Here is a 72,089-nt window from a genome sequence, read left to right on the forward strand (position 1 = left end):
GCCGCAACGTGATCTTGGCCGGCCATCCTCATTTCTCCTATGCAGCACTGGCATTCACCTCCAGGCTGAGACTGACGCAATGCACAGTAAATTCAGCCCAATGTGTGAGAATAGTGTTAAGGTATGGTTCATTCACAGTGAACATAATATAGTTTCATAGCTTCATAGTGTTCATGAGTCCATAAACATTTGTAGAATTTTATAACTCAGTTAGACATCATTTGCCTGAGTATACCTACGGTAGATGCATGAAAGAGCTATTTGTTGTAATATACCTTTAAGGGGGTGCAGCATGACATCACTAGATAGGAAGTGTGTCCTGTCATCCAGTTTTAGTTTCATTTCTGTTTTTAAAACAGAGCACAGCAGAGACCATTTTTCTGCTGCTGTCTTAAAACTTGTACCTCCATATAAACATTCCCATGTTCCTAATCTCAATCAATGGAGCCACAAGATGTTCACACAATCCTTTATTAGTGATTGGTGCTTTCAAATCATTATAAAAACACAACATGGTGTGCAGCAATGGTTCCTTCTAAATGGCATGGCAAACAGTCTTAGAGCATGCTACATGGTATGAGATGACCCTAACTATTTTGGCCAGACTGCAGCAAAGTCGAACCATTGGAGAGTGTTGAGACCATAGCGTTTTCTCAGTTTCAATTACTTCAAATAACTTAACAATATTGGGATGATTCAAAATCTTCATATTCCTTACTTCTCAAAACAACTTTTGTAGACTTGTAGGATTCAGCTCTGTTTTGTCAATTATTTTAACAACAACTTCTCTTCCAGTCAGAACATGTGGTGCTAATTTTACTTTTGCAAAGTTTCACTTACCTATTGTCTTTAGCAGCCTATAATTTCCAATTTGGGGTTGCTCTTCAGTTGTAGATGCCACTGAATTTCTGCATCATGGCAGGAAAGCTTTGAAGGCACAGTGTTCAAATAAAGAGCCAGTAAGCAGATGGACCCCTCATGATGAGATTGCATTTCATAACCTGTCAGTTCCATGAGTGGAACAGTCGAGAGGACCAGCACTGGGTTAGCTCAGTCAGGAAAGGCGAATGATCAGGGTGTGGGCCGGATCGATAATGAGCAAGGGAGAGTCAAACAAAAAAACTCATTAAAAATCGGGCTAGAAAAGGTTGCAATTATAACGACCAGAGCTTCAGAAAAGCATGAGAAAGTGGCTACAGCGACATTCATCCCAGGTACTCTAGGAGAAGGAAGGTCAAAGGGATATTGTCAGAACATCCACAAAATTCCCCGGTTTGAATTGGGATGCAGCTGACCGCCTATGCGAATTCAAAATGTTTAAACAGCGTAGAGAGTTATGGTTTCTTGATTCAGGCCTGTCTGATTCAGGCAAGCAATCTATAAAAGTTTGCCTAGCAATTGGGAATGAAGGTCCACACAGACTGAACCAGTCAGAATTAACAGAACAAGAGCTAAAGGATCCCCAAAAGATATGGATTACTTTGGAAGACTGGTTCAAAATCAAGTTAAACTTCAATATTCATCAACTAGAGTTCACGTCATTTCAGCAACAGCCTGCAGAACCCATAGATCACTTAGTCAGCAGATGAGAGAAAAGGGTCAGGACTGTGATATTTCAAACGGAGACCGAATTTGTGAGTTGGTGATCCCACCCACTCCCTTGGAAGCATTACAGACAAGCCCAAAACGTATAGCATTGAAGAACTACTCAAGGATAGACGGAAATACAAGGTGATCCTCACAGGTCGATGAAACTTACAGGTCCTCAGTACAACCTCAGTTGTTGAAGCACTCACTAGAACACCCAAACCTAGCATAACATATGGAAGGCGTGGCTTTCTGCATGCACCAAGGAACTTCCCAGCTTTACAGCAATTCTGCAAAGATGTGGCAGAATGGACTATTGGCAGTAGCAGTGCACTAGGCAAATGCTGATGCAGCTACAAACGGCCATGCACTAATCCAAACGGACCATACACAATGGCTACCTTCAAGCAATAAGCATGACCATCCATTATCCCGTCAGAAACATGTACATGAGGAGACTAACAAACCAAAACATGACAATGATGTGCACGATGAGGCAAAGAGCAGAAAACACATGTTTCACACTGCCAATCTCATGGAATACGTAGATGCCATCTCACTATCTGAATATTAGCTAAGATTAAAATTATCTGTCCTAAGAAAGTTGTCAACTGCTGATTATTGGCTAAGATTGACACAGGGCAAATGCCAACATACTCCTTCTGTAAATTCTAACTGAAAGATATCTTCAGACATGGCAGGCCATGGCAAAACCTACTACCTCACAACTTTCAGCGTACAACGGTTCACTTAGTCCATGTACAGGATCCACCATCTTGGAGTGCAAGTACGATCAATTCTCCTGGGTGTCAAAGATGTTCTACATCGTAGAAACAAAAGGCCCAGCGAGTGAAGGTCTACCAGCATGCCATGGACTTGCACTAGTGACAATCCATGGAATCAGGCAGATCTCAAAAGGACAATCAATCTCAAAAACTACTGCTATAACCTCAATTTCTGACCTAACATCAAAACATCCAGAATGCTTTTCCACAAAATTGGCAGTTTCAAAAGAGTTACAACATTACGCTTGTAGGAGAATGCAAGTCTGTCAACTGATCTGGTGCATTTTGCGCAATGCAAATGCCAGCAGCTGCAAGAAGAAACAGTAAAATATTGTACAGGACTGAAACCGTGGAAAACCATCACTAAATGATGTGCTGATTGGATTTAGTATGGTTATGAATACGTGAGGCCATTTTGGCATTACCAGGATGAGCTACACATCTCCCAGAGAGTCAATTTTAAAGGCATGCCGGTCATCATATCAGAATATTTGCAAATTGATATTCTTCAACAATGTCATCACTCACAAGTGGGCACAAATCAGACAAGCCAACCTGCAAGACACAGTTTATTGGCAGGGTATGAACCATTGAGGTCATTTCCAAGAAGTGCATGAAATGTCAAGAGAAAATGCCAAGTCAGCACAAAGAATCGCTGATTCCGCATTAAGTTCCTACACATCCTTGGTCCAAAATAGCATCCGATTTCTTTCATGTTCATGGTACTGATTTCATTGTCATCATCGATTACTTTACCAAATAACCCATCATTTGACCAGTACACAATATGTTAAGCACAACTGTCATGCACAGGATACAGGAGGGAACTCTTCATGACAGTGCTATGGGAAAACTCTTCTGTTGTCTGATCCATGCAATCTTTTTACATCCTGAGACAACAGGCTGCCCTTTGTTTAATGTCTCACCTGAAAGAGTGCACCTCTGGCAGTGCAGTTCTCCCTCAGTACTACACTGAAATGTCAGATTACACATTGTTTACCAGTTTCCAGTGTAGGATGGAACCCACAACATTCAAACTCAGAGGTGTGAATGCAGGGTTCATTCTAGCCGTCACGTGCTGCAAGGTCTGATGACACCCAAGTCGGAATAAAGGAAGACATTTCCCACAGGAAGCCTGGGAACACCACCTGACACAATGCTTGATGTAGACAGGGGATGCTGGAGACTGATTCCCCCCCCACCAACCCCACCCTCAACCCCAACCAACCACCAGCAAGCAATTTCAAGCCATTAACCGGACTTTCAGTTCTGCCCCAAATTCCAGCTACAGCTGGTTGACCCACCCATTGGATCCAGACTGGAATAGCGCGGAGTCCTGCTGGCAAAAGCAACTGTTGTCAGCTACAGAGACAACTGAGTTCGACTGTATCTTAGACACAGCATTGTCCATTGAGGATCGAAACCACCATAATCCTCAATTGTTCTACCTTGCTGACATGGGGAATTTGCAATATCAATTAGCATGCTGACTACAGATTAACCAAAGGGACAACATATGCAGTAGTCCTCTATCGTATTTTGTATCTCATAGAATAGTCACAGGATAGCAATATCGCTGCACATTTTCATCACACTGCTGCATTTAAAGTCACTTGTTATGGATTCCGGTTCCTTATGAGTGCATTATCCATGAGACATGCCACAGCAGACTCCTAATTCCTCCTTTAAGATGCTCCTTGACTAAACTTTTAGTCACCTGCCCTTGGCTTCCCCGGCCCTGTGTCAAATTTTATTTCAATTTGTTCCTTTGGAGCAACTGGCAACTCACAACTACTACATTAAAGGTGTTATAATACAAACTACTGTTGGTGTTACCAGGGGTGCCATCTGCTGCCCTTGTCCTTCTAGGTGATAGAGGTTGCTGATTTGGAAGGTGCTGTCGATGGAGCTTTGGTGAGATGCTGCAGTATATAAAGTATACAAAGCAATTGAAATGAAGACATGATAAAGTTACAAATCTCTTCATCTTTGTATGAAGCATGAATCTATCTTTTATCAGACATTTAACGTGAGTGCTTACAACATTTTATGGTTTCAGTAATTAATTAGTTAAATTGTTGAGCTGAAATATGCTCCTTTACGCAAATGTACATTGAGTAAAAGTTTGTAGCCTAGTTTAAGCGGTTTAAATTTTAAACTGTCAAACCATCTCCACCATGTACAAGGTTCTACTTATGAGTAATATGGAACATTCTTCATTCACTTTGATGCATGAAGCCACAACCACACTCAAAAGGCTTGACACCATCCACAACAGAGCAGTCATTTAAACAACACTCCTGTGGCTTAATAACCATCAGCGTATTGTGGCAGCAACTAACTTTGAGATACACGGCAGCAACTCACCCCACTGCCTTCAATAGCACCTTTTAGCCTCACACACTCTTCCAACAAGAAGGACCAGAGCAGGAACACCATGAGCACACCACCACCTCCATTCACCATCCTGGCCTGGCAATATATGTAATGTTCGAGCGAATGTTCCAATCCAATGTCTCTATCGCCCAAAACTAAAACTTGAAAACAATGCAGAGTGTTTTAAAATGGTCCTCCCCTGGTTAGTCAGACTAGGTTGACTGCAGGCTAATTGGATCCAATCTGACTAAGACTGGTCCACTTCCAGCATGAATTCTGTTGATGGTTTTACTCCCGATGACAACACCACGATAAGGATTTTCAGCCTGATTTTATACTTTGGCTGCATGGCAACTGCTGTCGTGCTTAGTTCTTCTGAGCCACTTGATTGGCAGTCTCTGATTGGTTTCTGGATTGTGTGGTATGTTTCAAGAATTGTCACCTCATTTCTGCAGCAAATTTAAACTAGCCTTAAAACATATTCTTAATGTGCTATCATTTTTTCATTCTTTCACGGGACGTGGGTGTCACTGGCTAGACAAGCATTTTTATTGCCCATCCCTAGTTGCCCCTAAGAAGGTGGTGGTGAGCTGGCTTCTTGAACCGCTGCAGTCCATGTGGTGTAGGTATACCCACAGTGCTGTTAGATAGGGAGTTACAGTATTTTGACGCAGTGACAGTGCAGAAACGGTGATATTGTTTAAAGTCAGGATGATGTGTAGCTTTGAAGGAAACTTACAGGTGGTTATGTTGCCATGATCTAATGCCATTGTCCTTCTAGGTGGTAGAGGTCACGAATTTGGAAGGTGCTTTCGAAAGAGGTTTGGTGAGTTCCTGCAGTGTATCTTGCAAATGGTACACACTGCTGCAACTGTGCGTCAGTGGTGGAGGGAGTGAGGTTTTGTGGATGTGATGCCAATCAAGTGGGGGCTGCTTTCTCCTGGGTGCTGTTAAGTTGCTTCAGCATTGTTCGAGCTGCACTCATCCAGGCAAGTGGAATGTATTCCATCACACTCCTGACTTCGGCCTTGTAGCTGAACAGGCTTTGGCGAGTCAGGAGGTAAGTTACTCTCCACAGAGTTCCCAGCCTCTGACCTGCTCTTGTAGCCATAATGTTTATATGGCTCGTCCAACAGAATGCTGATAGTGGGGTTTTAGTGATTGCAATGTCATTGAATGTCAAGGGGAGAAGGTTGTATCATCTCATGTTGCAGATGGTCATTTCCTGGCACTTGTGTGGCAAAATGTTACTTGCCACTAATCAGCCCAAGCCTGAATGTTGTCTGGGTTTTGCTGTATATGGGCACCAGATGCTTCAGTATCTGAGGGGTCATGAGCTGAAATAATGTGCAATCATCAATAAACATCCCCATTATTGACCTTATGATGGAGGGTAGGCCATTCATGAAGCAGCTGAAAATGGTTGGGACTAGGACACTACCCCGAGGAACTCCTGCAGTGGTGTCCTGCGACTGAGATAAATGACCTCCAACAACCACAACCATCTTCCTTTGTGCTGGGTATGACTCTAACCAGTGGAGATCTTCCATTGACTCCAGTTTTGCTAGGGCTCCTTGATGTGACACTTGGTCAAATGCTGCCTTGATGTCAAGGGCAGTCACTCTCACCTCACCTCTTGAGCTCAGCTCTTTTGTCCATGTTTTGGACCAAGGCTGTGATGAGGTCAGGAGCTGAGTGACCTTGGTGGAACTATGACTTCATCATTGCTGGGTCAAAAGGCTGGAGATTACCCTGAAAATCATCATGGGAGGACTATCCCTCAAAAAGACCCATCGCTAGCCTTTCATCACAACTAAGGATTGGCAATAGCATGACCTTACCAACACTGTTCTCATCCTGTTAAATACTTTATAAGGGTAAGCTGGAGCAAAATGACTTGTATGGTTTTGAACATTGTTGCAGAATTATAAAATGTTCCAGCCAAAAAATAAGCCATTTAGCCCATCGAAATAGTTTTCTTCACTTGAGCCATCTAGTATCCTTCCACTCACATGATCACACACTGTTCTCTTTACAATTTTCTTATTCAAGCAGCTATTGCGTTCCCTCACTAGTAGGAGACAATGACATTCAAATTATTTGAAACTTTCTTTTATTGATTAGAAGAAGCACCATTCAAACAATCCAAGACCACAGCAACAAAATTCAGTTCACATTGCAACATTTTCAAAAATGCAGTTGAAGACAAGGTGAGGTTGTTCCATGTTGCATCTAGAATTGATAGAGTCTTTAGTACAGATTTAGTCAAGAAACTGGAAGCTCAGTTACAATATCAAATAGACGCTAAATACATTACGACATCTAAAATAATTCCTTCCGAATTTGTTGTTTTGTTAATGAAGTCGAAATTCTTCAGATTATAGGGTATGAAGCATAATAGGTAATTCCACACATGTCCTTGCCCATCACTAAGCGCATGTAGCCACTCTCACCCCATGATGTTCCCCAGCTAGAAAAGCAAGACTATTTGTTAATATCTAAAACCAATCTAATTACATACAAAATGAATAGAGTAAGGATCCTTGCAAACTTGCTTCTATAATATTTGCAACTTTTTCATTTGGTTGGAATGCATTTGGTTTTAGATTATGTAATCAACAGGAAATCAGGTTCACTTTACATAGAGTTTGCATCTGGAGTTATACAATCCATCTAGAAAAACTATTAAGATAATTAGGTGAAATACCAAATGGAAGAGCCAACATATTTGTGTAATCTTACATATCAGATTAGTTTTGAGACAATGAGGGATTATTGAGTGCAGCCATAATGGAAGGGTAGTTTTCATTCAAATTGCATAGCAGAGGACATAGCTAAACCAACAATACAGTGAGCTTTCACATCCTGGGAAGTGGGCTGGGGTGTACACTCAAGGTGGAAACAGTGATTAGCAGGTGGTCAGGACAATCTTCAGTACATAGAGTCGAGGGAAGAATCAAAGATCAGTTTTGCCTTTCATCTTTTCCTGGCTGAATCAAGTTGAGGCAGCCGGAGAGAGACAGAGATTTCACTTACTACTCAACAAAAGTGTGGCTGAGAGGCTCTAGGTGAATAAATAAACACATACAGTCTGTGAGAGTACGGTAATGGTAAGGGCCAGTTAGCTGAGAGACTGCTATGAAGGCAGAGAGCTTACACGGTAATGGGGCAAGGTTAATTAGTCTCATTATATTTATTGCACAAGGTGCAATGCGAAATAAATGAATCACGTTGTAAAGATTGTATTGTGTTCATTAATATCTTTTATTGCATTGGTTCGTAATTGGCCTCGCCTTCATGATCCTGTTAGGAGGGCCAAACTCAAGCCTCTGCTCCTTAATCCTTCCTGATCATCAGATAATTGATTTCCAGGCCTTCTTGGTCAGCATCCCTCTGTATAATCTCTAATATCCAAAAGATTTCCATTATGCCAGATGTTCTTAATTTGTAGATATTACTTACCTGTTTTTAATGATCCAATAGACTTTTGGATGTTCATCCACATAGCCTATCAGGAGCACTGAATGAATGTGATGAACGAATAAGTACTGAAATTGCTCCAACACTTCCCATTCACCCACAGCCTATGATCGCAGCAGGGCGGCCTTATTTAACGTATGTTGGTTTCCAGCCAATTTTTCTTCCAGGATGCAAGCAATACCCTCGCCCACACCCCATCCCTGGTAAAATTCAATGCACAGAATCTTGTGGGTGCACACACTTCACACAAGAACACATTGGCTCCGTATCATTGTTTTTTTGAACCATGTGATTTCATAACTTGGAAGTATTAAAAGTCTTCTTGTAAATCAGCTTTGATTTTATTTTCTCGTACAGACCTTTGAAAATCTGCCAAGCATGCGAAGTGTTAGAGCAGAACATTGGCACTGGAAAATTCTGAATACCCTTAATGTGTATGTATCTTTATTAACATCCAGGGAGAGAATTTCTCGACGTCACCGCGCGTCATTCTGATGCTCTATTTAAAAACTAATTAAAGTAATTAATTGAGCTGCCCGTCCAGCCTAAAGATTGGCGGGCAGGTGAAGAGCCCAGGCAGCCTCCACATTTATCATGAAACCTCATCCACGGTGGGATGAAGATTCATGAAGGGTTTAAAAATTAAATTAAGTTTTTATTAAAGTTCATTGACATGTCCAAGCTCATGTGACACTGTCACATGAGGGGACATGTCTTAAAAGTCTTTTTTTTCTTTATTAAAATTTTAAAAAATCAAACTAATCTCCCTGAGGTAGCTCTGTGCCTCGGGGAGATTTCTGCACACTGTCACACTCATGCGCAAAAGAAGACAGGCACCAGCTCAGCCTACTCACCCCGCCCGCACAGGGAGCACTCAGCACTTTGTGGTGTGCGTCACACTGGGCAGGCCTTAATTGGCCCGCCCACGCAACATGGCAGCTCCCAGGCGATCGGCAGCGCTCTCGCCCACACCTGCTCCCATTCAACCAGACCCTCCCGCCACAATGGGGATAAAATTCTCCTGATGAAAAAATGTGTGTCTGTTACCTATCTGAATCAAACACTTAGATCCCAATTGCCTGCTGCAATTCCTAGTATCGCTACCTACTGGCTCTTGGAGGAACAGCACCCATGAATTGACCCCCTGCTATTTGCCACAGTTCCAATTTCTCAAAACACGAGGTGGTTGAAAATGTTAAAAGCTTGAAAATAATAATCCCTGGAGTCAAAATATTAAACAAGAATACAGCCCTAGCAAACTCAATCTTAGCAACTGACAAGCATTGAAAAGAAATGGTGTGAAGTAGTAGGTACTTAGTTCTTTACTTTACTAACATAGCCCATTCGACGCCAGTCCACCTCTTTGGGAAAATGAGCAACGTCCTCCATTTCTTCCAGTTCCTCCAAAATCTGGTGACTTCTTCCAGTTCCGTCAAAATCTGACAACGCATCATCTGTAAAATTTGCCATTTCGGAAATCCTTGCATCAGTGAACAAATGATCAAACTCCATTGGCGTCTGGAAGAAATAGTTGCAGAATGCTTACTATGAGACTTGTTGTGTTGTTATAATGATATTAAAGCGCCAATCACTCATAAGGGATTTGGTAAACAAGCTGTGGCTTCCTTTATTTAGACTAGACACATGGGGACATTTATACAGAGGTAGAAAGCTTGAAGACACCAGCAGCAGAACTGGCTGCTGTGTGTTCTGTTGAAAAGCAAAAGTGAAATTGATTGCAGCATGACAATGCTAGAGGGAAGTGGGTCATGCTTGAATCCCTTAAAGGCATATTACAACAAGACTATTTCTATAAAAAATGCAAAGCCAAAACCTATTTGTTTGCACAGTTGTAGCTCCACATTGTCCCATTCTGTTTATCATTTGCAGCCATGATTGATGATAACAGAGGTGGAACTTTCTAGCCTAGGTGCATCTAAAATGGAAGCTCTGTAGAGTCAATGGGGCAGTATGGCAGAAAGCTCTTGACTATCAAGATTCTGGGAGATTTGAAGGAAGTGGAAGTGATTTATTTTGATTATAAACAAGGTTTGTGATAGCGGGTCGCACAGAAAACTAGCCCACAAGTCAAAGAGGCATCAAATATGAGCCAAGCGTCTGAGGTGGGTTAGTAATTGGCTAAAGTGAAAAGTGGTTGTAAATGGAGCTGTTTTGATGTGAATGATTCTGGGTGCAGTCTTGCAGCAAGAATAACAAAGCATTGCAAACAATGCAGAAAAGGGAAAACAAGCTGACGGGTAGGTTCAGACATTGAAGCGAGAAGAATTTGTTAAAGAGCACAGGATTCTTTATTCTGGAGGAGAGAAGCCTCAGGGTGATATTATTCAATATTTAAAATACTAAAGAAAAAGATAAATTCAATCCAAAAATACATAGGAGATTGTCACAGATCGCAGAACCAAGAGACTGGGCTCAAACTAGGAGAAAAGATGGAGAGACAGTTTAGATTTAACTATTTTACACGGTGTTGGGTGGTGGGGGTTGTGGGGGCGGTGGTGGGGTGGGGTGTGACGGAAATATATGCAGTAGATTGCCCACCAAGTCAGTGGAGGCAAATAATGCAGAAAAGTTTAAGAGAGATTTAGGTAGATGATTGTGGGTGTGGGTGATTGAGAGAAATTAGGTTTGCAAATCAGCCAGATGGTCTACAAAGACTTTACTGATTTTTTCCAGATTTCCAAGTTCCTTCTTTGATATTTGTTCTCAGGACGTGACCATTTGCGGCAAGGCCACATTCATTACCTAGGTCAGCCCCCTTATTGAACCATTGCAGGGTGTAGTGATATTGAGCGATTCATTGTTCATGGCAATGTTTTGTTCACATGAAGTTAGTTATATAGTTGAAGATGACAACTGAACCAATGGACATAGAAATAATTCCAGCTGATATATTCTTTTCCAGCAAGGCAGGTTGGCTTAACTGGGATAAAGTTACTCTCCATCATGCCCAGTATCAAACTAGCAAATCTGACATTATTTGCATGACTCACCAAGTCTCCAAAGCCATTCATGGCCATTTGATACATAGAATTTCCTTGGCGATACTGAGCATTGTGAGCTTCAATCTTCTCCAGGTTGTCCAGCCAAATTTCCCTCCTGGCCTGATCTTCCTCCAACACAAAGAGATTGGGTCATTATAGTTCAATACCAATAGAATCCAATGCCCAATGTTATTGCTTGCCTTCAAGTAGAAAGAAGATACTGAAGTTGGAGACAGCAGGTTCCTTCCATGGGTGAAGGCAGTTGAATGCTCAAGTAGTTGGCGGCACCACTTGATGTTAGCTACAGTGGTAGAACAAGGTAGAGTGACAGAAGTGCATGCATTGTCAAGATCATCAACATTTAATTTGGAGGCGAGAAGACCCAAAGATACAATCTCTAGGTCAGAGCTAGCATTAGAACTGTGAGGAGCAAAGAAAGGAATGGAGAAATCAAAGAAGTTTCAGGAGATCGTTTGGAAATAATTAGGTAAAACACATGGGGTAAAAGACAATCGTCATGGCTCATTTCAATAAGGTATGAATAACCTTGGGATTTAAACTTTGAGCAAAGAAGCCAGGGGAAAATGACAACTTCTCAAATCTGAAGCAAGGCTTTACATGACAGCAAATTTCTTTCTCACAAAATACATGACATATGGAATAGACACTTGGCTAAATCAATTCATGATGCCAGGCAAGATTTGAATGAACAGGCACCATAAATGTACCCCTAGTGGTGTGGGAACCTGCCATTCACATAATAATTAATGGAGCTCCCTCCGATCCTGACAATTTCAGCAGTATAAGTGAGGGAGCTCCCAGAATCCTCATTCGTGCCCCTCCCCAGGCTCACGTTTGCCGATATACAGACCCATTTTCCTCAAGCTGGAGGGTCCAGTCCAAATTTAGGTTCTTGAGAACTGTGAAAGCATCCTAATTTGTCATGTCATGATTGGCTGCTTCCAACAACAACAACTTGTATTCATATACAGAAGAGTTAAAGCAAAATTTGACAGTGAGTAACATTAGGTGATATTAAGGCCGATGGTCAAAAGCTGGGTCAAAAAGGTAGGTTTAATGAGCATCTTAAAGGTGAAAAGAGAGGTAGAGAGACAGAGAGGTTTAGGCAGGGAACTTGAGAGCTTGGGACCTAGGCACGGCCATCATCAAGGGTGGATCAATTAAAATTGGGGATGTGCAACAATCCAGAATTTGATGCATCAGATATCTCGGAGGGTTGTGGGGCTGGAGGAGATTACAGAGATCGGGAGGGACCAGGCTATAGAGGGATTTGAAATCAAAGGTGAGAATTTTAAAATTGAGACATTGCTTAACCAGGAACCAAAGTAGATCAGCGATCACAGGGGTTATGGGTGAACGGAACTTGGTGCAAGTTAGGATACAGGCAGTAGCGATTTGGATAACCTTCGGTTTACAAAGGATATAACGTGGCCGGACAGGAGTGTATTTGAATAGTGAAGTCTTGAGGTAACAAAGGTACGAATGAGGGTTTCAGCAGCAGATGAAGTGAGAGAGTGGCAGAGTCAGTCGATGTAAAGGAGGTGGAAATAGGCTGTCTTAGTAATGGCAGAGATATATGGTCAGAAGATTAGTTAGGGGTTAAATATTTCAACAAGGATACAAACAGTCTGGTTCAGCCTCAGACAGCTGCTAGTGGGGTGAGTGGGGATGAGTTGGTAGCTAGAGAACAGAGCTTTTAGCTGTGAGACTGAAGATGATGGCTTTGGTCTTCGCAATATTTAATTGAGGGGAATTGAGAAAAAATCCATTATTTGTGTTTTACAAATTTCACACAAAGAAATGGTCAATAACTGCCATGGTATTGATTGGTGTTTAATATCTAAATCACCATGGAAGGACATTGTGTTTTTCGATTATGGCTATTACTGAACAACATTAACAGGTGCGGGGTGTGGGGTGACTTCCACATTTCAAATGACCTTCTCAAAACAATGTAGTAGTCCCTCAGTGCTCTATTAGAAAATTAGCTTAGGTTTCTTACCAGATTAGGGTAGCTCTTCCTGTACTCCTGCTTCCAGCTTTCCCATTCCTCGTCAATGATTGGGTTTGTCGAGGCCATGGAGATAACAGTCAGGATGTACGTTACAATGAGGAAAAATACCATGGTGAAATGTTGAACACGTCAAACCTGTAACAAGGTTGGTTTTCTTTGTGAGAAGCTATGGGCAATAAAATCAGAAGAACGGGGAGAGGTAATGCAAGAGCATAATCTCACAATCCTACCCTTGTTATTTCGATGCCCTGTAAATAAACCAATATTCTTTGTATGATCTCAGCATTTTTTGGCGGAATAATAACAGAGTGGGACAAAGGTGTAGGATTTAGTCTTCAATTGTTTCAAACGACAACTGTAGAAAGAATATGTATCACCAATTCATTCAGATGAGGGGAGAATCAGTTTGTGAAATATACAATGTCTCTGCTCATTATGCACATGAAAATGGTCAATTCCCACATGCCCAACAATTTTTACTTACCTTGAAAACATAGTTGCAGAGATTGTAAAGTTCACTGACTGGTGTGGGACCTGAAGATAAATTTGGGGAAAGACCGAGCTGCCTTTAGCCTCAGATTTGACTTAACTCAATGTTCCCAGTCAGTAATACATTGATGTCAGGAATCTGTGATTCCCACTGAATTTGTCCGGATAATGTCTCGCCATTTAGAAAATACTGTTGATTGTGTGACATTCCACTACCTGCTTTTCTATGGAAGTGCTAATCTATTTACAGTATATTAATTCCTCTGCTCAAACAGATTTCAATCTAATTTCTTTTCCTACATAACATTTAATTACAATAGTGTGGTCCAGACAATTCTACCAATGAAACTGATGTTCTTTGCTGTGTTACACTGTTAAATCATGCAGTGTATTTTTCAGTGTATTACTTATACATTAGCATCAGGCCATTCAATTACAGAACATAGAATAGAGAGTATATTTTACTCACCTCACAAGGACACCTCTGTTTTTTAAAGGACACAAACCATTTGGGACCAGATTGTGTTGTACTGGAGTTTGAATTAGGGTTGATATACCCTTAGAATATGCAAAATAAACTAATTGCCTCCTAAATTCCACCAATTAGTTCACGGGGCCTGAAGCATTATCTTGGTTCGTTTTTTATCTAAAATATTCTGCCACCTGTAAGTTCCAACCATCAGTCACACAAATTATATATAAATACCCTGCATGGTCCTAATAACATAGTCTTAAAAGATAAAGAGTTGATGTAAATCTTATGTTCATGATGCAAGTTGCTAATTTCTTGGTGGAAAATCCAATTTGCTGTTGAAGATTCTTGGCAATGTGTTTTGTCATGGAGCCTTCAAGCCTCAGGATTGTGTCTATAGCAATTATCCAATTTTCACTGTCTTCAGCAGGTGAGAATTTTCAGCAAACAGGTATGTACAGATTCTACAATCACCTGTAGCCCATAATGTGATGACAGGCACTAGCAGTATCTCCACACCAGGGCTGCAACATCAGCTCTTTGTGTGTGTACCAGCAGCAGAGTTGACAAAATCAGTTTGTTTTTTCATTTACAACATGTTTCTCATTTCACTGAATAAAATCTTCACCAGTCCCATTTGTATTGTCATGAGAATCATTATAGGAAGGATGTGATTGCACTAGAGACAGTGCAGAGGAGGTTTACCAGGATGTTGCCTGGGCTGGAGAGTTTTAATTATGGGGAGAGATTGGATAGACTGGGTTATTTTGCTTGGAGCAGATGAGATTGAGGGGGACATGACTGAGGTGTATAAAATTATTAGGGGCATACATAGAGTAGACAGGAAGGAACTTTTCCCCTTGATGGAGGGATCGATAACCAGGGGGGCATAGATTTAAGGTAAGCAGCAGGAGGTTTAGAGGGGATGTGAGGAAGAGTTTTTTCACCGAGAGGGTGGCGGGAATCTGGAACTCATTGCCTGAAAGGGTTGTAGAGGCAGAGACCCCCATAATATTTAAGAAGTATTTGGATGTGCACTTGCGATGCCATGGCATAGTCTATGAGCCTAGTCCTGGAAATTGGGATTAGAATAGTAAGGTACTTGTTTGACTGGTGCAGACACAAGGGGCCGAAGGGCCATTTTCTGTGCTGTATACTTCTATGACTCTATGACTCTATGACAATGAATTAAGGAGAGCCAGCGGGCTCTTGAAGCAAGAGGGCCAATCAGAGAACTTGGACCTTGGAAGCAGGTGCAGAATGCCATTCAAGATAAGAGAGGGAGAGGGTGCTTCAAAATGGAACTGCCCTCTTACTTTTTAACAATTGAAAAAAAAAATGGCCTTAGTGGCCAAGTCAGCAATGTTGGAAGGGGAGGGGCCCTTTTACACAGCAGCCTGCAGCTGCAGCTACACCTCAACAAAGTGGGAAGGCCTTCCAACCTGCCTAGGTGCTATTTTTATCGTCCACCCTCTCACTTCTTTTCCAGGGTCTAGCAGGGAAAAAAATTCAGTCCAGAGGCACTCCAATCATATCATCACCAGAAAAATGGGGCTGTAGATGTCTTATCTCCAACTGTACTCTTGTCTCGCAGGAGAACTTCATAAACCTGCTTATTGGTTCCAAATTTCCTCATTGTCTTCACTACTTTGAATGAAAGAACTTGCATTTCTATTGTGCAATTCCCCATCGCAGGATGTCTAAAATTGCTTTATATCCAATGAAGTACTTTATACATAACTTCTGTTACAGACAGGAGTGGGGAGATAATTTAAACAGCACTGACTTCTCCTCCCACCACCCACCCATAAACAGAAAGATGTTTTTGATTTGTTTCCCTCTTTACAAGCAGCGGCATATTTTCCAACCCCTCAGTTTTCGTGCGATCCAATTTTCTATTAATAACTCCACAGCAAACTCAAGACAGGATGAACTCAAAGGGGTTACTTTAGTTGCACACACAAAATGCAAATGGAGGATTCTCACATTGCCTCCACATTCAGACAGTAATGAGAGGGATAGCAAAAAGAAAGATTTACAGTGCAGAGACCACAAAGAAAAGGAATATTGTTTCACATGTGTTCCAGAGTCCAGAATCAAAACCTAATTAATCAGTCTTGTCGGCAATAGTACATAATTTCCTACAGAAGCAGTATCGATGGAGCCAGGTGTTCAACCTGGGCAGAGGTCCTTTCTGAGAGGCTGCCAGTTGGACAGTAAACAGCAGAATGAGCTATTCAGCCCAGCAAGGCAATATTATTTGTACAACAAGCCAGAGGCCTAGGTCATGTGTCTTTACCTTTCCACAATGTCTTCAACAAAGGAGGTTTATCCAGTGTTTGGAATTTGGCTTGGTGTCCAGACTGATAATTTCTTAGCCATTATAGTTTAGAAGCAGTGTTTGACAGGCCATTGTATTAGTAAACGTTCCATCACTGCTGGCCAGCCTGGGTTATCAAATACAAAGGGCCTTCGATGTAGCTCCTTTTGAAGTTGGGCTGTGCAGTCCCCGGGTGATGGTTAGTAGCTCCTCAGAGATAATGAGGTGTGAGATTTCCCAAACTGCAAAGTGGCTTCTTTTGTTCTGGGGTCACAAACAGACACAGTTTCAGCCATTTTAAGGACCTTTGTTCATCTTTTAACATTTTGGAAATTGCCATGAGGATATCTATATATATTTTATAAAAATTTACAGTGTGAGTTCTTAGTCCTTCACACTTAGTTAAATTCTTAAAAATATCCCTAGGTCCTGTGGTGACTCTGATATCCAATAGCAGGGGAGACAGGGTAGTGGCAATGTCACTGGATTACATATCCAGTGGTGCAGGCTAATGCTCCAGGAGCAACATTTCAAATCCCACTGTGGCCGGTGGAATTTTCATTTAACAAGTTAAAATGGCAACTATGAAAAAATTGTCAAAATCCATCCGCTTCACTGATGTCCCTTCGGGAAGGGGATTTGCTGTCCTCACCTGGCCTGGCTTATATGTCACTCCAGATCCACAATAATGTGGTTGACACTTAAGTGTCCTCTATAATTCCCTAACAAGCCATTCAGTTCAAGGATACTGACAGATGGGCAACAACTGCTGGCCTCACCAGCGATGCCCACATCTCATCAAAAAGAATTTAAACTGTGGTCGCCGCAATAGAGTCCAGTTGGCCTTGAGCTCAGGTCGGAGCTGGTGCTGCTGATCTGGGCTGTCTGCAAGGCAGAGAGGGTGCCGGACTTGGACAGGAATGTGAAGCACTGGCTGGATGACTTCCTCGTTGGGTTTCTGAGGGTGTGAAAGGATACTCAGGACTCCCCTCCCTCCAGCATTGAGGCGAGGGTGGCAGGCTTCTGACATGAAGGCAACCATAGCCAGCTTCAACATCAGCGGCAGCAGAGAAGCACAGCGCAGGTTCCAGAACTTCTCAGTCCTCGGGGACGGGAGTATGCGGTGTGCTTCCTGCAGGAAAGCATTACCGTTCTGGGAGACAAAGCTAAGTGGCTTCTGAAGTGGTGAGGGGGAGGTCTACATGAGTCATCTAGCCTCCAATTCTGGCGGGGTGGCTATCTTGCTTGCCCCACATTTTCAGCTGGAGATCTTGGGAGTCAAGGAGCCAGTGCCAGGCCGATTGCTGCACCTTACTGTGCGCCTGGGGGGGGACATGGCGCTTCACTTTGTGAATGTGTACGCTCCCCTGGGCTCGCAGCAGCAAGCGACATTCTTTGAAGAAGTGCCCACTCATCTCAACTCCATTGACATGAGTGAGTGCATCGTCCTTGGGGGTGATTGAAACACTCAGGAACTGTCTCAGTGCCCAGCATTAGGTGTGAGTAAGTTGAGGGACCTGGTCCGTTCCTTCGACTTGGTTGACGTCCAGCGACATCTCCATCCTGACTCCAAGGTGTTCACTTTTGTGTCCCCTGGGGTCGGAGCGTCCAGAATCGACCAACTTTACATTTCCATGGCCTTCGTGTCCTGCGTCCTGTCGATCTCCGTGTAACAGGTGCCTTGCTCAGACCGCCGCCTGGTGTGGGCAGAACTCGCTCCATTCTGCACTCGGACGGGGTCCACGTACTGGCACTTTAACAACCTGCTGCTGGAGGACGAGCAGTTCCTGGAATCATTCTGTCATTTCTGGGCTGGCTGGAGAAGGAAGCGGGGAGGCTTCCCCTCTTTGAGGCTATGGTGGGACGTGAGCAAGGCTCATGTCCATGTCTTCTGTCAGGAGTGTACGCAAGGGGATCGACAAAGGCAGAAATCCAGGGTCGAGGAATTGGAGAAGGAGGTGCTTGACCTGGAGGCATGACTCGGTCAGCCCAATGCAGACCCGGCCATGGGACAGGCATACGAAGAGAATTAGTGCGCAATACGCGGACTACAATTCATCTGGTCCTGTGGTACATATGTGAGGTCACGGATTCAGTTCCTCAAGGACATGGACCGCATCTCCCCATCTTCTACTCGCTTGAAAATGGCACGTGGTCCGTCAGCAGCTCCTTATGCTGCTGGCCGACGACTGTTCTCTTCTCTGGGACCCGGAGAGTATCAGGGCTCATGCCCGAGCCTTTTACACTGCCTTGTTTTCTCCGGATCCGTCCAGCGAGAATGCTCGCAGAGTTCTGTGGGAGGACCTGCCGCAGGTTGGCCCGGAAGATGCCGGAACGATTGTCTCCCCATGAGTCTGCGGGGGCTGACCCCTCAGCGCCCTCAGCAGCCTCTCTAGAGTCTAGTCCTCGGGGCTGAAAGGGCTGACCGAGGAGTTCTTCAGGGCAATCAGGGACGTCCTGGGGAGCGACTACACGGAGGTCCCGGGGAAGAGTATCGCAGCCGGGGAAATGCCCCTCTCATGGCGCAGGGCAGTCATCGCCCTACTGCCTAAGGTGAATTTACGCCTCCTTAAAAACTGGCACCCGGTCTCCCTCCTCAGCACGGATTATGAAATCTTCGCCAGGGCCATGTCTGCTCGCCTTGGCACCGTGGTGGACCACATTATCCACCCTGACCAGCCTAACACGATCAGGCGAGTCTGATTCAGGCAAGCAAGCTATAAAAGTTTGTCTGGCAATTGGGAATGAAGGTCCACACAGACTGAACATGTCACTAATAACGGAAGAAGAGCTAAAGGATCCCCAAAAGACATGGATTACATTGGAAGACTGGTTCAAAATCAAGTTAAACTTCAATATTCATCAACTAGAGTTCATGTCATTTCAACAACAGCCTGCAGAACCCATAGATCACTTAGTCAGCAGATAAGAGAAAAGGGTCAGGACTGTGATATTTCAAATGGAGACAAAATTGTTGAGTTGGTGATCCCACCCACTCCCTTGGAAGCGTTACAGACAAGCCCAAAACGTATAGCATTGAAGAACTACTCAAGGATAGACGGAAATACAAGGTGATCCTCGCAGGTCGATGAAGATTACAGGTACTCAGTACAACCTCAATTGTTGAAGCACTCACTAGAACACCCAAACCTAGCATAACATATAGAAGGCGTGGCTTTCTGCATGCACCAACGAACTTCCCAGCTTTCCAGCAATTCTGCAAAGATGTGGCAGAATGGACCATTGGCAGTAGCAGTGCACTAGGCAAATGCTGATGCAGCTACAAACGGCCATGTACTGATCCAAACAGACCATACACAATGGCTACCTTCAATCAATAAGCATGACCATCCATTATCCCGTCAGAAAGATGTACATGAGGTGACTAACAAACCAAAACATGACAATGATGTGCACGATGAGGCAAAGAGCAGAAAACACATGTTTCACACTGCCAATTTCATGGAATACATAGATGCCATCTCACTATCTGAAGTATTTGCCAAGATTAAAATTATCTGTCCTAAGAAAGTTATCAACTGCTGATTATTGGCTAAGATTGACACAGGGAAAATGCCAACATACTCCTTCTGAAAATTCTAAATGAAAGATATCGTCAGACATGGCAGGCCATGGCAAAACCTAATACCTCACAACTTTCAGCGTATAACGGTTCACTTAGTCCATGTGCAGGATCCACAATCTTGGAGTGCAAGTACAATCAATTCTCCTGAGTGTCAAAGATGTTCTTCAACGTAGAAACAAAAGGCCCAGCGAGTGAAGGTCTAACCGCATGCCATGGCCTTGCACTAATGACAATCCACGGAATCAGCCAGACCTCAAAAGGCCGATCAATTTCAAAAACTACTGCTATCACCTCAATATCTCTCCTAACATCAAAACATCCAGAATGTTTTTCCACAAAATTGGCAGTTTCAAAAGAGCTACAACATTACACATGTAGGAGAATGCAAGTCTGTCAACTGATCTGGTGCGTTTTGCGCAATGCAAATGCCAGCAGCTACAAGAAGAAACAGCAAAATATTCTACAGTACTGAAACTGTAGAAAACCTAAAGGATGTGCTGATTGGATTTAGTATGTTCATGAACACGTGAGGCCATTTTGGCCTTACCAGGATGAGCTAGACATCTCCCGGAGAGTCAATTTTAAAGGCATGCCGGTCATCATATCAGAATATTTGCAAATTGATATTCTTCAACAATGTCATCACTCACAAGTGGGCACAAATCAGACAAGCCGACCTGCAAGAGACAGTTTATTGGCAGGGTATGAACAAAACATTGAGGTCATTTCCAAGAGTGCATGAAATGTCAAGAGAAAATGCCAAGTCAGCACAAAGAATCGCTGATTCCGCATTAAGTTCCTACGCATTCTTGGTCCAAAATAGCATCCGATCTCTGTCATGCTCATGGTACTGATTTCATTGTCATCATCGATTACATTACCAAATAACCCATCATTTGACCATTACACAATATGTCAAGCACAACTGTCATGCACAGGATACAGGAGGGAACTCTTCCTGACAGTGCTATGGGAAAACTCTTCCGTTGTCTGATCCATGCAATCTTTTTACATCCTGAGACGACAGACAGCCCTTTGTTTAATGTCTCACCTGAAAGAGTGCACCTCTGGCAGTGCAGTTCTCCCTCAGTACTACACTGAAATGTCAGCTTACACATTGTTTACCAGTTTCTGGTGTAGGATGGAACCCACAACTTTCAAACTCAGAGGTGCGAATGCAGGGTTCATTCGAGCCGTCACGTGCTGCAAGGTCTGATGACACCCAAGTGGGAATAAAGGAAGACATTTCCCACAGGAAGCCTGGGAACTCCACTGACACAGTGCTTGATGGAGACAGGGGATTTTGGAGACTGATTCCCGCCCCTCCACCAACCCCACCCCCAAGCCCCACCACCCACTAGCAAGCGATTTCAAACCAATAACCATAGATTCAGTTCTGCCCCAAATTCCAGCTACAGCTGGGTGACCCACCCATTGGATCCAGACGGGAATAGTGCAGAGTCCTGCTGGCAAAAACAACTGTTGTCACCTACAGAGACAACAGAGTTTGACTGCATCTTAGACACAACATTGTCCATTGAGGATCGAAACCAACATAATCCTCAATTGTTCTACCTTGCTGACATGGGGAATTTGCACTATCAATTAGCATGCTGACTACAGATTAACCAAAGGGACAACATATGCAGTAGTCCTCAATCGTATTTTGTATCTCATAGAATAGTCACAGGATAGCAATATCGCTGCACATTTTCATCACACTGCTGCATTTAAAGTCACTAGTTGTTATGGATTCAGGTTCCTTATGAGTGCATTATCCATGTGGACATGCCCCAGCAGACTCCTAATTCCTCCTTTAAGATGCACCTTGACTAAACTTTTAGTCACCTGCCCTTGGCTTCCCTGGCTCGGTGTCAAATTTTATTTCATTTTGTTCCTTTGGAGCAACTGGCAACTCACAACTACTACATTAAAGGTGTTATAATACAAGCTATTGTTGGTGTTACCAGGGGTGCCATCTGCTGCCCATGACCTTCTAGGTGATAGAGGTTGCTGATTTGGAAGGTGCTTTCGATGGAGCTTTGGTGAGATGCTGCAGTATATAAAGTATACAAAGCAATTGAAATGAAGACATGATAAAGTTGCAAATCTCTTCATCTTTGTATGAAGCATGAATCTATCTTTTATCAGACATTTAACGTGAGTGCTTACAACATTATATTGATTCAGTAAATAATTAGTAAAATTGTTGAACTGAAATGTGCTCTTTTTCGCAAATGTACATTGAGTATAACTTTGTAGCCTAGTTTAAGCGGCTTAAATCTTAAACTGTCAAACCATCTCTACCACGTACAAGATTCTCCTCATGAGTAATATGGAACATTCTTCATTCACTGTGATGCATGAAGCCACAACCACACTCAAAAGGCTTGACACCATCCACAACAGATCAGTCATTTAAACAACACTCCTGTGGCTTAAATAACCATCAGCGTATTGTGGCAGCAACTAACTTTGAGATGCACTGCAGCAACTCACCCCACTGCCTTCAATAGCACCTTTTAGCCTCACACACTCTTCCAACAAGAAGGACCAGAGCAGGAACACCATGAGCACACCACCACCTCCATTCACCATCCTGGCCTGGCAATATATGTAATGTTCGAGAGAATGTTCCAATCCAATGTCTCTATCGACCAAAACTTAAACTTGAAAACAAAGCAGAGTGTTTTAAAATGGTCCTCCCCTGGTTAGTCAGACTAGATTGACTACAGGCTAATTGGATCCAATCTGACTAAGACTGATCCACTTCCAGCATGAATTCTGTTGATTGTTTTACTCCCGATGACACCACCACGATAAGGGTTTTCAGCCTGATTTTATACTTTGGCTGCATTGCAACTGCTGTCGTGCTTAATTCTTCTGAGCCACTTGATTGGCAGTCTCTGATTGGTTTCTGGATTGTGCGGTATGATTCAAGAATTGTCACCTCATTTCTGCAGCAAATTTAAACTAGCCTTAAAACATATTCTTAATGTGCTATCATTTTTTTCATTCTTTCACGGGACGTGGGTGTCACTGGCTAGACAAGCATTTTTATTGCCCATCCCTAGTGGCCCTTAAGAAGGTGGTGGTGAGCTGGCTTCTTGAACCGCTGCAGTCCATGTGGTTTAAGTACATCCACAGTGCCGTTAGGAAGGGAGTTACAGGATTTTGACACAGTAACAGTGAAGGAACGCTGATATAGTTCCAAGTCAGGATGATGTGTGGCTTTGAAGGAAACTTACAGGTGGTTGTGTTGCCATGATCTACTGCCCTTGTCCTTCTAGGTGGTAGAGGTCACGAATTTGGAAGGTGCTGTCGAAGGAGCTTGGGTGAGTTCCTGCAATGCATCTTGTAGATGGTACACATTGCCACCACTGTGCGTCGGTGGTGGAGGGAGTGAAGTTTTGTGGATGTGATGCTAATCAAGTGGGGGCTGCTTTGTCCTGGATGCTGTCAAGTGTCTTCGGCGTTGATAGAGCTGCACTCATCCAGGCAAGTGGAAAGTATTCCATCACACTCCTGACTTGGGCCTTGTAGGTGAACAGGCTTTGGGGAGTCAGGAGGTAAGTTACTCTCCACAGAGTTCCCAGCCTCTGAACTGCTCTTGTAGCCATAATGTTTAAATGGCTGGTCCACCAGAATGCTGATATTGGGGTTTTAGTGATTGCAATGTCATTGAATGTCAAGAGGAGAAGGTTGTATCCTCTCTTGTTGCAGATGGTCATTGCCCAGCACTTGTGTGGCAAAAATATTACTTGCCACTAATCACCCAACCCTGAATGCTGTCTGGGTTTTGCTGCATATGGGCACCAGATGCTTCAGTATCTGAGGGGTCATGAGTGGTGCTGAAATAGGGCGAAATCATCAATAAACATCCCCATTATTGACCTTATGATGGAGGGTAGGCCATTCATGAAGCAGCTGAAAATGGTTGGGCCTAGGACACTACCCCGAGGAATTCCTGCAGTGGTGTCCTGCGACTGAGATAAATGACCTCCAACAACCACAGCCATCTTCCTTTGTGCTAGGTATGACTCTAACCAGTGGAGATCTTCCATTGACTCCAGTTTTGCTAGGGCTCCTTGATGTGACACTTGGTTAAATGCAGCCTTGATGTCAAGGGCAGTCACTTTCACCTCACCTCTTGAGCTCATCTCTTTTGTCCATGTTTTGGACCAAGGCTGTAATGAGGTCAGGAGCTGAGTGACCCTGGCGGAACTATGACTTCATCATTGCTGGCTCAAAAGGCTGGAGATTACCCTGAAAATCATCATGGGAGGACAACCCCTCAAAAAGACCCATCACTAGCCTCTCATCACAACTAAGGATTGGCAATAGCATGATCTTACCAACATTGTTCTCATCCTGTTAATTACTTTCTAAGGGTATGCTGGAGCAAAGTGACTTCTATGGTTCTGAATGTTGTTGCAGAATTATAAAATGTTCCAGCCTAAAAATAAGCCATTTAGCCCATCGAGATAGTTTTCGTCACTTGAGCCTGCTAGTATCCTTCCACTCACATGATCACACACTGTACTCTTTACAATTATCTTATTCAAGCAGCTATTGCATTCCCTCACTAGGAAGAGACAATGACAGTCAAATTATTTGAAAATTTCTTTTATTGATTAGAAGAAGCACCATCCAAACAATCCAAGACCACAGCAACAAAATTCAGTTCACATTGTAACATTTTCAAAAATGCACTTGAAGACAAGGTGAGGATGTTCCATGTTGCATCTAGAATTGATAGAGTCTTTAATACAGATTTAATCAAGAAACTGGAAGCTCAATTACAATATCAAATGGTTGCTAAATACATTACGACATCTAAAATAACTTCTTCCACATTCTTGTTGAAGTCGAAATTCTTCAGATTATAGGGTATGAAGCACAATAGGTAATTCCACACATGTCCTTGCCCATCACTAAGCGCATGTAGCCACTCTCACCCCATGATGTTCCCCAGCTAGAAAAGCAAGACGATTTGTTAATATCTAAAACTAAACTCATTACATACAAAATGAATAAAGGATCCTTGCAAGCTTGCTTCTGTAATATTTGCAACTTTTTCATTTGCCTTGAATGCATTTCGTTTCAGATTATGTTATCAACATGAAATCAGGTTCACTTTACATAGAGTTTGCTTCTGAATTTATACAATCCATCTAGAAAAATTATTAGGATAATTAGATGAAATACCAAATAGAAGAGCCAACATTTTTGTATAATCTTACAGATCAGATTAGTTTTGAGACAATGAGGGATTATTGAGTGCAGCCATCTTGCAGCCATAATGGAAGGATAGTTGTCATTCAAATTGCATAGCAGAGGACATAGCTAAACTAACAATACAGTGAGCTTTCACATCCTGGGAAGTGGGCTGGGGTGTACACTCAAGGTGGAAACAGTGATTAGCAGCTGGTCAGGACTATCCTCAGTACATAGAGCCGAGGGAAGAATCAAAGATCAGTTTTTGCCTCTCATCTGTTCCTGGCTAAATCAATTTGAGGCAGCCAGAGAGACAGAGATTTCACTTACTACTCAACAAAAGTGAGGCTGAGAGGCTCTAGGTGAATAAATAAACACATACAGTCTGTGAGAGTACTCTAATGGTAAGTGCCAGTTAGTTGAGAGACTGCTATGTAGGCAGAGAGCTTACACGGCAATGGGGCAAGGTTAATTATTCTCATTATATTTATCACACAAGGTGCAATGCGAGATAAATGAATCACGTTGTAAAGATTGTATTGTGTTCATTAATATCTTTTATTGCATTGGTTCGTAATTGGCCTCGCCTTCATGATCCTGTTAGGAGGGCCAAACTCAAGCCTCTGTTCCTTAATCCTTCCTCATCATCAGATAATTGATTTCCAGGCCTTCTTAGCCAGCATCCCTCTATATAATCTCTAGGATGCAAAAGATTTCCATTATGCCTGATGTTCTTAATTTGTAGATATTACTTACCTGTTTTTAATGATCCAATAGCCTTTTGGATGTTCATCCACATAGCCTATCAGGAGCACTGAATGATCAATATTCTTACTGTTGCAGTCAACATCGTCAAAGATACCTGTAAAATGGAAGATAGTACTATACATGAAAGTAACTCCAAACTCGTATCTGAAATAACATTATAAAAGATTGGAAAGGTCAGACAACAAGATTTTGTATTCGTATGCCATCTTTCACCAAGCAACTTGTCCCAGGGTCACCCAAACGGGAAGCAGTTAGGGAAGATGACTGGCCTGGTGAAAGAGGGAATTTCAAAAGAGAGAAGTAGCAAAGTGAAGATGTTTTGAATACCCCTGAAGATGGAGTGTTACCCCATTGGTCCTCTTGCATGGATGTCTTGCAAAGGGAGATTGTGAGGTAGAATCTGAACCATGGTGAATGAATAAAAGTTTAGAATTTTCTTTACCTGATGTGTAATATCTGAAGGAATGATGTGATGAACGAATAAGTACTGAAATTGGTCCAACATTTGCCACTAATGCAGCTAATTTTTTCTCAGTATAGTTCTTAATCCTTCTGAATCCTTTAACTTTGGTGACACTCTTAGAGCTACTAAATAAGCACTTATTGTTCCTCTGTAATTAAAAATATAAGAGTCTGTTTAGCAAATTGGCTGATAATAATTTCCATAAACTTCAACATTGTATCACAGGCAAAATCCCACTCAAATACCACAGTCCAGCCTTGTTCTCCTCCCCTATCTCTTATTCCTTCAACACATCAACGTCAAGTACCTCACCCCCATCAAAGCCTTACTCATTCCAAACTCTCCACAGCCTCTCAGCCAAAAATTCATAAACAAATCTTCCATCACTTGGATCCTGTGCATTCCCCTGTCCCTTTCACTCACCGATCAGTGTCAGGCCCATCTGGACCCAGCCCTTTCACTCTGAACCTCTCCCTCTCTCTCTCTCTCTCTCTAAGCCCCTTTGCCTTTCTGCATCTTCACAGGCGGGATGAGGTTTCATGTAGGGTTTTAAAAATTTTAACAAAGTTCTGTTGGAAATTATGAACATGTCCCAACTCATGTGACATTGTCATATGAGGGGACATGTAAGGGAAATTTTATTTTTCCATTTTGAGCTTTTTTACATGTAGAGCCGATCGCCCTGAGGCTGCACCTAGCCACAGGGAGATGAGTGCGCTCTTTCCTTCGCATGCGTGAAAGAGCGCACTCTCGGTTTTGGGCATTACACCCCACCAACACAGGGTGCGCAAAGGCTCGCCGACGCAAAATGGCGCCACACCTCCCATCGGGGGCACCGGTCAGAAGCTCGCACACATGCGCCCACCCACCAACGGGGAGAAAATTCAGCCCAAATTGTGATACCTGCCATAACTTGGAGGCCACTCATATTCAAGGATTCCAACTTGATGAATGCCTTTTTTTCACAAGTTTAACTCTTCCTACTTAATGTTTCACAGCCATTTGATTCATCAAGGAGTGAGCATCATTGAAAGGTACTATAATTGAGAAATGATTACTGGGGAGAGACAAGTTCTGTTAGGAAGGACAATGGACTAATTACTCCATCAATTCACTTTAAGACTGAAAGACACCCTTGCTGCTGATATTCAAAATGTCACTTGCTTGCCACTTTGCATGAGGATACTCGGATCTAGGCAACTTCTGTAAACACATTTCGTAAAAGCTAAATGAAACTGTACCTTAAACCAGAATATCTTTCAGAACAGCCTTTATGACAGCCCTGTTTAACTGTGGGAAATGAAGACAGTCAGTGTACAGTGTGCAGCAAGTGTACCTTTGCTTGGTAGGGGTATGAATGATCAGATTGAATGCCATGGTCTCGCACGTATTCCAAGGCACGGTATGGCAAGCCTCCGTTGCACCCATAATTCTTATATCCATCAGAACAGTCAATGATGTTTTGTACACTCAGGTCCACAAGTTGGTTTGTTTTCCTGGCCAACTGACCTTCCACAGCTCCGACTGCAGTAAACGCATAGCAGGATAAACAGTAGCCCTGAAGAGAAAACAGATAAGTTGGCAAATGCTAAAATTTTAAAATCTTTTCTTCATGATCTGCACTATTTTGAATGAAAACTAATAAAGAGTTCAGATGGTTGACTATATCTTTGCCTTTTTTGCTGATATACACTCCAGGGGCAGAGAATGGACATGCAATCTGTTCTGCAAAATATTCAGCTCTAGACTATTGCCCTTACCTGAATATCAATTCACTATGGGGTATCCAAACCTCAACTCATGGTCCATATCCTGCCCAAGTGGTAGAACACAACAGTCCAGCCACTCTCACCATAATTTGAGGACAGCAGCATAGCTTGAGAAGCAAGAACCAGGTGAATTGCAGTGTGCAAGTGAAGAGGAGAAAGCACAAGTGGCCAAGGAGTATAGATGATTACAAGGCTTTCATCCATGCCACCTCTGTACTTTCTCAACCCCAATAATGTGGTGAAATCGGGCAAGTCACATCATGCTTAAGGGACTCCAAGGCTTGAATTTCAATTGGCCTCCCAACCCAAAGTCCCAATTCTTGCTGGATCGAAGATTTCATTCCCATGGTAACCTTGCCCTCTGGAGAAATTGCCACAAGTAAGGAAACGTAGAGAGCAGAGTGTTACCGGGTTGGATTTACAGCGCCTTCCTCTCCCCCCGCAACTGCACACCCCCCCCTTCAAACATGGCATATTTTCAGTTGCGAGGGCACATAAAATATGATGAGTGGCTAGCCCACGGCCTATACCCAACCCATTCCCCATAAGACAGGCACCCACTAGGCCACCTGCCCTTAGGCCTATTGAGGTTTTTAACTGCCCAATTAAGTGGTAATTAAGGCCTCAATCCACCTCCATTACCATAATACCCTGAGCATTGGAAGTTAGGCAATAGTGAGGAGGCTTTTTTTTAACCAATGATGTTGAAAGGAGGGTTATGATGGGTGGGGGTCCATCTTCAAGGGGTTCCATGTATGTATCAGAGCAACACCCGCCCCCGCCACCTTGGCATCCAAAACCCGCCCTTCAACCCCCCCACGCTCCCTCCCTAGTGCATCCAATCCCTTCCCGACAAAGAAACCCCGGACTCATCTTATCCGCAGTCCATGACACTTCCAGTCCCAGCAGCACCCACTTCTCTCGCTTGGCACTGCTGGGACTGCAAGAGCTGCCAGCCGATCTAATTGGCTCTTCAGGTTGGGACTTCTTCCACTGGGGGACGGACATTCCATTCTCTGCTTCTTAAGGCCACCCACAGCCTATTATCACAGGCCTTATTTAACGAATGTTGGTTTCCAGCCAATTTTTCTCCCAGGATGCAAGCAATACGCTCCCCCACATCCCAAACCTGGTAAAATTCAATGCACAGAATCTTGTGGTTGCACATACTTCATATAAGAACACATTGACTCCTTATCATTGTTTTTTTGAACCATGTGATTTCATAACATGAAAGTATTAAAAGTCCTCTTGTAAATCAGCTTTGATTATTTTATTTTCACATACAAACCTTTGAAAATATGCCAAGCACGTGAAGTGTTAGAGCAGAACATTGGCACTTGGAATTTCTGAAGACCCTTAATGTGTATGTATCTTTATTAACATCCAGGGGGAGAATTTCTCGGCGTCACCACGCGTCATTCTGATGCTCTATTTAAAAACTAATTAAAGTAATTAATTGAGCTGCCCGTCCAGCCTTAAGATTGGCGGGAAGGTGAAGAGCCCAGGCAGCCTTTGCATTTATCATGAAACCTCATCCACGGGTGGGATGAAGTTTCATGAGGGGTTTAAATATTAAATGAAGTTTTTACTAAAGTTCATTGACATGTCCCAGCTCATGTGACATTGTCACGTGAGGGGACATGTCTTAAAATTTTTTTTTTCTTTGTTAAAATTTTTAAAAATCAAACTAATCTCCCTGAGGCAGCTCTGTGCCTTGGGGAGATTTCTGCACACTGTCACGCTCATGCGCAAAAGAACACAGGCCCCAGCTCAGCCTACTCCCCCTGTCCGCACAGGGAGCACTCAGCACTTCCTGGTGTGCATCATGCTGGGCAGGCCTTAATTGGACTGCCCACTCAAAATGTCAGCACCCAGGCGATCGGCAGAGCGCTCGCACGCGCCTGCTCCCACCCAACCAGACCCACGCCCTGCCCCCCCCCACAATGGGGATAAAATTCTCCTCATGAAAAAATGTTTCTCTGTTACCTATCTGAATCAGATACTTAGACCCCAGTTGCCTGCTGCAGTTCTTAGTATCGCTACCTACTGGCTCTTAGAGGAACAGCATCCATGAATTGACCCCCTGCTATTTGCCACAGTTCCAATTTCTCAAAACACAAGGTGGTTGAAAATGATAAAAGCTTGAAAATAATAATCCCTGGAGTCAAAATATTAAACAAGAATACAGCCCTAGCAAACTCAAAAAAATAGCAACTGACCTGCATTGAACAGAAATGGTGAGAAGTAGTAGGTACCTGGTTCTTTACTTTACTAACATAGCCCATTCGACGCCAGTCCACCTCTTTGGGAAAATGAGCAACGTCCTCCATTTCTTCCAGTTCCTCCAAACTCTGGTGACTTCTTCCCTTTCCACCAAAATCTGACAACACATCATCTGTATAATTTGCCATTTCGGAAATCCTTGCATCAGTGAACAAATGATCAAACTCCATTGGCGTCTGGAAGAAATAGTTGCAGAATGCTTACTATGAGACTTGTTGTGTTGTTATAATGATATTAAAGCGCCAATCACTCATAAGGGATTTGGTAAACAAGCTGTGGCTTCCTTTATTTAGACTAGGCACATGGGGACATTTATACAGAGGTAGAAAGCTTGAAGACACCAGCAGCAGAGCTGGCTGCTGTGTGTTCTGTTGAAAAGCAAAAATGAAATTGATTGCAGCATGACAACGCTAGAGGGAAGTGGGTCATGCTTGAATCCCTTAAAGGCATATTGCAACAAGACTATTTCTATAAAAAATGCAAAACCAAAACCTATTTGTTTGCACAGTTGTAGCTCCACATTGTCCCATTATGTTTATCATTTGCAGACATGATTGATGATAACAGAGATCGAACTTTCTAGCGTAGGTGCATATAAAATGGAAGCTCTGTGGAGTCAATGGGGCACTATGGCAGAAAGCTCTTGACTATCAAGATTCTGGGAGATTTGAAGGAAGTGGAAGTGATTTATTTTGTTTTTAAACAAGGTTTGTGACAGCGGGCCGCACAGAAAACTAGCCCACAAGTCAAGGAGGCATCAAATATGAGCCAAGCATCTGAGGTGGGTTAGTAATTGGCTAAAGTGAAAAGTGGTTGTAAATGGAGCTGTTATGATGTGTATAATTCTGGGTGCAGTCTTGCAGCAAGAATAACAAAGCATTGCAAACAATGCAGAAAAGGGAAAACAAGCTGACGGGTAGGTTCAGACATTGAAGTGAGAAGAAGTGGTTAAGGAGCCCAGGATTCTTTATTCTGGAGGAGAGAAGCCTCAGGGTGATATTATTCAATATTTAAAATACTAAAGAAAAAGATAAATTCAATCCAAAAATACATATGAGATTGTCACAGGTCGCAGAACCAAGAGACTGGGCTCAAACTAGGAGAAAAGATGGAGAGACAGTTTAGATTTAACTATTTTACACGGTGTTGGGTGGTGGGGGTTGTGGGGGCGGTGGTGGGGTGGGGTGTAATGGAAATGTATGCAGTAGATTGCCCACCAAGTCAGTGGAGGCAAATAATGCAGAAAGGTTTAAGAGAGAATTAGGTAGATGATTGAGGGAGTGGGTGATTGAAAGAAATTAGGTTTTCAAAGCAGCCAGATGGTCTACAAAGACTTTACTGATTTTTTCCAGATTTCCAAGTTCCTTCTTTAATATTTGTTCTCAGGATGTGACCATTTGCGGCAAGGCCACATTCATTACCTAGGTCTGCCCCCTTATTGAACCATTGCAGGGTGTAGTGATGTTGAGCGATTCATTGTTCATGGAAATGTTTTGTTCACATGAAGTAAGTTATATAGTTGAAGATGACAACTGAACCAATGGACATAAAAATAATTCCAGCTGATATATTCTTTTCCAGCAAGGCAGGTTGGCGTAACTGGGATAAAGTTACTCTCCATCATGCCCAGTATCAAACTAGCAAATCTGACATTATTTGCATGACTCACCAAGTCTCCAAAGCCATTCATGGCCATTTGATACATAGAATTTCCTTGGCGATACTGAGCATTGTGAGCTTCAATCTTCTCCAGGTTGTCCAGCCAAATTTCCCTCCTGGCCTGATCTTCCTCCTACACAAAGAGATTGGGTCATTATAGTACAATACCAATAGAATCCAATGCCCAATGTTATTGCTTGCCTTCAAGTAGAAAGAAGATACTGAAGTTGGAGACAGCAGGTTCCTTCCATGGGTGAAGGCAGTTGAATGTTCAAGTAGTTGGCGGCACCACTTGATGTTAGCTACAGTGGTAGAACAAGGTAGAGTGACAGAAGTGCATGCATTGTCAAGATCATCAACATTAAATTTGGAGGCGAGAAGACCCAAAGATACAATCTCTAGGTCAGAGCCAGCATCAGAATTGTCAGGAGCAAAGAAAGGAATGGATAAACCAAAGAAGTTTCAGGAGATCGTTTGGAAATAATTAGGTAAAACACATGGGGTAAAAGACAATAGCCATGGCTCATTTCAATAAGGTATGAATAATCTTGGGATTGAAAGTGTGAGCAAAGAAGCCAGGGGAAAAATGACAACTTCTCAAATCTGAAGCAAGGCTTTACATGACAGCAAATTTCTTTCACACAAAATACATGACATATGGAATAGACAGTCGCCTAAATCAAGTCATGATGCCAGGCAAGATTTGGTTGAACAGGCACCATAAATGTACCCCTAGTGGTGTGGGAACCTACCATTCACATAATAATTAATGGATCTCCCTCCGATCCTGACAATTTCAGCAGTATAGGTGAGGGAGGTCCCAGAATCCCCATTCCTCCCCCTCCCCTGGCTCACGTTTGCAGATATACAGTCCCATTTTCCTCAAGCTGCAGGGTCCAGTCCAAATTTAGGTTCTTGAGAACGGTGAAAGCGTCCTAATTTGTCATGTCATGATTGGCTGCTTCCAACAACAACAACTTGTATTCATATACAGAAGAGTTAAAGCAAAATTTGACAGTGAGTAACATTAGGTGATATTAAGGCCGATGGTCAAAAGCTGGGTTAAAAAGGTAGGTTTTAATGAGCATCTTAGAGAGGTTTAGGCAGGAAATTTGAGAGCTTGGGACCTAGGCATGGCCATCAAGGGTGGATCAATTAAAATTGGGGATGTGCAACAATCCAGAATTTGATGCAGCAGATATCTCGGAGGGTTGTGGGGCTGGAGGAGATTACAGAGATAAAAAGGGACCAGGCTATGGAGGGATTTGAAATCAAAGATGAGAATTTTAAAATTAAGACATTGCTTAACCAGGAACCAAAGTAGATCAGCGATCACAGGGGTTATGGGTGAACGGAACTTGGTGCAAGTTAGGATACAGGCAGTAGCGATTTGGATAACCTCAGGACTGATGATGATGGCTTTGGTCTTTGCAATATTTGATTGAGGGGAATTGAGAAAAAATCCATTATTTGTGTTTTACAAATTTGACACAAAGAAATTGTCAATAACTGGCATTGTATTGATTGGTGTTTAATATCTAAATCACCATGGAAGGACATTGTGTTTTTCGATCATGGCTCTTACTGAACAACCTTAACAGGTGCGGAGTGTGGGGTGACTTCCACAGTTCAAATTGATCTCCTCAAAACAATGTTGGAGTCCCTCAGTGCTCTATTAGAGAATTAGCTTAGGTTTCTTACCAGACTAGGGTAGCTCTTCCCATACTCCTGCTTCCAGCTTTCCCATTCCTCGTCAATGATTGGGTTTGTCGAGGCCATGGAGATAACAGTCAGGATGTACGTTACAACCAGGAAAAATACCATGATGAAATGTTGAACACGTCAAACCAGTAACAAGGTTGGTTTTCTTTGTGAGAAGCTATGGGCAATAAAATCAGAAGAACGGGGAGAGGTAATGCAAGAGCATAATCTCACAATCCTACCCTTGTTATTTCGATGCCCTGTAAATAAACCAATATTCTTTGTATGATCTCAGCATTTTTTGGCGGAATAATAACAGAGTGGGACAAAGGTGTAGGATTTAGTCTTCAATTGTTTCAAACGACAACTGTAGAAAGAATATGTATCACCAATTCATTCAGATGAGGGGAGAATCAGTTTGTGAAATTTACAATGCCACTGCTAATTATGCACATGAAAATGGTCAATTCCCACATGCCCAACAATTTTTACTTACCTTGAAAACATAGTTGCAGAGATTGTAAAGTTCACTGACTGGTGTGGGACCTGAAGATAAATTTGGGGAGAGACCGAGCTGCCTTTAGCCTCAGATTTGACTTACTCAATGTTCCCAGTCAGTAATACATTGATGGCAGGAATCTGTGATTCCAACTGCATTTGTCCGGATAATGTCTCACCATTTAGAAAATACTGTTGATTGTGTGACGTTCCACTATCTGCTTTTCTATGGAAGTGCTATTCTATTTACAGAATATCAATTTCTCTGCTCAAACAGATTTCAATCTAATTTTTTTTCCTACATAACATTTAATTACAATAGTGTGGTCCAGACAATTCTACCAATGAAACTGATGTTCTTTGCTGTATTACACTGTTGAATCATGCAGTGTATTTTTCAGTGTATTACTTATACTTTAGCATCAGGCCATTCAATTACAGAACATAGAATAGAGAGTATATTTTACTCACCTCACAAGGACACCTCTGTTATTTAAATGACACAAACCATTTGGGACCAGATTGTGTTGTACTGGAGTTTGAACTGGGGTTTATATACCCTTAGAAGATGCAAAATAAACTAATTGCCTCCTAAATTCCACCAATTAGTTCACAGGGCCTGAAGCATTATCTTGGTTCATTTTTTATCTAAAATTATCTGCCACCTGTAAGTTCCAACCATCAGTCACACAAATTACACATAAATACCCTGCATGGTCTTAATAACATGGTCTTAAAAGATAAAGAGTTGATGTAAATCTTATTTTCATGATGCAAGTTGCTAATTTCTTGGTGGAAAATCCAATTAGCTTTTGAAGATTCTTGGCAATGTGTTTTGTCATGGATCCTTCATGCCCCAGGATTGTGTCTCTGGCAATTATCCAATTTTCATTGTCTTCAGCAGGTGAGATTTTTCAGCTAACTGGTATGTACAGATTCTACAATCACCTGTAGCCCATAATGTGATGACAGGCACTAGCAGTATCTCCACACCAGGGCTGCAACATCAGCTCTTTGTGTGTGTACCTGCAGCAGAGTTAACAAAATCAGTTTGTTTTTTCTTTTACAACATGTTTCTCATTTCACTGAATAAAATCTTCACCAGTCCCATTTGTATTGTCATGATAATCATTATAGGAAGGATGTGATTGCACTAGAGACAGTGCAGAGGAGGTTTACCAGGATGTTGCCTGTGCTGGAGAGTTTTAGTTCTGAGGAGAGATTGGATAGACTGCGTTATTTTGCTTGGAGCAGATGAGATTGAGGGGGACATGATTGAGGTGTATAAAATTATTAGGCGCATACATAGAGTAGACAAGAAGGAACTTTTCCCCTTGATGGAGGGATCGATAACCATGGGGGCATAGATTTAAGGTAAGCGGCAGGAGGTTTAGAGGGGATGTGAGGAAGAGTTTTTTCACCCAGAGGGTGGCGGTAATCTGGAACTCACTGCCTGAAAGGGTTGTAGAGGCAGAGACCCCCATAACATTTAAGAAGTATTTGGATGTGCACTTGCGATGCCATGGCATACGAAGCTATGAGCCTAGTCCTGGAAATTGGGATTAGAATAGTAAGGTACTTGTTTGACTGGTGCAGCCATGAAGGGCCGAAGGGCCTTTTTCTGTGCTGTAGACGTCTATGACTCTATGACTCTATGACAATGAATTAAGGGGAGCAGGCGGGCTCTTGAAGCGAGAGCGCCAATCAGAGAGCTTGGACATTGGAAGCAGGTGCAGAATGCCATTCACGATGAATGTGGGAGCGGGTGCTTCAAAATGGAACTGTCCTCTTTTTTAATATTTGAAATAAAAAATGGCCTTGCTGGCCAAGCCACCAATGTTGGAAGGGGAGGGGCCCTTTTACACAGCAGCCTGCAGCTGCAGCTACACCTCAACAAAGTGGGAAGGCCTCCCAACCTGCCTAGGTGCTATTTTTATCATCTACCCTCTCACTTCTTTTCCAGGGTCTAGCAGGGAAAAAAATTCAGATCAGAGTCACTCCACTCATATCATCACCAGAAAAATGGGGCTGTAGATGTCTTATCTCCAACTGTACTCTTGTCTCGCAGGAGAACTTCATAAACTTGCTTATTGGTTCCAAATTTCCTCATTGTCTTCACTACTTTAGAATGAAAGAACTTGCATTTATATTGTGCAATTCCCCATCGCAGGCTGTCTAAAATTGCTTTACAACCAATGAAGTACTTTATACATAACTTCTGTTACAGACAGGAGTGGGGAGAAAATTTAAACAGCACTAACTTCTCCTCCCACCACCCACCCATAAACAGAAAGATGTTTTTGATTTGTTTCCCTCTTTACAAGCAGCGGCATATTTTCCAACCCCTCAGTTTTGGTGCGATCCAATTTTCTATTAATAACCCCACAGGAAACTCAAGACAGGATGAACTCAAAGGGGTTAGTCTAGTTGCACACGCAAAATGCAAATGGAGGATTCTCACATTGCCTCCACATTCAGACAGTAAAGAGAGGGATAGCGAAAAGAAAGATTTACAGTGCAGAGACCACAGAGAAAAGGAATATTGTTTCACATGGGTTCCAGAGTCCAGAATCAAAACCTAATGAATCAGTCTTGTTGGCAATAGTACATAATTTCCTACAGAGGCAGTATGGATGGAGCCAGGTGTTCAGCCTGGGCAGAGGTCCTTTCTGAGAGGCTGCCACTTGGACAGTAAACAGCAGATTGAGCTATTCAGCCCAGCAAGGCAATATTATTTGTTCAACAAGCCAGAGGCCTAGGTCAAGTGTATTTACCTTTCCATAATGTCATCAACAAAGGAGGTTTATCCAGTGTTTGGAATTTGGCTTGGTGTCCAGACTGATAATTTCTTAGCCATTATGGGTTAGAAGCAATGTTTGAGAGGCCATTCTATTAGTAAACGTTCCATCACTGCTGGCCAGCCTGGGTTATCAAATACAAAGGGCCTTCGATGTAGCTCCTTTTGAAGTTGGGCTGTGCAGTCCCCGGGTGATGGCTAGTAGCTCCTCAGAGATAATGAGGTGTGAGATTTCCCAAACTGCAAAGTGGCTTCTTTTGATCTGGGGTCACAAACAGACACAATTTCAGCCATTTTAAGGACCTTTGTTCATCTTTTAACATTTTGGAAATAGCCATGAGGATATCTATATATATTTTATAAAAATTTAGTGTGAGTTCTTAGTTAAATTCTTAAAAATATCCCTAGGTCCTGTGGCGACTCTGATATCCAATAGCAGGGGAGACAGGGTAGTGGCAATGTCACTGGATTACATATCCAGTGGTGCAGGCTAATGCTCCAGGAGCAACATTTCAAATCCCACTGTGACTGGTGGAACTTTAATTTAACAAGTTAAAATGGCAACTATGAAAAAATTGTCAAAATCCATCCGCTTCACTGATGTCCCTTCGGGAAGGGGATTTGCTGTCCTTGCCTGGCATGGCTTATATGTCACTCCAGATGCACAATAATGTGGTTGACACTTAAGTGCCCTCTATAATTCCCTAACAAGCCATTCAGTTCAAGGATAATTACAGATGGGCAACAACTGCTGCCCTCGCCAGCGATGCCCACATCTCATCAAAAAGAATTTAAACCGTGGTCACCACAATAGAGTCCAGCTGGCCTTGAGCTCAGGTCGGAGCTGGTGCTGCTGATCTGGTCGGTCTGCAAGGCAGAGAGGGTGCCGGACATGGACAGGAATGTGAAGCACTGGCTGGATGACTTCCTCGTTGGGTTCCTGAGGGTGTGAAATGATACTCGGGCCTCCCCTCCCTCCAGCACTGAGGCGATGGTGGCAGGAGCACTATGCTTCTGACATGAAGGGAACCATAGCCAGCTTCAACATCAGCGGCAGCAGAGAAGCACAGCGCAGGTTCCAGAACTTCTCAGCCCTCAGGGACGGGAGTATGCGGTGTGCTTCCTGCAGGAAAGCATTACCGTTCTGGGAGACAAAGCTAAGTGGCTCCCGAAGTGGTGAGGGGGAGGTCTACATGAGTCATCTAGCCTCCAATTCTGGCGGGGTGGCTATCTTGCTTGCCGCACATTTTCAGCCGGAGATCTTGGGAGTCAAGGAGCCAGTGTCAGGCCGATTGCTGCACCTTACTGTGCGCCTGGGGGGGGACATGGCGCTTCACTTTGTGAATGTGTACGCTCCCCTGGGCTCACAGCAGCAAGCGACATTCTTTGAAGAAGTGCCCACTCATCTCAACTCCATTAACGTGGGTGAGTGCATCGTCCTTGGGGGTGATTGTAACACTCAGGAACTGTCTCAGTGCCCAGCATTAGGTGTGAGTAAGTTGAGGGATCTGGTCCGTTCCTTCGACTTGGTGGATGTCCGGCGACATCTCCATCCTGACTCCAAGGTGCTCACTTTTGTGTCCCCTGGGGTCGGAGCGTCCAGAATCGACCAACTTTACATTTCCATGGCCTTCGTGTCCTGCGTCCTGTCGATCTCCGTGTAACAGGTGCCTTGCTCAGACCGCCGCCTGGTGTGGGCAGAACTCGCTCCATTCTGCACTCGGACGGGGTCCACGTACTGGCACTTTAACAACCTGCTGCTGGAGGACGAGCAGTTCCTGGACTCATTCTGTCGTTTCTGGGCCAGCTGGAGAAGGAAGCGGGGAGGCTTCCCCTCTTTGAGGCTATGGTGGGACGTGAGCAAGGCTCATGTCCATGTCTTCTGTCAGGAGTGTACGCAAGGGGGTCGACAAAGGCAGAAATCCAGGGTCGAGGAATTGGAGAAGGAGGTGCTTGACCTGGAGGCATGACTCGGTCAGCCCAATGCAGACCCGGACATGGGACAGGCATACGAAGAGAATTAGTGCGCAATACGGGGACTACAATTCATCCGGTCGCGTGGCACATATGTGAGGTCACGGATTCAGTTCCTTAAGGACCTGGACCGCGTCTCCCCATCTTCTACTCGCTGGAAAAAGGCACGGGGTCCGTCAGCAGCTCCTTATGCTTGAAAAAGGCACGTGGTCCGTCAGCAGCTCCTTATGCTGCTGGCCGACGACGGATCCCTCCTCTCAAATCCGGAGAGTATCAGGGCACATGCCGAGCCTTTTACACTGCCTTGTTTTCTCCAGATCCGTCCAGCGAGGGTGCTCGCAGAGTTCTGTGGGAGGACCTGCCGCAGGTCGGCCCGGAGGATGCCGGAACGATTGTCTCCCCATGAGTCTGCGGGGGCTGACCCCTCAGCGCCCTCAGCAGCCTCTCTAGAGTCTAGTCCTCGGGGCTGAAAGGGCTGACCGAGGAGTTCTTCAGGGCAATCAGGGACGTCCTGGGGAGCGACTACACGGAGGTCCCGGGGGGAGAGTATCACAGCCGTGGAAATGCCCCTCTCATGGCGCAGGTCAGTCATCGCCCTGCTGCCTAAGGGGAATTTCCGCCTCCTTAAAAACTGGCACCCGGTCTCCCTCCTCAGCACGGATTATAAAATCTTCGCCAGGGCCATGTCTTCTCGCCTTGGCACCGTGCTGGGCAACATGATCCACCCTGACCAGTCTTACACGATCAGGCGTGTCTGATTCAGGCAAGCAAGCTATAAAAGTTTGCCTAGCAATTGGGAATGAAGGTCCACACAGGCTGACCACGTCAGGATTAACGGAGGAAGAGCTAAAGGATCCCCAAAAGACATGGATTACATTGGAAGACTGGGTCAAATTCAAGTTAAACTTCAATATTCATCAACTAGAGTTCACGTCATTTCAACAACAGCCTGCAGAACCCATAGATCACTTAGTCAGCAGATAAGAGAAAAGGGTACGTATTGTGATTTTTCAAACGCAGACAGAAATGTTGAGTTGGTGATCCTACCCACTCCTTTGGAAGCGTTACAGACAAGCCCAAAACGTATAGCACTGAAGAACTACTCAAGGATAGACGGAAATACAAGGTGATCCTCACAGGTCGATGAAACTTACAGATCCTCAGTACAACCTCAATTGTTGAAGCACTCACTAGAACACCCAAACCTAGCATATCATATGGAAGGCGTGGCTTTCTGCATGCACCAAGGAACTTCCCAGCTTTCCAGCAATTCTGCAAAGATGTGGCAGAATGGACCATTGGCAGTAGCAGTGCACCAGGCAAATGCTGATGCAGCTACAAACGGCCATGTACTGATCCAAACAGACCGTACACAATGGCTACCTTCAAGCAATAAGCATGACCATCCATTATCCCGTCAGAAACATGTACATGAGGTAACATGTGCATGATGAGGCAAAGAGCGGAAAACACATGTTTCACACTGCCAATCTCATGGAATACGTTGATGCCATCTCACTATCTGAAGTATTTGCCAAGATTAAAATTATCTGTCCCAAGAAAGTTATCAACTGCTGATTATTGGCTAAGATTGACGCAGGGCAAATGTCAACATACTCCTTCTGCAAATTGTAAATGAAAGATATCTTCAGGCCATGGTTCACTTAATCCATGTGCAGGATCCAGCATCTTGGAGTGCAAGTACAATCAATTCTCTTGGGTGTCAAAGATGTTCTTCATCGTAGAAACAAAAGGCCCAGCGAGTGCTAAGTAGTATGTCATAAATGATCAGCTGTCCTTTTTTACTAACAGGCAGCTTGATGTTCATTCTTGATCATGCACAACTTAGAATTATCAGAAAGCAAAGCATGATTTTCTTTAAAAAATTAAAAATATAAAGTTCAGGATTGAGATCATCAGGTTTTAAGTTACAGCCCAAAAGGAACATGAGAGAAGCAGATTTGTTGCTGACATACAGCAGGTTGTGGTTTACCAACATGCCATGGCCTTGCACTAGTTACAATCCACGGAATCAGCCAGACCTCAAAAGGCCGATCAATCTCAAGAACTACTGCTATAACCTCAATACCTGTCCTAACATCAAAACATCCAGATTGTTTTTCCACAAAATTGGCAGTTTCAAAAGAGCTACAACATTACACATGTAGGAGAATGCAAGTCTGTCAACTGATCTGGTGCGTTTTGCGCAATGCAAATGCCAGCAGCTGCAAGAAGAAACAGCAAAATATTGTACAGGACTGAAACTGTGGAAAACCTAAAGGATGTGCTGATTGGATTTAGTATGTTCAGAACATGTAAGGCCATTTTGGCCTTACCAGGATGAGCTAGACATCTCCCGGAGAGTCAATTTTAAAGGCATGCCAGTCATCATATCAGAATATTTGCAAATTGATATTCTTCAACAATGTCATCACTCACAAGTGGGCACAAATCAGACAAGCCGACCTGCAAGAGACAGTTTATTGGCAGGGTATGAACAAAACATTGAGGTCATTTCCAAGAAGTGCATGAAATGTCAAGAGAAAATGCCAAGTCAGCACAAAGAATCGCTGATTCCGCATTAAGTTCCCACACATCCTTGGTCCAAATTAGCAGCTGATCTCTTTCATGTTCATGGTACTGATTTCATTGTCATCATCGATTACTTTACCAAATAACCCATCATTTGACCATTACACAATATGTCAAGCACAACTGTCATGCACAGGATACAGGAGGGAACTCTTCCTGACAGTGCTATGGGAAAACTCTTCCGTTGTCTGATCCATGCAATCTTTTTACATCCTGAGACGACAGACAGCCCTTTGTTTAATGTCTCACCTGAAAGAGTGCACCTCTGGCAGTGCAGTTCTCCCTCAGTACTACACTGAAATGTCAGCTTACACATTGTTTACCAGCTTCTGGTGTAGGATGGAACCCACAACTTTCAAACTCAGAGGTGCGAATGCAGGGCTCATTCTAGCCGTCACGTGCTGCAAGGTCTGATGACACCCAAGTGGGAATAAAGGAAAACATTTCCCACAGGAAGCCTGGGAACTCCACTGACACAGTGCTTGATGTAGACAGGGGATGCTGCAGACTGATCCCCGCCCCCCCACCAACCCCACCCCCAACCACCACCACCCACCAGCAAGCAATTTCAAACCAATAACCATAGATTCAGTTCTGCCCCAAATTCCGGCTACAGCTGGATGACCCACCCATTGGATCCAGACGGGAATAGTGCAGAGTCCTGCTGGCAAAAACAACTGTTGTCACCTACAGAGACAACAGAGTTCGACTGCATCTTAGACACAACATTGTCCATTGAGGATCGAAACCACCATAATCCTCAATTGTTCTACCTTGCTGACATGGGGAATTTGCACTATCAATTAGCATGCTGACTACAGATTAACCAAAGGGACAACATATGCAGTAGTCCTCAATCGTATTTTGTATCTCATTGAATAGTCACAGGATAGCAATATCGCTGCACATTTTCATCACACTGCTGCATTTAAAGTCACTAGTTGTTATGGATTCAGGTTCCTTATGAGTGCATTATCCATGTGGACATGCCACAGCAGACTCCTAATTCCTCCTTTAAGATGCTCCTTGACTAAACTTTTAGTCACCTGCCCTTGGCTTCCCTGGCCCTGTGTCAAATTTTATTTCATTTTGTTCCTTTGGAGCAACTGGGTACATTCAACTACATTAAAGGTGTTATAATACAAGCTATTGTTGGTGTTATCAGGGGTGCCATCTGCTGCCCTTGTCCTTCTAGGTGATAGAGGTAGCTGATTTGGAAGGTGCTGTCGATGGAGCATTGGTGAGATGCTGCAGTATATAAAGTATACAAGCAATTGGAATGAAGACATGATAAAGTTGCAAATCTCTTCATCTTTGTATGAAGCATGAATCTATCTTTTATCAGACATTTGACGTGAGTGCTTACAACATTTTATGGATTCAGTAAATAATTAGTTAAATTGTTGAACTGAAATGTACTCCTTTACGCAAATGTACATTGAGTAAAAGTTTGTAGCCTAGTTTAAGCGGTTTAAATCTTAAACTGTCAAACCATCTCCACCATGTACAAGGTTCTACTCATGAGTAATAAGGAACATTCTTCATTCACTTTGATGCATGAAGCCACAACCACACTCAAAAGGCTTGACACCATCCACAACAGATCAGTCATTTAAACAACACACCTGTGGCTTAATAACCATCAGCGTATTGTGGCAGCAACTAACTTTGAGATGCACTGCAGAAACTCACCCCACTGCCTTCAATAGCACCTTTTAGCCTCACACACTCTTCCAACAAGAAAGACCAGGGCAGGAACACCATGAGCACACCACCACCTCCATTCACCATCCTGGCCTGGCAATATATGTAATGTCCGAGAGAATGTTCCAATCCAATGTCTCTATCGACCAAAACTCAAACTTGAAAACAATGCAGAGTGTACTAAAATAGGGATCCCCTAGTTAGTCAGACTAGGTTGACTGCAGGCTAATTGGATCCAATCTGACTAAGACTGGTCCACTTCCAGCATGAATTCTGTTGATTGTTTTACTCCCGATGACACCACCACAACAAGGGTTTTCAGCCCGATTTTATACTTTGGCTGCATGGCAACTGCTGTCGTGCTTAATTCTTCTGAGCCACTTGATTGGCAGTCTCTGATTGGTTTCTGGATTGTGTGGTATGATTCAAGAATTGTCACCTCATTTCTGCAGCAAATTTAAACTAGCCTTAAAACATTTTCTTATATTTACTATAATTTTTACCATTCTTTCACGGGACATGGGTGTCACTGGCTAGACAAGCATTTTTATTGCCCATCCCTAGTGGCCCTTAAGAAGGTGGTGGTGAGCTGGCTTCTTGAACCGCTGCAGTCCCTGTGGTGTAGGTACACCCACAGTGCCGTTAGGAAGGGAGTTACAGGATTTTGACGCAGTGACAGTGAAGGAACGCTGATATAGTTCCAAGTCAGGATGATGTGTGGCTTTGAAGGAAACTTACAGGTGGTTGTGTTGCCATGATCTACTGCCCTTGTCCTTCTAGGTGGTAGAGGTCACGAATTTGGAAGTTGCTGTTGAAGGAGTTTTGGTGAGTTCCTGCAGTGCATCTTGTAGATGGTACTCCCTGCTGCAACTGTGCGTCGGTGGTGGAGGGATTGAATTTTTGTGGATGTGATGCCAACCAAGTGAGGGCTGCTTTGTCCTGGATGCTGTCAAGTTTCTTCAGCATTGTTAGAGCTGCACTCATCCAGGCAAGTGGAAAGTATTCCATCACACTCCTGACTTGGGCCTTGTAGGTGAACAGGCTCTGGGGAGTCAAGAGGTAAGTTACTCTCCACAGAATTCCCAGCCTTTGACCTGCTCTTGTAGCCATAATGTTTATATGGCTGGTCCACCAGAACGCTGATAGTGGGGTTTTAGTGATTGCAATGTCATTGAATGTCAAGAGGAGAAGGTTGTATCCTCTCTTGTTGCAGATGGTCATTTCCTGGCACTTGTGTGGCAAAATGTTACTTGCCACTAATCAGCCCAAGCCTCAATGTTGTCTGGGTTTTGCTGTATATGGGCACCAGATGCTTCAGTATCTGAGGGGTCACGAGTGGTGCTGAAATAGTGTGCAATCATCAATAAACATCCCCATTATTGACCTTATGATGGAGGGTAGACCATTCATGAAGCAGCTGAAAATGGTTGGGCCTAGGACACTACCCAGAGGAATTCCTGCAGTGGTGTCCTGTGACGGAGATAAATGACCTCCAAATACCACAGCCAGCTTCCTTTGTGCTAGGTATGATTCTAACCAGCGGAGATCTTCCATTGACTCCAGTTTTTTTGGGCTCCTTGATGTGACACTTGGTCAAATACTGCCTTGATTTCAAGGGCAGTCACTCTCACCTCACCTCTTGAGCTCAGCTCTTTTGTCCATGTTTTGGACCAAGGCTGTAATGAGGTCAGGAGCTGAGTGACCCTGGCGGAAATATGACTTCATCATTGCTGTATCAAAAGGCTGGCGATCACCCTGAAAATCATCATGGGAGGACTACCCCTCAAAAAGACCCATCACTAGCCTCTCATCACAACTAAGGATTGGCAATAGCATGATCTTACCAACACTGTTCTCATCCTGTTAATTACTTTATAAGGGTAAGCTGGAGCAAAGTGACTTGTATGGTTCTAAACGTTGTTGCAGAATTATAAAATGTTCCAGCCCAAAAATAAGCCATTTAGCCCATCGAGATAGTTTTCTTCACTTGAGCCTTCTAGTATCCTTCCACTCATATGATCACACACTGTACTCTTTACAATTATCTTATTCAAGCAGCTATTGCATTCCCTCACTAGGAGGAGACAATGACAGTCAAATTATTTGAAACTTTCTTTTATTGATTAGAAGAAACACCATTCAAACAATCCAAGACCACAGCAACAAAATTCAGTTCACATTGCAACATTTTCAAAAATGCACTTGAAGACAAGGTGAGGTTGTTCCATGTTGCGTCTAGAATTGACAGAGACTTTAATACAGATTTAGGCAAGAAACTGGAAGCTCAGTTACAATATCAAATAGTTGCTAAATACATTACGTCATCTAAAATAATTCCTTCCGCATTTTGTTTTGTTAATGTAGTCGAAATTCTTCAGATTAGAGGGTATGAAGCACGATAGGTAATTCCACACATGTCCTTGCCCATCACTAAGCGCATGTAGCCACTCTCACCCCAGGATGTTCCCCAGCTAGAAAAGCAAGACTATTTGTTAATATCTAAAACCAACCTAATTACATACAAAATGAATAGAGTAAGGATCCTTGCAAGCTGCTTCTGTAATATTTGCCACTTTTTCATTTGGCTTGAATGCTTTTGGTTTTAGATTATGTTATCAACATGAAATCAGGTTCACTTTACATAGAGTTTGCTTCTGAAGTTATACAATCCATCTAGAAAAACTAATAGGATAATTAGGTGAAATGCCAATGGAAGAGCCAACATATTTGTGTATTGTTACAGATCAGAGTAGTTTTGAGACAATGAGGGATTATTGAGTGCAGCCATAATGGAAGGATAGTTGTCATTTAAATTGCATAGCAGAGGACATAGCTAAACCAACAATACAGTGAGCTTTCACATCCTGGGAAGTGGGCTGGGGTGTACACTCAAGGTGGAAACAGTGATTAGCAGCTGGTCAGGACTATTCTCAGTACATAGAGTCGAGGGAAGAACCAAAGATCAGTTTTTGCCTCTCATCTTTTCCTGGGAAAATCAATTTGAGGCAGCCAGAGAGACAGAGATTTCACTTACTACTCAACAAAAGTGAGGCTGAGAGGCTCTAGGTGAATAAATAAACACATACAATCTGTGAGAGTACTCTAATGGTAAGTGCCAGTCAGTTGAGAGACTTCTATGTAGGCAGAGAGCTTACACGGCAATGGGGCAAGGTTAATTATTCTCATTATATTTATCGCACAAGGTGCAATGCGAAATAAATGAATCACGTTGTAAAGATTGTATTGTGTTCATTAATATCTTTTATTGCATTGGTTCGTAATTGGCCTCGCCTTCATGATCCTGTTAGGAGGGCCAAACTCAAGCCTCTGTTCCTTAATCCTTCCATATCATCAGATAATTGATTTCCAGGCCTTCTTAGCCAGCATCCCTCTATATAATCTCTAAGATCCAAAAGATTTCCATTATGTCTGATGTTCTTAATTTGTAGATATTACTTACCTGTTTTGATCCAATAGCCTTTTGGATGTTCATCCACATACCCTCTCACGAGCACTGAATGATCAATATTCTGATTGTTGCAGTCAACATCGTCAAAGATACCTGTAAAATGGAGGATAGTACTATACGTGAAAGTAACTCCAAACTCATATCTGAAATAACATTATAAATGATTGGGAAGGTCAGACAACAAGATTTTGTATTCGTATGCCATCTTTCACCAAGCAACTTGTCCCAAGGTCACCCAAACAGGAAGCAGTTAGGGAAGGTGACTGGCCTGGTGAAAGAGAGAATTTCAAAAGAGAGAAGTAGCAAAGTGAAGATGTTTAGAATATCCCTGAAGATGGAGTGTTGCCCCATTGGTCCTCTTGCATGGATGTCTTGCACAGGGAGATTGTGAGATAGAATCTGAACCATGGTGAATGAATAAAAGTTTAGAATTTTCTTTACCTGATGTGTATTATCTGAAGGAATGATGTGATGAATGAATAAGTACTGAAATTGGTCCAACATTTGCCACTAATGCAGTTAATTTTTTCTCAGTATAGTTCTTAATCCTTCTGAATCCTTAAACGTTAGTGACACTCTTAGAGCTACTAAATAAGCACTTATTGTTCCTCTGTAATTAAAAATATAAGAGTCTGTTTAGCAAATTTGCCTGATAATAATTTCCATAAACTTCAACATTGTATCACAGGCAAAACCCCACTCAAATACCACAGTCCAGCCTTGTTCTCCTCCCCTATCTCTTATTCCTTCAACACATCAATGTCAAGTACCTCACCCTCATCAAAGCCTTACTCATTCCAAACTCTCCACAGCCTCTCAGCCTAAAATTCCTAAACAAATCATCCATCACTTGGATCCTGTGCAATCCCCTGTCCCTTTCACTCACCAATCAGTATCAGGCCCTTCTGGACCCAGCCCTTCCACTCTGAATCTCTCCCTCTCTCTTTTGCTCTCTCTCTCTCTCAAAGCCCCTTTGCTTTTCTGCATCTTCACAGGCGGAATGAGGTTTCATGTTGGGTTTTAAAAATTTTAACAAAGTTCTGTTGGAAGTGATGAACATGTCCCAACTCATGTGACACTGTCACGTGAGGGGACATGTAAGGGAAATTTTATTTTTCTATTTCGAGCTTTTTTACATGTAGAGCCGATCTCCCTAAGGCTGCACTTAGCCTCAGGGACATGAGTGTGCTGTTTCATGCACGTGTGAAAGAGTGCACTTTCGTTTTTGGGCATTACCCCCCGCCCGCACGCTTCCCTGTGGACGTCACGCTGGGCGGGCCTTAATTGTCACACCCACGCAAAATGGCACCACGCCTCCCATCGGGGACACCGATCAGAAGTGCGACCGCACGCGCCCGCCCACCAACTTCTCCCCCAATGGGGGGAAAATTCAACCCAAATTGTGATACCTGCCATATCTTAGAGGCCACTCATTTTCAAGGATTCAAACTTGATGAATGCCTTTTCTTCATAAGTTTAACTCTTCCTAGTTATTGTTTCACAGCCATTTGATTCATCAAGGAGTGAGCATCATTGAAAGGTGTTAACATTCAGAAATGTTTACTGGGGAGAGACAAGTTCTGTTAGGAAGGACAATGGACTAATTACTCCATCAATTCACTTTAAGACTGAAGGACACCCTTGCTGCTGATATTCAAAATGTCACTTGCTTGCCACTTTGCATGAGGATACTCGGATCTAGGCAACTTCTGTAAACACATTTTGTAAAAGCTAAATGAAGCTGTACCTTAAACCAGAATATCTTTCAGAACAGCTTTTATGACAGCCCTGTTTAACTGTGGGAAATGAAGACAGTGTACAGTGTGCAGCAAGTGTACCTTTGCTTGGTAGGGGTATGACTGATCAGATTGAATGCCATGGTCTCGCACGTATTCCAAGGCGCGGTATGGCAAGTTTCCATTACACCCATAATTCTTATATCCATCAGAACAGTCAATGATGTTTTGTACACTCAGGCCCATGAGTTGGTTCCTTTTCCTTGCCAACTGACCTTCCACAGCTCCGACTGCAGTAAACACATAGCAGGATAAACAGTAGCCCTGAAGGAAAAACAGATAAGTTGGCAAATGCTAAAGTTTTAAAACCTTTTCTTCATGATCTTCACCATTTTGATTGAAAACTAATAAAGAGTTCAGATGGTTGACTATATCTTTGCCTTGCTTGCTGATATACACTCCAGGGGGAGAGAATGGACATGCAATCTGTTCTGCAAAATATTCTGCTCCAGACTATTGCCCTTACCTGAATGTCCATTCACTTTGGGGTGTCCAAACCTCAACTCATGGTCCATATCCTGCCCAAGTCGCAGAACACAACAGTCCAGCCCCTCTCACCATAATTTGAGGACAGCAGCATAGCTTGAGAATAAAGAACCAGGTGAATTGCAGTGTGCAAGTGAGGAGGAGAAAGCACAAGTGGCCAAGGAGTATAGATGATCACAAAGCTTTCATCCATGCCACCTCTGCATTTTCTCGAGCCAAGTAATGTGGTGAATCCAAGGGACTCCATGGCTTCAATTTTTAACGGCCCAATTAAGTGGCAATTAAGGCCTCAATCCAGCTCCATTACCATAATACCCTGAGCATTGGAAGGCAGGCAAGAGTGAGGAGGCTGTTTTTAAACCAATGTTGTTAAAAGGAGGGTTAGGAAGGGGGGGGGTCCATCTTCAAGGGGTTCCTGGACGCGTCAGAGGAACACAACCCCTCCAAACAAGATGGTACGCCACCTTTTCCCCCCCTCTTTGCCTCCAAAACCCGCCCCTCAACCCCCTCACTCTACCTCCCTAGGGCATCCAATCCCTCCCCGACGAACAAAGCCCGGACTCATCTTATCCGGTGTCCATGACACTTCCAGTCCCAGCAGCACCCACTTCTCTCGCTTGGCACTGCTGGGACTGCAAGAGCTGCCAGCCGATCTAATTGGCTCTTCAGGTTGGGACTTCTTCCACTGTGGGACGGACATTCCATTCTCTGCTTGTTACGGCCACCCACAGCCTATTATCGCAGCAGGGCGGCCTTATTTAACGTATGTTGGTTTCCAGCCAATTTTTCTTCCAGGATGCAAGCAATACCCTCCCCCCACCCCACCCCTGGTAAAATTCAACGCACAGAATCTTGTGGTTGCACACACTTCACACAAGAACACATTATCATTACTTTTTTGAACCATGTGATTTCATAACTTGAAAGCATTAAAAGTTCACTTGTAAATCAGCTTTGATTATTTCATTTTCTCATACAGGCCATTGAAAATCTGCCAAGCATGCGAAGTGTTAGAGCAGAACATTGGCACTGGAAAATTCTGAAGACCCTTAATGTGTATGTATCTTTATTAACATCCAGGGGGAGAACTTTCCCGACATCACCACACATCATTCTGATGCTCTATTTAAAAACTAATTAAAGTAATTAATTGAGCTGCCCATCCAGCCTAAAGATTGGCGGGCAGGTGAAGAGCCCAGGCAGCCTTCGCATTTATCATGAAACCAAATCCACAGGTGGGATGAAGATTCATGAAGGGTTTAAATATTAAATGAAGTTTTTATTAAAGTTCATTGACATGTCCCAGCTCATGTGACACTGTCACATGAGGGGACATGTCTTAAAAAATTTTTTTCTTTATTAAAACTTTTCAAAATCAAACTAATCTCCCTGAGGTAACTCTGTGCCTCGGGGAGATTTCTGCACACTTTCACGCTCATGCGCAAAAGAACACAGGCCCCAGCTCAGCCTACTCCCCCTGTCCGCACAGGGAGCACTCAGCACTTCCTGGTGTGCGTCACGCTGGGCAGGCCTTAATTTGCCCGCCCACTCATAATGGCAGCACCCAGGCGATCGGCAGCGTGCTCGCCCGCGCCTGCTCCCACCCAACCAGACCCACCCCCCCACAATGGGGACATAATTCTCCACATGAAAAAATGTTTCTCTGTTACCTATCTGAATCAAACACTTAGACCCCAATTGCCTGCTGCAGTTCATAGTATCGCTACCTACTGGCTCTTAGAGGAACAGCATCCATGAATTGTTCCCCCTGCTATTTGCCACAGTTCCAAAATCTCGAAACACAAGGTGGTTGAGAATGTTAAAAGCTTGAAAATAATAATCCCTGGATTCAAAATATTAAACAAGAATACAGCCCCAACAAACTCAAACATAGCAACTGACCTGCATTGAACAGAAATAGTGAGAAGTAGTAGGTACCTAGTTCCTTACTTTAATAACATAGCCCTTTCGACGCCAGTCCACCTCTTTAGGAAAATGAGCAACGTCCTCCATTTCTTCCAGTTCCTCCAGTTCAAAATCTGACAACGCATCATCTGTATAATTTGCCATTTCGGAAATCCTTGCATCAGTGAACAAATGATCAAACTCCATTGGCGTCTGGAAGAAATAGTTTCACAATGCTTACTATGAGACTTGTTGTGTTGTTATAATGATATTAAAGCGCCAATCGCTCATAAGGGATTTGGCAAACAAGCTGTGGCTTCCTTTATTTAGACTAGGCACATGGGGACATTTATACAGAGGTAGAAAGCTTGAAGACACCAGCAGCAGAGCTGGCTGCTGTGTGTTCTGTTGAAAAGCAAAAGTGAATTTGATTGCAGCATGACAATGCTAGAGGGAAGTGGGTCATGCTTGAATCCCTTAATGGCATATTGCAACAAGACTATTTCTATAAAAAATGCAAAGCCAAAATCAATTTGTTTGCACAGTTGTAGCTCCACATTGTCCCATTCTGTTTATCATTTGCAGCCATGATTGATGATAACAGAGATGGAACTTACCAGCCTAGGTGCATATAAAATGGAAGCTCTGTAGGGTCAATGGGGCACTATGGCCGAAAGCTCTTGACTATCAAGATTCTGGGAGATTTGAAGGAAGTGGAAGTGATTTATTCTGATTTTAAACAAGGTTTGAGACAGCGGGCCGCACAGAAAACTAGCCCACAAGTCAAGGAGGCATCAAATATGAGCCAAGCGTCTGAGGTGGGTTAGTAATTGGCTAAAGTGAAAAGTGGTTGTAAATGGAGCTGTTTTGATGTGTATAATTCTGGGTGCAGTCTTGCAGAAAGAATAACAAAGCATTGCAAACAATGCAGCAAAGGGAAAACAAGCTGACAGGTAGGTTCAGACATTGAAGCGAGAAGAAGTAGTTAAAGAGCCCAGGATTCTTTATTCTGGTGGAGAGAAGCCTCAGGGTGATATTATTCAAGTAATTAAAATACTAAAGAAAAAGACAAATTCAATCCAAAAATACATATGGGATTGTCACAGATTGCAGAACCAAGAGACTGGGCTCAAACTAGGAGAAAAGATGGAGAGACAGTTTAGATTTAACTATTTTACATGGTGTTGGGTGGTGGGGGTGGTGAGGGCGGAGGTGGGGTGGGGTGTGACGGAAATGTATGCAGTAGATTGCCCACCAAGTCAGTGGAGGCAAATAATGCAGAAAAGTTTAAGAGAGATTTAGGTAGCTGATTGACAGAGTGGGTGATTGAGAGAAATGAGATTTACAAAGCAGCCAGATGGTCTACAAAGACTTTTCGGATTTTGTCCAGACTTCCAAGTTCCTTCTTTGATATTTGTTCTCAGGATGTGGCCTTTTGCAGCAAGGCCACATTCATTACCCAGGTCAGCCCCCTTATTGAACCATTGCAGGGTGTAGTGATGTTGAGCAATTGTTTGTTCATGGAAATATTTTCTTCACATGAAGTTAGTTGTATAGTTGAAGATGACAACTGGACCAATGGACATAGAAATAATTCCAGCTGATATATTCTTTTCCAGCAAGGTAGGTTGGCTTAACTGGGATAAAGTTACTCTCCATCATGCCCAGTATCAAACCAGCAAATCTGACATTATTTGCATGACTCACCAAGTCTCCAAAGCCATTCATGGCCTTTTCATAAATACTGAGTATTGCGAGCTTCAATCTTCTCCAGGTTGTCCAGCCAAATTTCCCTCCTGGCCTGATCTTCCTCCTCTGCAAAGAGATTGAGCCATTATAGTATAATACCAATAGAATCCAATGCCCAATGTTATTGCTTGCCTTCAAGTAGAAAGAAGATATTGAAGTTGGAGACAACAGATTCCTTCCAAGAGTGAAGGCAGTTGAATGCTCAAGTAGTTGGCGGCACCACTTGATGTTGGCTACAGTGGTAGAACAAGGTAGAGTGACAGAAGTGCATGCATTGTCAAGACCGTCAACATTAAATTTGGAGGCGAGAAGACCCAAAGATACAATCTCTAGGTCAGAGCTAGCATCAGAACTGTCAGGAGCAACGAAAGGAAAGGAGAAACCAAAGAAGTTTCAGGAGATCGTTTGGAAATAATTAGGTAAAAAACATGGGGTAAAAGACAATAGTCATGGCTCAATTCAATAAGATATGAATAACCTTGGGATTTAAACTGCGAGCAAAGAAGCCAGGAGAAAAATACAACTTCTCAAATCTAAAGCAAGGCTTTACATGACAACAAATTTCTTTCTCACAAAATACAGGACATATGGAATAGACACTTGCCTAAATCAAGTCATGATGCCAGGCAAGATTTGGATGAACAGGCACCATAAATGTACCCCTAGTGGTGTGGGAACCTACCATTCACATAATAATTAATGGAGCTCCCTCTGATCCTGACAATTTCAGCAGTATAAGTGAGGGAGCTCCCAGAATCCCCATTCCTGCCCTTCTCCAGGCTCACGTTTGCAGATATACAGACCCATTTTCCTCAAGCTGCAGGGTCCAGTCCAAATTTAGGTTCTTGAGAACTATGAAAGCATCCTAATTTGTCATGTCATGATTGGCTGCTTCCAACAACAACAACTTGTATTCATATACAGAAGAGTTAAAGCAAAATTTGACAGTGAGGAACATTAGGTGATATTAAGGCCGATGGTCAAAAGCTGGGTCAAAAAGGTAGGTTTCAATGAGCATCTTAAAGGTGAAAAGAGAGGTAGAGAGACAGAGAGGTTTAGGCAGGGAATTTGAGAGCTTGGGACCTAGGCATGGCAATCAAGGGTGGATCAATTAAAATTGGGGATGTGCAACAATCCAGAATTTGATGCAGCAGATATCTCGGAGGGTTGTGGGGCTGGAGGAGATTACAGAGATAGGGAGGGACCAGGCTATGGAGGGAGTTGAAATCAAAGGTGAGAATGTTAAAATTGAGACATTGCTTAACCAGGAACCAAAGTAGATCAGCGAGCACAGGGGTTATGGGTGAACGGAACTTGGTGCAAGTTAGGATACAGGCAATAGCGATTTGGATAACCTCCGGTGTACAGAGGATATAACGTGGCCTGCCAGGAGTGTATTTGAATAGTGAAGACTTGAGGTAACAAAGGTACGAATGAGGGGTCCAGCAGCAGATGAAGTGAGAGAGTGGCAGAGTCAGTCGATGTAAAGGAGGTGGAAATAGGCTGTCTTAGTAATGGCACAGATATGTGGTCAGAAGATTAGTTAAGGGTTAAATATTTCAACAAGTATACAAACAGTCTGGTTCAGCCTCAGACAGCTGCTAGTGGGGTGAGTGGGGATGAGTTGGTAGCTAGAGAACAGAGCTTTTAGCTGTGGGACTGAAGATAATGGCTTTGGTCTTCGCAATATTTGATTGAGGGGAATTGAGAAAAAATCCATTATTTGTGTTTTACAAATTTGACACAAAGAAATGGTCAATAACTGCGATGGTATTGATTGGTGTTTAATGTCTAAATCACCATGGAAGGACATTGTGTTTTTCGATTATGGCTCTTACTGAACAACATTAACATGTGCGGAGTGGGGCGTGGATTCTACAGTTCAAATTGATCTCCTCAAAACAATGTAGTAGTCCCTCAGTGCTCTATTAGAGAATTAGCTTAGGTTTCTTACCAGATTAGGGTAGCTCTTCACATACACCTGCTTCCAGCTTTCCCATTCCTGGTCAATGATTGGGTTTGTCGAGGCCATGGAGATAACAGTCAGGATGTACGTTACAAAGAGGAAAAATACCATGGTGAAATATTGAACATGTCAAACCTGTAATAAGGTTGGTTTTCTTTGTGAGAAGCTATGGGCAATAAATTCAGAAGAACAGGGAGAGGTAATGCAAGAGTATAATCTCACAATCCCACCCTTGTTATTTCGATGTCCTGTAAATAAACCAATATTCTTTGTATGATCTCAGCATTTTTTGGCGGAATAATAACAGAGTGGGACAAAGGTGTAGGATTTAGTCTTCAATTGTTTCAAACAACAACTGTAGAAAGAATATGTATCACCAATTCATTCAGATGAGGGGAGAATCTGTTTGTGAAATTTACAATGCCTCTGCTCATTATGCACATGAAAATGGTCAATTCCCACATGCCCAACAATTTTAACTTACCTTGAAAACATAGTTGCAGAGATTGTAAAGTTCACTGACTGGTGTGGGACCTGAAGATAAATTTGGGGAGAGACCGAGCTGCCTTTAGCCTCAGATTTGACTTACTCAATGTTCCCAGTCAGTAATATGTTGATGGCAGGAATCTATGATTCCCACTGAATTTGACCGGATAATGTCTCACCATTTAGAAAATACTGTTGATTGTGTGACATTCCACTATCTGCTTTTCTATGGAAGTGCTAATCTATTTACAGTATATTAATTTCTCTGCTCAAACAGATTTCAATCTAATTTCTTTTCCTAAATAACATTTAATTACAATAGTGTGGTCCAGACAATTCTTCCAATGAAACTGATGTTCTTTGCTGTGTTACACTGTTAAATCATGCAGTGTATTTTTCAGTGTATTTCTTATACATTAGCATCAGGCCATTCAATCACAGTACATAGAATAGAGAGTATATTTTACACACCACACAAGGACACCTCTGTTTTTTAAATGACACAAACCATTTGGGACCAGATTGTGTTGTACTGGAGTTTGAACTGGGGTTGATATACCCTTAGGAAATGCAAAATAAACTAATTGCCTCCTAAATTCCACCAATTAGTTCACGGGGTCTGAAGCATTATCTTGGTTCGTTTTTTATCTAAAATTATCTGCCACCTGTAAGTTCCAACCATCAGTCACACAAATTATACATAAATACCCTGAATGGTCTTAATAACATAGTCTTAAAAGATAAAGAGTTGATGTAAATCTTATTTTCATGATGCAAGTTGCAAATTTCTTGGTGGAAAATCCAATTTGCTTTTGATGATAGTTGGCGGTGATTTTTGTCATGGAGCCTTCATGCCCCAGGATTGTGTCTCTGGCAATTATCCAATTTTCACTGCCTTCAGCAGGTGAGATTTTTCAGCTAACAGGTATGTACAGATTCTACAATCACCAGTAGCCCATAATGTGATGACAGGCACTAGCATTATCTCCGCACCAGGGCTGCAAAATCAGCTCTTTGTGTGTGTACCAGCAGCAGAGTTAAAAAAATCACTTTGTTTTTTCTTTTACAACATGTTTCTCATTTCACTGAATAAAATCTTCACCAATCCCATTTGTATTGTCATGAGAATCATTATAGGAAGGATGTGATTGCACTAGAGTAAGAGCATGAGGAGGTTTATTAGGATGTTGCCTGGGCTGGAGAGATTTAGTTATGAGGAGAAATTGGATAGACTGGGTTATTTTGCTTGGAGCAGGTGAGATTGAGGGGGACATGATTGCGGTGTATAAAATTATGAGGGGCATAGATAAAGTAGACAGGAAGGAACTTTTCCCCTTGATGGAGGGATCGATAACCAGGGGTGTATAGATTTAAGGTAAGCGGCAGGAGGTTTAGAGGGGATGTGAGGAAGGGCTTTTTCACCCAGAGGGTGGCGGGAATCTGGAACTCACTGCCTGAAAGGGTTGTATAGGCAGAGACCCTCATAACATTTATGAAGTATTTGGATGTGCACTTGCGATGCCATGGCCTACAAGGCTCTGAGCCTAGACCTGGAAATTGGGATTAGAATAGTAAGGTACTTGTTTGACTGGTGCAGACACAAGGGGCCGAAGGGACCTTTTCTCTGCTGTAGACCTCTCTGACTCTGACTCTATGACAATGAATTAAGGAGAGCAGGCAGGCTCTTGAAGCAAGAGGGCCAATCAGAGAGCTTGGACCTTGAAAGCAGGTGCAGAATGCCATTCAAGATAAGTGAGGGAGAGAGTGCTTCAAAATTGAACTACCCTCTTATTTTTTAACATTTGAAATAAAAAATGGCCTTGGTGGCCAAGCCGCCAATGTTGGAAGGGGAGGGGCCCTTTTACAAAGCAGCCTGCAGCTGCAGCTACACCTCAACAAAGTGGGAAGGCCTTCCAACCTGCCTAGGTGCTATTTTTATCGTTCACCCTCTCACTTCTTTTCCAGGCTCTAGCAGGGACAAAAAATTCAGTCCAGAGTCACTCTACTCATATCATCACCAGAAAAATGGGGCTTTAGATGTCTTATCTCCAACTGTACTCTTGTCTCGCAGGAGAACTTCATAAACCTGCTTATTGGTTCCAAATTTCCTCATTGTCTTCACTACTTTAGAATGAAAGAACTTGCATTTCTATTGTGCAATTCCCCATCGCAGGATGTCTAAAATTGCTTTACATCCAATGAATTCTTTATACATAACTTCTGTTACAGACAGGAGTGGGGAGATAATTTAAACAGCACTAACTTCTCCTCCCACCACCCACCCATAAACAGAGAGATGTTTTTGATTTGTTTCCCTCTTTACAAGCAGCGGCATATTTTCCAACCCCTCAGTTTTGGTGCGATCCAATTTTCTATTAATAACCCCACAGGAAACTTAAGATAGGATGAACTCAAAGGGGTTAGTCTAGTTGCAAGCTCAAAATGCAAATGGAGGATTCTCACATTGCCTCCACATTCAGGCGGTAAAGAGAGGGATAGCGAAAAGAAAGATTTACAGTGCAGAGACCACACAGAAAAGGAATATTGTTTCACATGGGTTCCAGAGTCCAGAATCAAACCTAATGAATCAGTCTTGTCGGCAATAGTATATAATTTCCTACAGAAGTAGTATGGCTGGAGCCAGTTGTTCAACCTGGGCACAGGTGAGGCTGCCAGTTAGACAGTAAACAGCAGATTGAGCTATTCAGCCCAGCAAGACAATATTATTTGTACAACAAGCCAGAGGCCTAGGTCATGTGTCTTTACCTTTCCACAATGTCTTCAACAAAGGATGTTTATCCAGTGTTTGTAAATTGGCTTGGTGTCCAGGCTGATAATTTCTTAGCCATTATGGGTTAGAAGCAATGTTTAAGAGGCCATTCTATCAGTAAACGTTCCATCACTGCTGGCCAGCCTGGGTTATCAAATACAAAGTGCCTTCGATGTAGCTCCTTTTGAAGTTGGGCTGTGCAGTCCCCGGGTGATGGTTAGTAGCTCCTCAGAGATAATGAGGTGTGAGATTTCCCAAACTGCAAAGTGGCTTCTTTTGTTCTGGGGTCACAAACAGACACAATTTCAGCCATTTTAAGGACCTTTGTTCATCTTTTAACATTTTGGAAATAGCCATGAGGATATCTATATATATTTTATAAAAATTTACAGTGTGAATTCTTAGTCCTTCACACTTAATTAAATTCTTAAAAATATCCCTAGGTCCTGTGGTGACTCTGATATCCAATAGCAGGGGAGACAGGGTAGTGGCAATGTCACTGGATTACATATCCAGTGGTGCAGGCTAATGCTCCAGGAGCAACATTTCAACTCCCACTGTGACTGGTGGAATTTTCATTTAACAAGTTAAAATGGCAACTATGAAAAAATTGTCAAAATCCATCCACTTCACTGATGTCCCTTCGGGAAGGGGATTTGCTATCCTTACCTGGCCTGGCTTATATGTCACTCCAGATGCACAATAATGTGGTTGACACTTAAGTGCCCTCTATAATTCCCTAACAAGCCATTCAGTTCAAGGATAATTACAGATGGGCAACAAGTGTCGGCCTCGCCAGCGATGCCCACATCTCATCAAAAAGAATTTAAACTGTGGTCACCGCAATAGAGTCCAGCTGACCTTGAGCTCAGGTCGGAGCTGGTGCTGCTGATCTGGGCTGTCTGCAAGGCAGAGAGGCTGCGGGACTTGGACAGGAATGTGAAGCACTGGCTGGATGACTTCCTCGTTGGTTTTCTGAGGGTGTGAAAGGATACCTGGTCCTCCCCTCCCTCCAGCACTGAGGCAATGGTGGCAGGAGCACTATGCTTCTGACATGAAGGCAACCATAGCCAGCTTCAACATCAGCGGCAGCAGAAAAGCACAGTGCAGATTCCAGAAGTTCTCAGTCCTCGGGGGCGGGAGTATGCGGTGTGCTTCCTGCAGGAAAGCATTACCGTTCTGGGAGACAAAGCTAAGTGGCTCCGAAAGTGGTGAGGGGGAGGTCTACATGAGTCATCTAGCCTCCAATTCTGGCGGGGTGGCTATCTTGCTTGCCCCACATTTTCAGCTGGAGATCTTGGGAATCAAGGAGCCAGTGTCAGGCCGCTTGCTGCACCTTACTGTGCGCCTGGGGGGGGGCATGGCGCTTCACTTTGTGAATGTGTACGCTCCCCTGGGCTCACAGCAGCAAGCGACATTCTTTGAAGAAGTGCCCACTCATCTCAACTCCATTGAAGTGCATCGTCCTTGGGGGTGATTGTAACACTCAGGAACTGTCTCAGTGCCCAGCATTAGGTGTGAGTAAGTTGAGGGACCTGGTCCGTTCCTTCGACTTGGTGAACGTCCGGCGACATCTCCATCCTGACTCCATGGTGTTCACTTTTGTGTCCCCTGAGGTCGGAGCGTTCAGATTCCACCAACTTTACATTTCCATGGCCTTCGTGCCCTGCGTCCTGTCGATCGCCGTGTAACAGGTGCCTTGCTCAGACCCGCCTGGTGTGGGCGGAACTCGCTCCACTCTGCGCTCGGACGTTTTCCACGTACTGGCACTTTAACAACCTGCTGCTGGAGGACAAGCAGTTCCTGGACTCATTCTGTCGTTTCTGGGCTGGCTGGAGAAGGAAGCGGGGAGGCTTCCCCTCTTTGAGGCTATGGTGGGACGTGAGCAATGCTCATCTCCATGTCTTCTATCAGGAGTGTACGCAAGGGGATCGACAAAGGCGGAAATCCAGGGTCAAGGAATTTGAGAAGGAGGTACTTGACCTGGAGGCATGACTCAGTCAGTCCAATGCCGACCCGGCCATGGGACAGGTATACGAAGAGAATTAGTGCGCAATATGGGGACTACAATTCATCTGGTCCCGTGGCACATATGTGAGGTCACGGATTCAGTTCCTCAAGGACCAGGACCACGTCTCCCCATCCTCTACTCGCTGGAAAAAGGCACGGGGTCCGTCAGCAGCTCCTTACGCTGCTGGCCGACGACGGATCCCTTGTGTCGGACCCAGAGAGTATCAGGGCTCACGCCCGAGCCTTTTACACTGCCTTGTTTTCTCTGGATCCGCCCAGCGAGGATGCTCGCAGAGTTCTGTAGGAGGACCTACCGCAGGTCGGCCCGGAGGATGCCGGAACGATTTCTCCCCATGAGTCTAGGGGGGGCCGACCCCTCAGCACCCTCAGCAGCCTCTCTAGAGGCTAGTCCTCGGGGCTGGAAGGGCTGACCGTGGAGTTCTTCAGCGCGTTCTGGGACATCCTAGGGAGCGACTACACGGAGACCCTGGGGGAGAGTATCGCAACCGGGGAAATGCCCCTCTCATGGCACAGGGCAGTCATCGCCCTACTGCCTAAGTGGAATTTCCGCCTCCTTAAAAACTGGCACCTGGTCTCCCTCCTCAGCACGGAATATAAAATCTTCGCCAGGGCCATGTCTTCTCACCTTGGCACCGTGCTGGAACACTTGATCCACCCAGACCAGTCTTACACGATCAGGCGTGTCTGATTCAGGCAAGCAAGCTATAAAAGTTTGCCTAGCAATTGGGAATGAAGGTCCACACAGACTGAACACGTCAGGATTAGCGGAGGAAGAGCTAAAGGATCCCCAAAAGACATGGATTACATTGGAAGACTGGGTCAAAATCAAGTTAAACTTCAATATTCATCAACTAGTGCTCACATCATTTCAACAACAGCCTGCAGAACCCATAGATCACTTAGTCAGCAGATGAGAGAAAAGGGTACGTACTGTGATATTTCAAACGCAGACAGAATTGTTGAGTTGGTGATCCCACCCACTACATTGGAAGAGTTACAGACAAGCCCAAAACGTAAAGCATTGAAGTACTACTCAAGGATAGACGGAAATACAAGGTGATCCTCGCAGGTCGATGAAGATTACAGGTCCTCAGTACAACCTCAATTGTTGAAGCACTCACTAGAACACCCAAACCTAGCATAACATATGGAAGGCGTGGCTTTCTGCATGCACCAAGGAACTTCCCAGCTTTCCAGCAATTCTGCAAAGATGTGGCAGAATGGACCATTGGCAGTAGCAGTGCACTAGGCAAATGCTGATGCAGCTACAAACGGCCATGTACTGATCCAAACAGACTGTTCACAGTGGCTACCTTCAAGCAATAAGCATGACCATTCATTATCCCGTCAGAAACATGTACATGAGGTGACTAACAAACCAAAACATGACAATGATGTGCACGATGAGGCAAAGAGCGGAAAACACATGTTTCACACTGCCAATCTCATGGAATACGTAGATGCCATCTCACTATCTGAAGTATTTGCCAAGATTAAAATTATCCGTCCTAAGAAAGTTGTCAACTGCTGATTATTGGCTAAGATCGACACAGGGCAAATGCCAACATACTCCTTCTGCAAATTCTAAATGAAAGATATCTTCAGACATGGCAGGCCATGGCAAAACCTACTACCTCACACTTTCAGCGTACAACGGTTCACTTAGACCATGTGAAGGATCCACCATCTTGGAGTGCAAGTACAATCAATTCTCCTGGGTGCCAAAGATGTTCTTCATCGTAGAAACAAAAGGCCCAGCGAGTGAAGGTCTACCAGCATGCCATGGACTTGCACTAGTGACAATCCATGGAATCAGCCAGACCTCAAAAATCCGATCAGTCTCAAAAACTACTGCTTGAACCTCAATTTCTGACCTAACATCAAAACATCCGGAATGTTTTTCCACAAAATTGGCAGTTTCAAAAGAGATACATCATTACGCTTGTAGCAGAATGCAAGTCTGTCAACTGATCTGGTGTATTTTGCGCAGTGCAAATGCCAGCAGCTGCAAGAAGAAACAGCAAAATATTCTACAGTGCTGAAACTGTGGAAAACCATCACTAAATGATGTGCTGATTGTATTTAGTATGTTCATGAACACCTGAGGCCATTTTGGCCTTACCAGGATGTGCTAGACATCTCTCGGAGAGTCAATTTTAAAGGCAAGCCAGTCGTCATATCAGAATATTTACAAATTGATATTCTTCAACAATGTCATCACTCACAAGTGGGCACAAATCAGACAAGCCGACCTGCAAGAGACAGTTTATTGGCAGGGTATGAACAAAACATTGAGGTCATTTCCAAGAAGTGCATGAAATGTCAAGAGAAAATGCCAAGTCAGCACAAAGAATCGCTGTATCCGCATTAAGTTCCTACGCATTCTTGGTCCAAAATGGCATCCGATTTCTTTCACGTTCATGGTATTGATTTCATTGTCATCATCGACTACTTATCAAAATAACCCATCATTTGACCATTACACAATATGTCAAGCACAACTGTCATGCACAGGATACAGGAGGGAACTCTTCCTGACAGTGCTATGCGAAAACTCTTCTATTATCTGATCCATGCAATCTTTTTACATCCTGAGACAACAGGCTGCCCTTTTTTTAATGTCTCACCTGAAAGTGTGCACCTCTGGCAGTGCAGTTCTCCCTCAGTACTACACTGAAATGTCAGCTTACACATTGTTTACCAGCTTCTGGTGTAGGATGGAACCCACAACTTTCAAACTCAGAGGTGCGAATGCAGGGTTCATTCGAGCCGTCACGTGCTGCAAGGTCTGATGACACCCAAGTGGGAATAAAGGAAGACATTTCCCACAGGAAGCCTGGGAACTCCACTGACACAATGCTTGATGTAGACAGGGGATGCTGGAGACTGATTCCCGCCCCTCCACCCCCCAACCAACCCCACCCCCAACCACCACCACCCACTAGCAAGCAATTTCAAGCCAATAACAATACATTCAGTTCTGCCCCAAATTCCAGTTACAGCTGGGTGACCCACCCATTGGATCCAGATGGGAATAGTGCAGAGTCCTGCTGGCAAAAACAACTGTTGTCAGCGACAGAGACAACAGAGTTCGACTGCATCTTAGACACAGCATTGTCCATTGAGGATCGAAGCCACCATAATCCTCAATTGTTCTACCTTGCTGACATGGGGAATTTGCACTATCAATTAGCATGCTGACTACAGAACCAAAGGGACAACATATGCAGTAGTCCTCAATCGTATTTTGTATCTCATAGAATAGTCACAGGATAGAAATATCGCTGCCCATTTTCCTCACACTGCTGCATTTAAAGTCACTAGTTGTTATGGATTCAGGTTCCTTATGAGTGCATTATCCATGAGACATGCCACAGCAGACTCCTAATTCCTCCTTTAAGATGCTCCTTGACTAAACTTTTAGTCACCTGCCCTTGGCTTCCCTGGCCCTGTGTCAAATTTTATTTCAATTTGTTCCTTTGGATCAACTGGGTACATTCTACTACATTAAAGGTGTTATAATACAAGCTATTTTTGGTGTTATCAGGGGTGCCATCTGCTGCCCTTGTCCTTCTAGGTGATAGAGGTTGCTGATTTGGAAGGTGCTGTCGATGGAGCTTTGGTGAGATGCTGCAGTATATAAAGTATACAAAGCAATTGAAATGAAGACACGATAAAGTTGCAAATCTCTTCATCTTTGTATGAAGCATGAATCTATCTTTTATCAGAAATTTAACGTGAGTGCTTACAACATTTTATGGTTTCAGTAATTAATTGGTTAAATTGTTGAACTGAAATGTGCTCCTTTACGCAAATGTACATTGAGTGAAAGTTTGTAGCCTAGTTTAAGCGGTTTAAATCTTAAACTGTCAAACCATCTCCACCATGTACAAGGTTCTACTCATGAGTAACACGGAACATTCTTCATTCACTTTGATGCATGAAGCCACAACCACACTCAAAAGGCTTGACACCATCCACAACAGATCAGTCATTTAAACAACACTCCTGTGGCTTAATAACCATCAGCGTATTGTGGCAGCAGCTAACTTTGAGATGCACTGCAGAAACTCACCCCACTGCCTTCAATAGCACCTTTTAGCCTCACACACTCTTCCAACAAGAAGGACCAGAGCAGGAACACCATGAGCACACAACCACCTCCATTCAACATCCTGGCCTGGGAATATATGTAATGTCTGAGAGAATGTTCCAATCCAATGTCTTTATCGCCCAAAACTAAAACTTGAAAACAATGCAGAGTGTTTTAAAAACAAAAAGCTAAAAGCTACTGCGGATACTGGAAATCCAAAGCAAAGGATTCTTATATTTCACCTTTCTCCTAACTATACTCAGTTCTGCCGAAGGGTCATGAGGACTCAAAACGTTAACTGATTTCTTCTCCACCGATGCTGCCAGACCTGCTGAGTTTTTCCAGGTAATTCTGTTTTTGTGTTGCAGAGTGTTTTAAAATGGTCCTCCCCTGGTTAGTCAGACTAGGTTGACTGCAGGCTAATTGGATCCAATCTGACTAAGACTGATCCACTTCCAGCATGAATTCTGTTGATTGTTTTACTCCCGATGACACCACCACGACAAGGGTTTTCAGCCTGATTTTATACTTTGGCTGCATGGCAACTGCTGTCGTGCTTAATTCTTCTGAGCCACTTGATTGGCAGTCTCTGATTGGTTTCTGGATTGTGTGGTATGTTTCAAGAATTGTCACCTCATTTCTGCAGCAAATTTAAACTAGCCTTAAAACATATTCTTAATATGCAATCATTTTTTTCATTCTTTCACGGGACGTGGGTGTCACTGGCTAGACAAGCATTTTTATTGCCCATCCCTAGTGGCCCTTAAGAAGGTGGTGGTGAGCTGGCTTCTTGAACCGCTGCAGTCCCTGTGGTGTAGGTACACCGACAGTGCCGTTAGGAAGGGAGTTACAGGATTTTGACACAGTAGCGGTGAAGGAACGCTGATATAGTTCCAAGTCAGGATGATGTGTGGCTTTGAAGGAAACTTACAGATGGTTGTGTTGCCATGATCTACTGCCCTTGTCCTTCTAGGTGGTAGAGGTCACGAATTTGGAAGGTACTGTCGAAGGAGCTTTGGTGAGTTCCTACAGTGCATCTTGTAGATGGTACACATTGCCACCACTGTGCGTCGGTGGTGGAGGGAGTGAGGTTTTGTGGATGTGATGCCAATCAAGTGGGGGCTGCTTTGTCCTGGATGCTGTCAAGTTTCTTCAGCATTGTTAGAGCTGCACTCATCCAGGCAAGTGGAAAGTATTCCATCACACTCCTGACTTGGGCCTTGTAGCTGAGCAGGCTTTGGGGAGTCAGGAAGTAAGTTACTCTCCACAGAGTTCCCAGCCTCTGAACTGCTTTTGTAGCCATAATGTTTATATGGCTGGTCCACCAGAATGCTGATAGTGGGGTTTTAGTGATTGCAATGTCATTGAATGTCAAGAGGAGAAGATTGTATCCTCTCTTGTTGCAGATGGTCATTGCCCGGCACTTGTGTGGCAAAAATATTACTTGCCACAAATCAGCCCAAGCCTGAATGTTGACTGGGTTTTGCTGTATATGGGCACCAGATGCTTCAGTATCTGAGGGGTCACGAGTGGTGCTGAAATAGTGCGCAATCATCAATATACATCCCCATTATTGACCTTATGATGGAGGGTAGGCCATTCATGAAGCAGCTGAAAATGGTTGGGCCTAGGACTCTACCCCGAGGAACTCCTGCAGTGGTGTCCTGCGACTGAGATAAATGACCTCCAACAACCACAGCCATCTTCCTTTGTGCTTGGTATGACTCTAACCAGTGGAGATCTTCCATTGACTCCAGTTTTGCTAGGGCTCCTTGATGTGACACTTGGTCAAATGCTGCCTTGATGTCAAGGGCAGTCACTCTCACCTCACCTCTTGAGCTCAGCTCTTTTGTCCATGTGTTGGACCAAGGCTGTAATGAGGTCAGGATCTGAGTGACCCTGGCGGAACTATGACTTCATCATTGCTGGCTCAAAAGCCTGGAGATTACCCTGAAAATCATCATGGGAGGACTACCCCTCAAAAAGACCCATCACTAGCCTCTCATCACAACTAAGGATTGGCAATAGCATGACCTTACCAACACTGTTCTCATCCTGTTAATTACTTTATAAGGGTAAGCTGGAGCAAAGTGACTTGTATGGTTCTAAACGTTGTTGCAGAATTATAAAATGTTCCAGCCCAAAAATAAGCCATTTAGCCCATCGAGATAGTTTTCTTCACTTGAACCTTCTAGTATCCTTCCACTCACATGATCACACACTGCACTCTTTACAAATCTCTTATTCAAGCAGCTATTGCATTCCCTAACTAGGAAGAGAAAATGACAGTCAAATTATTTGAAATTTCCTTTTATTGATTAGAAGAAACACCATTCAAACAATCCAAGACCACAGCAACAAAATTCAGTTCACATTGCAACATTTTCAAAAATGCAGTTGAAGACAAGGTGAGGTTGTTCCATGTTGCATCTAGAATTGATAGAGTCTTTAATACAGATTTAATCAAGAAACTGGAAGCTCAGTTACAATATCAAATAGTTGCTAAATACATTACGACATCTAAAATAACTTCTTCCACATTCTTGTTGAAGTCGAAATTCTTCAGATTAGAGGGTATGAAGCACAATAGGTAATTCCACACATGTCCTTGCCCATCACTAAGCGCATGTAGCCACTCTCACCCCATGATGTTCCCCAGCTAGAAAAGCAAGACTATTTGTTAATATCTAAAACCAACCTCATTACATACAAAATGAATAGAGTAAGGATCCTTGCAAGCTTGCTTCTGTAATATTTGCAACTTTTTCATTTGCCTTGAATGCATTTGGTTTTAGCTTATGTTATCAACATGAAATCAGGTTCACTTTACATAGAATTTGCTTCTCAAGTTATACAACCATCTAGAAAAACTAATAGGATAATTAGGTGAAATACCAAATGGAAGAGCCAACATTTTTATATAATCTTACAGATCAGATTAGTTTTGAGACAATGAGGGATTATTGAGTGCAGCCAGTTTGCAGCCATAATGGAAGGATAGTTGTCATTTAAATTGCATAGCAGAGGACATAGCTAAACCAACAATACAGTGAGCTTTCACATCCTGGGAAGTGGGCTGGGGAGTACACTCAAGGTGGAAACAGTGATTAGCAGCTGGTCAGGACTATCCTCAGTACATAGAGCAGAGGGAAGAATCAAAGATCGGTTTTTGCCTCTCATCTTTTCCTGCTCTAATGGTAAGTGCCAGTTAGTTGAGAGACTGCTATGTAGGCAGAGAGCTTACGCGGCAATGGGGCAAGGTTAATTAGTCTCATTATATTTATCGCACAAGGTGCAATGCGAAATAAATGAATCACATTGTAAAGATTGTATTGTGTTCATTAATATCTTTTATTGCATTGGTTCGTAATTGGCCTTGCCTTCGTGATCCTGTTAGGAGGGCCAAACTCAAGCCTCTGTTCCTTAATCCTTCCTCATCATCAGATAATTGATTTCCAGGCCTTCTTGGCCAGCATCCCTCTATATAATCTCTAAGATCCAAAAGATTTCCATTATGTCTGATGTTCTTAATTTGTAGATATTACTTACCTGTTTTTAATGATCCAATAGCCTTTTGGATGTTCATCCACATAGCCTATCAGGAGCACTGAATGATCAATTTTCTTACTGTTGCAGTCAACATCGTCAAAGATACCTGTAAAATGGAAGATAGTACTATACATGAAAGTAACTCCAAACTCGTATCTGAAATAACATTATAAAAGATTGGAAAGGTCAGACAACAAGATTTTGTATTCGTATGCCATCTTTCACCAAGCAACTTGTCCCAAGGTCACCCAAACAGGAAGCAGTTAGGGAAGGTGACTGGCCTGGTGAAAGAGAGAATTTCAAAAGAGAGAAGTAGCAAAGTGAAGATGCTGAGAATATCCCTGAAGATGGAGTGTTACCCCATTGGTCCTCTTGCATGGATGTCTTGTACAGGGAGATTATGTGATAGAATCTGAACCATGGTGAATGAATAAAAGTTTAGAGTTTTCTTTACCTGATGTGTAATATCTGAAGGAATGATGTGATGAACGAATAAGTACTGAAATTGGTCCAACATTTGCCACTAATGCAGCTAATTTTTTCTCAGTATAGTTCTTAATCCTTCTGAATCCTTTAACTTTGGTGACACTCTTAGAGCTACTAAATAAGCACTTATTGTTCCTCTGTAATTAAAAATATAAGAGTCTGTTTAGCAAATTGGCTGATAATAATTTCCATAAACTTCAACATTGTATCACAGGCAAAACCCCACTCAAATACCACAGCCCAGCCTTGTTCTTCTCCCCTATCTCTTATTCCTTCAACACATCAACGTCAAGTACCTCACCCTCTTCAAAGCCTTACTCATTCCAAACTCGCCATAGTCTCTCAGCCTAAAATTCCTAAACAAATCATCCATCACTTGGATCCTGTGCATTCCCCTGTCCCTCTCACTCACCGATCAGTGTCAGGCCCATCTGGACCCAGCCCTTCCACTCTGAATCTCTCCCTCACACTCTCTCTCTCTAAGCCCCTTTGTCTTTCTGCATCTTCACAGGCGGGATGAGGTTTCATGTTGGGTTTTAAAAATTTTAACAAAGTTCTGTTGGAAATTATGAACATGTCCCAACCCATGTGACATTGTCACATGAGGGGACATGTAAGGGAAATTTTATTTTTCTATTTTGAGCTTTTTTACATGTAGAGCCTGCACTTAGCCACAGGGAGATGAGTGCGCTCTTTCCTTCGCATGCGTGAAAGAGCGCACTCTCGGTTTTGGGCATTTCACCCCACCCACACATGGTGCGCAAAGGCCCGCCCACACAAAATGGCACCACGCCGGGGGCACCGGATGGCACCGTATGCGCCCGCCCACCAACGGGGGGAAAATTCAACCCAAATTGTGTTGCCTGCCATAACTTGGAGGCCACTCATATTCAAGGATTCCAACTTGATGAATGCCTTTTTTTCACAAGTTTAACTCTTCCTACTTAATGTTTCACAGCCATTTGATTCATCAAGGAGTGAGCGTCATTGGAAGGTGCTATAATTGAGAAATGATTACTGGGGAGAGACAAGTTCTGTTAGGAAGGACAATGGACTAATTACTCCACCAATTCACTTTAAGAATGAAGGACACCCTTGCTGCTGATATTCAAAATGTCACTTGCTTGCCACTTTGCATGAGGATACTCGGATCTAGGCAACTTCTGTAAACACATTTCGTAAAAGCTAAATGAAACTGTACCTTAAACCAGAATATCTTTCAGAACAGCCTTTATGACAGCCCTGTTTAACTGTGGGAAATGAAGACAGTCAGTGTACAGTGTGCAGCAAGTGTACCTTTGCTTGGTAGGGGTATGACTGATCAGATTGAATGCCATGGTCTCGCACGTATTCCAAGGCGCGGTATGGCAAGCCTCCGTTGCACCCATAATTCTTATATCCATCAGAACAGTCAATGATGTTTTGTACACTCAGGTCCATGAGTTGGTTTGTTTTCTTGGCCAACTGACCTTCCACAGCTCCGACTGCAGTAAACGCATAGCAGGATAAACAGTAGCCCTGAAGAGAAAACAGATAAGTTGGCAAATGCTAAAATTTTAAAACCTTTTCTTCATGATCTTCACTATTTTGATTGAAAACTAATAAAGAGTTCAGATGGTTGACTATATCTTTGCCTTGCTTGCTGATATACACTCCAGGGGGAGGGAATGGACATGCAATCTGTTCTGCAAAATATTCTGCTCCAGACTATTGCCCTTAGCTGAATATCAATTCACTTTGGGGTGTCCAAACCTCAACTCATGGTCCATATCCTGCCCAAGTGGCAGAACACAACAGTCCAACCCCTCTCACCAAAATTTGAGGACAGCAGCATAGCTTGAGAAGCAAGAACCAGGTGAATTACAGATTGCAAGTGAGGATGAGAAAGCACAAGTGGCCAAGGAGTATAGATGATTACAAGGCTTTCATCTATGCCACCTCTGTACTTTCTCAAGCCCAATAATATGGTGAAATCGGGCAAGTCACATCATGCTTAAGGGACTCCACGGCTTCAATTTCAATTGTCCTCCCAACCCAAAGTCCCAATTCTTGCTGGATCGAAGATTTCATTCCCATGGTAACCTTGCCCTCTGGAGAAATTGCCACAAGTAAGGAACCCTGCAGAGCAGAGTGTTACAGGGTTGGATTTACAGCGCCTTCCTCTCCCCCCGCAACCGCACACCCCCCCCTTCAAACATGGCATATTTTCAGTTGCGAGGGCACATAAAATATAATGGGTGGCTAGCCTACGGCCTATACCCAACCCATTCCCCATAAGACAGGCACCCACTAGGCCACCTGCCCTTAGGCCTATTGAGGTTTTTAACTGCCCAATTAAGTGGTAATTAAGGCCTCTACACACCTATATCACCATAATACCCTGAGCATTGGAAGGCAGGCAAGAGTGAGGAGGCTTTTTTTTAACCAATGTTGTTGAAAGGAGGGTTAGGATGGGTGGGTGTCCATCTTCAAGGGGTTCCATGTATGTATCAGAGCAACACCCCCCCCCCCCCCACCTTGGCATCCAAAACCCGCCCCTCAACGCCCCCATGCTCCCACCCTAGTGCATCCAATCCCTTCCCCACAAAGAAACCCCGGACTCATCTTATCCGCAGTCCATGACACTTCCAGTCCCAGCAGCACCCACTTCTCTCGCTTGGCACTGCTGGGACTGCAAGAGCTGCCAGCCGATCTAATTGGCTCTTCAGGTTGGGACTTCTTCCACTGAGGGACGGACATTCCATTCTCTGCTTCGTAAGGCCACCCACAGCCTATTATCACAGGCCTTATTTAACGAATGTTGGTTTCCAGCCAATATTTCTTCCAGGATGCAAGCAATACGCTCCCCCACATCCCACCCCTGGCAAAATTGAATGCACAGAATCTTGTGGTTGCACATACTTCACATAAGAACACATTGACTCCTTATCATTGTTTTTTTGAACCATGTGATTTCATAACATGAAAGTATTAAAAGTCCTCTTGTAAATCAGCTTTGATTATTTTATTTTCTCATACAGACCTTTGAAAATATGCCAAGCACGTGAAGTGTTAGAGCAGAACATTGGCACTGGGAATTTCTGAAGACCATTAATGTGTATGTATCTTTATTAACATCCAGGGGGAGAATTTCGCGACGTCAACACACGTCATTCTGATGCTCTATTTAAAAACTAATTAAAGTAATTAATTGAGCTGCCCGTCCAGCCTTAAGATTGGCGGGAAGGTGAAGAGCCCAGGCAGCCTTCGCATTTATCATGAAACCTCATCCACGGGTGGGATGAAGTTTCATGAAGGGTTTAAATATTAAATGAAGTTTTTACTAAAGTTCATTGACATGTCCCAGCTCATGTGACACTGTCACATGAGGGGACATGTCTTAAAATTTTATTTTTCTTTCTTAAAATTTTGAAAAATCAAACTAATCTCCCTGAGGCAGCTCTGTGCCTCGGGGAGATTTCTGCACTCTTTGGCGCTCATGCGCAAAAGAACACAGGCCCCAGCTCAGCCTACTCCCCCCGCACGCAAAGGGAGCACTCAGCACTTCCTGGTGTGCGTCATGCTGGGCAGGCCTTAATTGGCCCGCCCACTCAAAATGGCAGCACCCAGGCAATCGGCAGCGCGCTCGCCCGCGCCTGCTCCCACACAACCAGACCCACGCCCTGCGCCCCCCCACAATGGGGATAAAATTCTCCTCATGAAAAAATGTTTCTCTGTTACCTATCTGAATCAAACACTTCGAC

The 72,089-nt window shown here is 43.4% G+C and overlaps 2 protein-coding genes and 1 long non-coding RNA gene across 3 annotated transcripts in view; all 3 read right to left on the reverse strand.

The window, feature by feature from the left end:
- Window positions 1–18,170: 18,170 nt before the first annotated feature.
- On the reverse strand, window positions 18,171–34,118 carry LOC144688305 (procathepsin L-like). The gene is made up of 7 exons (XM_078554736.1): window positions 33,996–34,118; window positions 32,305–32,427; window positions 30,608–30,811; window positions 27,917–28,138; window positions 26,560–26,728; window positions 26,106–26,211; window positions 18,171–18,312 (listed from the first exon to the last, which is right to left on the reverse strand). The coding sequence occupies exons 1-7, from the start codon at window positions 34,116–34,118 to the stop codon at window positions 18,171–18,173; spliced, it is 1,089 nt and encodes a 362-aa protein (XP_078410862.1).
- A 32,529-nt stretch (window positions 34,119–66,647) lies between these two features.
- LOC144689218 (uncharacterized) lies at window positions 66,648–68,440 on the reverse strand. The gene is made up of 3 exons (XR_013578598.1): window positions 68,315–68,440; window positions 67,861–67,966; window positions 66,648–66,970 (listed from the first exon to the last, which is right to left on the reverse strand). It is a non-coding gene; the product is annotated as an uncharacterized LOC144689218 (long non-coding RNA).
- Window positions 68,441–69,615: 1,175 nt separating this feature from the next.
- LOC144688306 (testin-2-like) overlaps window positions 69,616–72,089 on the reverse strand; it is a 6,568-nt gene continuing 4,094 nt past the window's right edge. Inside the window, exon 4 of the mRNA XM_078554737.1 lies at window positions 69,616–69,864. Coding sequence (XP_078410863.1) covers window positions 69,616–69,864 — 249 coding nt within the window. The remainder of the gene's footprint in view (window positions 69,865–72,089) is intronic.

The sequence above is a fragment of the Cetorhinus maximus genome, chromosome 13 (genome assembly GCF_964194155.1).
Source record: "Cetorhinus maximus chromosome 13, sCetMax3.hap1.1, whole genome shotgun sequence".
Lineage (NCBI taxonomy): Eukaryota > Metazoa > Chordata > Chondrichthyes > Lamniformes > Cetorhinidae > Cetorhinus > Cetorhinus maximus.

Coding starts and splice junctions, on each gene's coding strand:
- LOC144688305 (XM_078554736.1), bottom strand. CDS start 34,118: ATGGTATTTTTCCTGGTTGTAACGTACATCCTGACTGTTATCTCCATG. Junction 32,428..33,995: donor GGAAGAGCTACCCTAGTCTG/GTAAGAAACCTA, acceptor CTCTTTGTGTAG/GAGGAAGATCAGGCCAGGAG. Junction 18,313..26,105: donor TATTGGATCATTAAAAACAG/GTAAGTAATATC, acceptor GTCCTCCAGCAG/CAGGTTGTTAAAGTGCCAGT.